The following is a 72,089-nucleotide window of genomic DNA, read 5'->3' on the forward strand; positions in this document are numbered from 1 at the left end:
AAAAAATCTTTCATTCGCTCTAAAATTGTCCACCCGTCACGCTTTGAGGCTCAATAGAAAATAGAATGGACTAGAAACTATCACTATTATAGATAGACTTGTAGACTTGCCATTTCTTAGAATATAAGGGAGGGTCGGTCGCCCATTTTGGTCTATTGAAAGCGTAGACTTGCCATTTCTGTCTGTCCTTGTGCCCTTTGGTTCTATTCTATTGGTTTCCTGTTACGGGTGACTCGCTGTTGCGGGAAAGGCAGTTACACCGCTCGAATATCAAGTGCTTTTTGGTACATACCTACTGCATACGCTGGATCCCTCCGAGGGGGAAAAGCGTAGCGAAGGGGGGTAACGATCCTTCTTCTTACTTTGAGTTTTGTAATTTCTTATTCTTTTTTAGAATATCATTCCTTGATTTAGCTCATATCACTGAAAGATGTTTGAGCGGAGTTTATTCTCTTTTTGATAACAAGCAAATATTATACATGGAATCACAATTTATTATCAATATCTTAAAATTTGCAAAAAGTTTAAATCATTACCTTTGAGCTTTTAAATCTAAGATTTTGGTGCCTTATTCAATTTTTCCCAAGGTCCTACAGTTCATCTTTAAGATAACAAATTAAGGGAGTTTGATGGAAATCTTATCGGTCAAATGAGTATTTAAATTGGTAAGCTTGTTATGCAACTTATACTGTTTTCTTTTTTCAAGTTCATTTATGTATATGGATATATAATTCTTTACACTTTTCTTGGTATATATTTTTTAATTTTACAGGGAATTGAAGATTATAGTACATTTGTCAATAGATACGACATGATCAACTCTTTCGATTACTTATTTGATAAGTCTTTTTTTTTTCTTTCTAAAAAAATAATTAGAATCACAAAAACCGGCCCAAAAATCCACATATAAATAGCGGTTATCAACCACCGATTATAGGTTTTAATAATCGCTAACCGCCGTTTATAAAATAATCGTTAATCGCCTAGGTAGAGCGGTTGCTAAAATTCAATAATCGCCTTGGGCAGTTATGCTATAACCGCTAATCGCAACCGCTTGTACAACCCTAAATTATAGGGTGACATTGGAAACTCCATGTCGGGTAGTTGGTGCAATCCATACTGGTACCAATGGTGGATTGAAGACAATGATTTTGGAGTTAGAGGATGAAGCCATGAGGAAAAAAAAAAAAAAAAAAATTGAAGCAGAAGAAGGATCTCATGCGTAAGCTAAGAGCTTTGATACTATGAAAGAATATAAGACAAGGATGATACACTGTCAAGTACACTGCTATATATACAAAGAATAGAGTAACGCATGTATTTTACAATCAAAAGCTGGATTGTAGTAACATCTGAAATGCAGCGTTTTCTGTAGTAACGTTTCCTTGTATGTTTTTATTGGTCTAAAACATATGGGCCGGTCTTATCAATTATGATCTTATCTTCATGATGCAGCATCGTGTCTTTATGAGAGGCAGAAGATATGTCATTAGATGGTTGGTTAAGAGTAACATGAGAAAATACAATCCAACTTGAAGAATTTGCTTTCATATTTGAATTATATTCTTTTTTTTTTCTTTTTTTCTTTTTTATGAGAGACATTTGAATTATTCAATTATTCAATGCTAAATGTTTTCGTCTATTTGGAAATTAACTCTAAATATCCTTGTCAATGTTGTCATGTAATTCTTCTAAGTGTCAAGTAACACTTTTTTTTTTTGACATGTCCACATAAGAGGAAGAAGGGGAGATTCGAACTAGTGGCACCCGCTTTATGAGGCGTGGTCTCCATCTAATTAAGCTACTTCTTAGGAATAATTTCAAGTTATACTTGAGCAAAGGAAAAATAAAAATTAATCGGTTTTAATTGTTATTCTTTTATAAAATTACTTCGAATAACAAGTGGATACGTGGCTTTTATTATTATTATTATTATTATTATTAGTCGAGTTATAATTTATCCATATCTTATTAGTAATTGAATAATGAAAAAAGTGGGAAATACCACTAACAGTCCACGTGGTGGAATTTGTTTGGTCATTGGACAAGGCAGCACAAAAGGTCACTGGAGAGAGACATCGCAGCCTCCTGCGCAGTCATCACCATCAGCGTCAGAGAAAAAGAGAGGAATCCAGAGATAGAGAAAGAGCAAAATTAGGAGCAGTGGGATTGAAGGAAAATGGGGGAATCGTCAGAAGCGTCGCAGCAATCGTTCCTGAGGAGGCACTGGGAGGGCTACAAGGAGTTCTGGGCCGAGAGGTTTTCGTTCTTGGACAACTATTCCAGGTTCATCGATAAGCCCCTCCCCTCATGGTCCGCTTCCGATGTCGACGAGTTCATTGCTTCGGACCCTGTTCACGGCCCCACTGTAACTCTCTCTCTCTCTCTCTCTCTATTACTCTCTTTTTATTTTGGGATTTTACATTTCGGCTTGTCTTTGATTTGGTGTTTTGTTTCACTTTGTGGATCCGTTTTGTTTTGTTTCTTGCGCTATTAATCTTTTTTTTTTTTTTTTTTGGTTTTTCTAAATTGTTTTTGCCTTTTGTTTAGGGTCTTCATCTGGATATTGCTTATTTGATTCTGGGTTTGATTTATTTTTCACATTCTTAATCCGTTTTCTATTCTGTTCTTTTCTAATTATCTCTGATTGATTTTGGCTCTGAGTAGAGAATATTCTTGTGGGTCGGTCTTATTTTTGGTTTTTTCCTCTTCATTTTATGCTTTACATTTTTTTTTTTTTCATGTTATTCGTCCTTTTCCATATCTGATGGTGATGGATAGATTTTTGTATATTTAGTGATCTTTGTTGGGTATTTTGTGGGAGATGTTTATTTTGGTATTTTCTATTCTTTCTCATTATAGTGGGTTTTGGTTACTTGGTTGATCACAGAATAAGAAGAGTTAGTATGTTTCTGGATTTTGTTTCATTTTACCTTTACTTTGATGTAATTTTGGTTTATAATGAGTGGTAAATCTGGTTCTGATGTTGCTCCTGGTACCTAAATGGCTTTTGACTCATGTCATCTTGAAGTGTTTGTAATTAGTGCCCAGTCAGGTTTTAGTATTAATACTTGGTAGATCCGTGGATATGTGGATGGCTTAGGGAAGATGAATGACTCCATTGAGTCTTTAGATTGGACCTGAAATGAGTCTATTTTGTTTCCAACAGCAAAGGGGTTTAATAGATATAAGGGCATCTAAGTTGATAAAAAAAGGCAAGATATTTGTTTTGTGTTATATCTACGAGCTCGGGTCTCGTAGACTTTGATTACGAGTATTATGTGAGGTCAGAGATCAGAAGATGAGTGAAAGAGTGAAATAAGAATAGTGGGAGATAGATTTGTCTGATCCTGGTGCCTGTGAGCCACTATAGATATGTTAATTACTCTTGCTTATGCTAGTGTGATTTTCTTCGTATCTGCAAAAGATGTGATCCATTACTTTAACCATGCACCTCATTCCATTACTTTAGAGCACCTTGCGACTTGACCCATCTCTTCTCCCCTTCTCTCCATCTTGTCTTCAGTTATTTAAGTTAATTCTCAAAAGCAGCGGCAATGACCATGTGCCAGAGGACTGAGGATATCATCTGTTTTTAATTTTTTAACTATAACCCGGTAAAATTATGAATTCCACCTGGGAGGGATGACATGTAGGGCTTAGAATTAGAAATAAAAGCTGGAATGGTAATTGTTCTTTTCCCATAGGGTCAGTGTGGTGCAACATCTGAAATGCTAACAATATTGACTGGGTTTTTGGTTGAAATAGGTTTGCTTGCCCCCGTAGAACTGAAAAGGGCAATAATATTTTAAGTTATCATGCTGTCGCTCATGTATGAAGCTCGAACTGTTAACACTTTAAATTGTATCAAAGTGGAGACTAGTGAACTTATTTGCCTCTGTGACACCACTGGACTTTACTGTTTGTCTTCATTCTGCTCTGGTTGTAGGAGAATAAGGAAAGGACTGTTGTGTCTGGATGCCTGCTCCTTTCTGTTCTTGTCAATACATTTGGATTGCCTGCTTTCCCTGATTGGTTCTTTCGTGGAATTCTCTGACACTGTTCAGGGAACTTTGGGAATTCTTGTATTGGCTGACATGTAGGACTTTGCCTCACCTCTCAACACTAATATGTTTATGGTATTGATCTCTACTGGCAGTTTTTGTATACCCATGATATTCAAATAACAAAGCAATCTTAGAATTCTTAACTAGGGAGGATTAAAGGTGTGTACTATGTGGGAGAAATATTCTATCAGTTATATGGGCATCCTCTGCTGATCAATGACGTCGACAATAAAAAATATATTTGATTTTCTATATTTGGTTCTTTGGCAACCAACCATAAATCAAGTGCGTAGCAGATGGAAACAAAGTGACAACATAGCATATAATGGGCCCTTTTTCCTTTTTTTCTCCTTCCGTGATATGGTAATATTTTTTGGTCTGGTCTTTGTTAATGTTCACTTAGCTAGTGACATTTTCCCCCTGAACGTTAGTAGTGACTTATGAATTTGGTTGAGTCTATTATATTTTCTTTGAGTGATTGGTTGTTAGGCATTGAATCTCCAGAAGGCCGGAATGTGCTAATATGATATTTGTTCTGTTATGATTGTTCCATGGTGTTTGTACTGCAAACTAGTTTGCTGTGAAATGTTTGATTTACTTCTTTCCTTCAGCTGAAAACTGCTAGGGAAGCAGTGAACTTTGGTCTCACAGGAAGTGTTATTGGAGCAGTGTCTACTGCAGGTGTTGCCTGGAAATATTCAAGGAGCGTACATGGTACCTCTTCTGACTCTTCTTTCTAATAGCTGTTGTACCTTATTACCCCCAAAGTACTGCTTAGTGCTGAGTGTTTTTTTTTATTTTTTGAGTGTGTGAGATCTAATTACTGTAATAATTCAGGGATTTTAGTGGCTTAAAGCGTCTGAGGCTCTGAAAAAGAATAATTTGCTTGTCTCTTCAATTTTCTCTTATTTTTTGTTTTGAAGTTCAGCCATGTAAGCTATTGCTTTTGCCTTTATCCACCAGCATCTACTTCACTGCTTTTTCATTGTCATGTTTCACTAAATCCTACTTTAGGAATCATAAGATTACACAAAAGGTTCTTGATAGAAGAATATGGAAAGAATGAATAAACTGTTTATTTAAAAGCTCTGTTTTGGGTTAGACATAAGGGGATTTGTGTTGTTATCTGTGGAGGTTTTAAGGTTCTTATCCATCTTATATTTGACAGGTGCTGGGCTGTCCTTTCTAGCGGGAGGTGTGTTTGGTTGGACATTTGGACAGGAAGCTGCAAACCACTGGTTGCAACTTTACAGGCTGGACACCTTGGCTGCGCAGGCTAAGTTTATGGAGTGGTGGCAAAACAAGAGTGTGGGACGGTCTTAACTGAACATGCCATGGAGGGTGCACTTCCAACTTTGTTTCCATTTCTACAATAAGAATCCAAGTTCACCCAGTCTTACAAATGTAATGGTTGAATCCAAGTACCTTTGCTTTTCAAGTGAGGCATTTCATCTTTTCTCTTTCGAAATACAGTTAATTGCATCTTTTTTTCTATTACATAATCAGTCCTCTGCCATTGCAATATTTTTTTATCACTCCCTCGGGCCAATTATGGCATGGGGTGGTTCGATCACCCCAAGTGATCGGTTTGGGGGTGTTTGAACCACTTCCATTGTAGTGCCCCACTTGATAAATGCAATATTTTGCCATATCTATTATTTTCCTGATAAACAAAGCAGCAAAAATGCCAGAGCACTAAACTAAACTCTTGTATTACACTAATATTGATACATCAGTTTCATTCTCAAGCGGCCATGCCAATCATGCATTCTAAGCATTTTTCATTTCTGATTGCTATAGAACTCTGCACTGTGGTCATCGTTTCAATTGTGTTTCTTGTCTGATATTATGAAGTTGCTGATACATCATCCTTGCATAATTGTGGGAAAAGAACGCCGCTCTCATGTGCTTCAACAATTTCTCGCAATTGTTGATCTTCGACTTGCCTTGGTGGACTATACTTCAAGTGATGCCACCACGCAACGACTCGTCTCTCTAAACTTGGTAGCCACCAGGGTAACTCTCCTATTGTTAGGGATCTCATTGAAATCTAATATCTCATCCACAGCGGCATCTGATATTATGAAGTTGCTGATACATCATCCTTGCATAATTGTGGGAAAAGAACGCCGCTCTCATGTGCTTCAACAATTTCTCGCAATTGTTGATCTTCGACTTGCCTTGGTGGACTATACTTCAAGTGATGCCACCACGCAACGACTCGTCTCTCTAAACTTGGTAGCCACCAGGGTAACTCTCCTATTGTTAGGGATCTCATTGAAATCTAATATCTCATCCACAGCGGCAACCCAATCCAGGAATTCTCCAGGCTGCAAACAACCCTGAAACTTCAGTATGTCGAGCTCGAAACTCGCCATCCATCTCCTAGCGTTGTTTGGCACCAAGGCACGTTCACTTCTTTCCAAGGTCCACAAAAGGGTTGACGGGTTCTTTACCAACACTATCCTCATCATCATCCTCTGCAGAACGCGAATTTTGATGTCGGCGACACTCGTTGGCAACAACTAAGGTGGCGAGTTGATTAGCCAGTGCATCAAATCAATAACTAAACTGCTCAAATCGATCATCCATTCACTGCAAACGCCAAACATGCCTCTAGTTTCTCATCACATGTTGCCTCATCGTCACTAATTCCATGTCTTCCTCCACATGCTCCTCTCCACGCCATGGTAGCAAAGTAGTTGTGCTCTGTTGATAGAGTAGCGTGTGGGAAGAAGAATCTATAGAACTCTATGAAGTGTTCTTTTTGAGAAAACTGATAACAATGAACAACTAGACGGCCAAGCCGACCTTGTTGTGCCTAAATTATACATTGTTGGATGGACAGTGACATTACAAAGAGGACAGCCTTGTTGGTAAATCCATAACAGTCCAATTGCGGGATGTTCGGGAGTACCAATAACGATGAAACAAGTGGGACTTTTTTTTTCTTTTTTTTTTCTTTTTTTTTTTTTTTCTTTTATAGGCAGGAGCGGACTTGCAGCTAACCCAAAAAAAAAGGCTCCATTCTCTCTCCTCTATCACATTCCCTGATATTTTTACTGTGCAAACCGCCATGGGTGCTTCCCTCCCCACCACCCAACTCCGTTTTCATACCTACTCGTTCAACCCCCACACACAACCACCTTCTCACTTTCCATCATCTATCTCTTCACCCATCTAGCAACTTTACAGTTTTTCAGGCCTTTGGAGATAAGGCATAAGCTCCATCTACCCACCTATCTTGTTTTTTCGTGTCTCGAGTCTATACACCAGCTATTCATGATTCTTTCCTCTACCTTCTACCGAGTTTTTTTGTAATTTTTGGCAAGGGGTTTCGTTTAAATTTTTCGGATCTAGATCTACTCTCCTCCAACAACAATTACAAGACACGCACCTTACCAACGGGTTCACCGCATCTCCGGATTCCACCGACTGTCGCCGTTCACTCCGCTAGCACTTGCTTCCTCACGCGTGGCACACGCTCCTGAGAGCTCTCTGCTCTCTTCAGCGCGTGGATATCATGTTTGCTCTCCCCGCTTTCCACCTCGACCGCCTTCGGTGTTTCTGCGCTTTGCCGGCGAATCTGGCTGCTGAGAGGCCTCCCCTTGGTGGCGCGTGTGCCCCACGCTTAGTCGTGGAAGGCTCCCACCCTTCCTTCCTCTGGACCTCAGCTGTTTATTTTATTGTTTTTTTGAGCTTATTTGTTGTTTCTCTCTCCCCATGTTCACCCATATTTTGGTGATTGAGTCATTCTGACTCAATACACTTGTGATATCACCTTCATTGGTGACCCCGATTTTGTGACATCCGTGCCTCGAGTCAAAGGGCTCGCATCTTCGGAAGCATTGCTCCCGCGTACTTACGTTTATAGTTTAAATTTTAAGTTGCTCAGGCCCTGTTGTGTTTGTGCTTTTTTATTTTTTGTTGTGATCGGTTACTGTTGTATTAAAAAAAAAAAAAGAAGAAAAAAAGAAAAAAAGGTGGGATTTCTTTTTGTTGGTGAGGTAGGAAGGTGACATATGCAAATACATAGAGTTGCATGTGATATTTGCCCAAAAACAAAACAAAAAACAAAAAAAACAAACTGTTGCTCCACATGGCCTCTTACAAACTGTTGCATGTGATTTACTTTTTATTATTATTATTGTTATTTTCTTATAAAAATACTTTCTTTCTTTTTATCCGATGCAAATACGTTCTACAATAATTTTTTTTTTATATCATTAAATAAATTTCTACCTACCTCATTTTTTTTTTTAACAAAATCTAAGCAGTCTTCAAAGAAAGGCAAAAAGACAAGAGAAATATTTTATATTAAAATAATAGATACGAAGTACTACCCATTTGGTAGCACCGAAGTTTTTTTTGTGATTTGTATTTTTTAATTTTTTTTTATTTATATATTTAAAGAAGGTAACGAGCTTTAAAAAAAGCTGCCAAGAGTGATCTTCCAAACAACAGACCTCATTAGCCCTTGGCAAAAATCTCAAACTGGCATCTAAATTCTTTAGACCATTTCAAGTACTTGAACAAATTGACTTCATTGCCACTTTGTAAATTATTTGAGAACTTTATTATAATAATTTTCTAAACTTTGAAGGACCAAACTTAAATTTTATATATTAAAGACAAATAAATATTCACCCCTAAAAATTTAATCAGGTTAACTGAACAGGAAGCATCTCAAGCATACAAAAATATAAAGAAATTAGGCCGGCCCACAAATCACAATGCCAGTTTTTGCCACCTCACCTACTTTACCACCAGGTCTGCCTGAAGTGTAAGGCATGTGCAAGAAAGCAACTTTAATGGGGAAAAAGTATTTAATAATAATAATAATAATAATAATAATAATTAAAAACAAAAAAAAAATAAAGGAAAAAGGAAAGCAATGAGTTTCTTCCATTCCATGGATGGACATATTATTACAGAAAAGAATCATTTTTATTGTATTTCACATTTTCTCTGTTTAAATGTTTATTCAACACACAGCATAAACCCCAACCTCCTAACAATTTTATGAATAAAAATAAGATACATTATGTACTATATATAGTATATATAATACTAGATTAACTCTTTTTATCCCTTGAGAGACCAAAACAAAACCCACATTAAAATAAACCCCCACAAAAAAAAAAAAAAAAAAAAAAAAAAGGGAAGAAGAAAAAACATCTTCATGAGGTTCCTTCACATTCCTCCATGACTTTCACACCCTTTGCATTTCTATGAACCTTGTTGCATCTGCATCAATAAAATGCAATTTCTGTTTAATGCACATATTAATTCAAGTTCTGAATAATAATATAATGGATTTAACAAAATTTGGGAAGTTTCCGGGATTGACGGTTTATTAAACGGGTTAATTCAGCTCAACCCAAATTAACCCGAACCCAATTATACAAAACTCATTAATTTCGTATTGAGTTCGTAGGTCATCTCACAAATATTAAAAAAGAAAGAAAAAAAGAAAGAGAGAAGTTAGAACCTTTATCTCTTCTTTTGTTCCTGTTAGCCAAAGTAGTGGAGGGCATATTTTATTGGCAAGTAGTAAATCGAGAATCCTGTCCAAAGGTTCCAAGCATTCGGCATGCTACCTCCATCAATTTCCCTGCCATATATATTCACCAATCATGAGATTTATGCACAACTTAAAGGAAAAAGATGTTGATGTGTACCCAACTACTCCTAATTTCCTATACTAACAATAAAAATAAAATTAACAAAACAACCAAATATAAATGATTAACTTCACCGAGATACAATTAATTAAACGACACTCATTTCACATCGATTGACATGGCATGTTTTAAATAAAGTTGCACAACTTCTTTTAGCTAGACATAATGCTTTTAGGTATAACGAGGTTGCCCACGCCAACCGGGCAGCATCATCGATCATGCACGGTCGTGTTGGAAAGCTCTTTGCTTTAGGGGGTTGTCTTTCATATTTGAATATATCTAACTCCCCAACTTTGATCAAATTTGCCTTAGGGTTTAAGTCTTTGGATGCATCTCCAAACCTATGCCTAACTTTTGTTCTCTATCTGTCTCAATAGTATTTATTATGTGACAACCACCACACACAACACAAACAAAGTGCATGGAAATGAAAGCAAAAAGATAAAAGCAGGACTATTAGATTAGAATAAAGTAGAAGCTAGAAAAGGCTTAGATGTTAAGTAAAAGAGAGGGTGTAAATATTATTACTCTTTTGGATCAATCCACAAGCACACATGGTCATGTCGTACAAAAGTTGTTGGCTGATAAAAATAAGGAACAACGAAAGATACCAAAAGGACAAAATGCCATTATGATCACCACCAACTGTATGTTCTGATGTTTTCTTGATTAAATGCCATGTCCTATAGACAGAAATTTCCTATTTTGTATGAAATTTCTGTCTCCTGTCCTATTATAAAACTTATAGAGTTATAATAACAGCACCCAATTATTCGGTCCCCTTTCCTCGCTCATCCCTTAGCCCACTGTAAAAGCCAATTTTTTTTTTTTACTTACTTTTTTTTTTCTTCTTGTTTTGGGCTTTTTGACAAAGTCAAAATCTCTACTTGGTTGTAGTTCCATTTGTTAAAGGGTTCGTTTGGGTATGCGATTTTTTTGAAAAATTGCGAATACTAAGAGAATTTTTTTAAAAAAAAAAAGTATGTTTGGATGATTTAAAAAACCTGAAACAAAATTAGAAAAAGTTGAATAAAATCTTAGTATAATTTGATATTTGAAAAACAGTATTTAAAAAAAAAATTCTCACCCAAATATGCCCTTAAAATTCTTGCTTTCTATCTTTCGTTTTCTCTTTTCAAAACAAAAACATTATTAAACAATCCAAAAACAATAACAATTTTTACCTTTATATCACGTCAAAACACTTTTTCAAATGAAAACATTACAAACAAAACCTAATAGTATTTCACCCAAAAGGGGTAGCCAATAATAATAGTAATTATATTTCATTAAGGGCATAAAGTCACACCACAAATTTGAGAAATTATTTTTACTGCAAACAGGAGAGTGACTGTGAATTTTCAATACCTTTCAAAGAGACTGAAGAGTTTTACATTAGAATTGATGATGATGCTAATTGCCAAACAACACTCAAGGAGCATGAGAAGCACATAATAATGTATTTGATTATCAGATTTGACATTAATTAGGCTTCTTTAATATCCAAGTTGGTTAGCAAAATTTTTTTATTTATTTTTTATTTTTGCAAAAATATCAATCTAATAATAATGTATAAGAAAACATTAAGTTTTATACTCCACAAAAATTCCACACTCTGATTCCAAACTCCCAGTCGAAGACACCTAGGGCTCCACACACTTCCCCTTCTTCAAAAGCAAAGATCACGTTTAACACCCTCATTGTCATTTTCACCCTTTGCTTTCCCTTTTTTAGTTTTTACACAATAGCAACGAGTAAATTTTACTTCAGCACTACGCGTAGACCACAATTTTTCACCTCACCCGCCAATCCGACACGAAATTAGTAAATTGAGGTTGATAAATCTGACATGTTTAATTAAATAAATCGGCTTAAAGTTATAACCTATATAAAGTCTTAGACTTATGCTTCATACCCAAACCCGACACACTACATAAAGGTTGGCTATTTTTTACGCGAGTCACTAACCCGCAAACTCGATACAAATTCAACACAAAATTAGCGAGTTAAAATTAAAGAGTCTTAACATGTTTAATTAAATGGATCGGATTAAAATTTACTTATATAGTCTTACGCCTTTATCCTCATACTTTAAAACGACCCGATCACGACTCACGTTGACATATTGCCACGCCTAACTACACCTAGGCTTTTAAAAAAACAAAAAACCCTCTCATCACAGACTCATGAAAACCTCCAATCCACAGCCGAGTACCAGAAACTCCCCGAAATCCCACCGTCACAGATAAATATTAGCGAAATTATAAGCAAAATAATAATAATAATAATAATAATCAAATAAAAATAAAGCATACGCACTAAATATAACAAAAATCAATTTAAAAAACAAAAAGAATTAAAAAGCAGAGTCATTACCAATTTGTAACCAAAAAAAATTAAAAAATTAAAAAAATTAAAACAAAAAGTAGCATGAATAAATAAATAAAAATGTAAAATAATTTACATACCTCTCCTGGGTTTGGCCACAGCCTTGGTGGGCTGACTCGTCTTCACCTCCGTCTTGAGCTCCACCTCCTCCGGCGGGAACAAAACCCCATCGATCCCCTGCACCGAGATCCGACCGTCCGTGTAGATATCCGGGTCGAACAAGTACGCCGACCCGTCACCCTGCCCGAACTTGACCGACCCGTCTGCCTCCTGGGCCACCACCTTATTCGGCAAACGCAGCGTATCGTACTTCACCTTCCCGAACCTCCTCACTGCATTGTACATGCTCTCCTCCGTTTGGTACTCCGGTATCAGGTGGTAGTACATTATCTGCTCCGGTGCGCCCGGTTCGCTCAGCTGGTCCGTCGTCAGCTTAGCCATGGCCTCGTCGTTTGGCGCCAGAACAGTCAGCACGTACCCCTCCGAGACCAACCGGCCCATCTCGGTGGCCAAGGAGGTCAGGTTCACCAAAATATCGGCCATCTCGTTGTACCCACCGTAGTGTAGGAGGGTCTGGATGAAGTCCTTGACCTGGGCCTCTCCGTTGAAGTGGTGGTGAGGCCCGCCGGGTCCCGGTGCCGGTGCCGGAGCCAGCGAAGGTCCGGGCGCCAAAGCGTCGTAGATCGGAAGAACCGGCGGAGAACCGGGTTTGGCCGGCGGTGCCGGTTTTTTCAGGCGATGCGTCCTGGGGTCGACTTCGGGGGCTCCCTCGGGTTTGATGGCGGAGATGGAACGGAGGCTCCGGCGGTTGTTGAAGTCGTCCTGGACGGACTGGGGAATCAGGAGCCGTTCGATTCCGTGGATCACGCCGTCGGGTCGGGTCACCGAATCCGGGTGGATCACCTTGGCGCGATCCACAGTTCTCTCCCCGCCTGGACGCGCCAGGTGGAGATGCTCGTTGGAGAGAGTTCGGTGCTTCCGGGTCTCTGACTCGCTCGGCCAATGGTCGGATCTGATCCGGGTGGGGATTATGTGGAACATCAAGAGCTTCTGGAGCGACTTGAGATTGCCGGGCTCCAGCAAGAACCGCTTGAACTCCGGGTCGAGATCGCGCTCTAGCGCATCGTTCCTGGGAGCGAAGATGGTGATGTTGTGCTTCCCGACAGTCTCTTCCAGCGTCTGCAAGAGCAAAGCCTTCTCCACCAGCTCGGCCACTTCCGTGTAATGCGAGTCCAGCAGAGCCACCAGGACCGAGTTGGAGCTTATCTGGCCGGTGCCCGACCCAGAGGACGACCTGTTGTTGGAAGATTCAGGCAATGCAAGGCATATTCCGGCGAAGAGACAAAGATAAGATATAGACACTAGCTTTGAGACACCACAGATGAGAAAATCCATGGCCACCGACAAATGCGGTGGATTCAGACACAGAGAAAGAGAGAGAGAGAGAGAGAGAGCGAATGAGAGTAGTGGGTCGTGTGTGATATAGTTTATGTGGTTGCGTTTTGGGTTTTGTGCTTGTTTATTTTTTGTTTATGTTTTTGTTTTTACTGTTTAAGTGTTAAGTGTATTGTTGTGTGTTAATGGTTTTGCTGGATTTGGTAAGAGTGAGGGGAGGGTGTCGGTTGAGTTAAATTGTACACGTGGGACTTAAGGGTGGGTTCGGACAGGCTGGAAGTAGGGTCCAGCAGCTGAGCTGAAGTGGAGGCTTATGAAAGTGGCTTGGAAGCCTTTATGCCTTTACCTTACCAAACACCTGCCTGCCTGGCTGCCCACTGCCCAGCATATAGTCTTTGACTCCCTTCCCGCTTTGACTGTCGTTTCCAAAAGCCGCTTGCCGCCAATACGTGGAAACGACACCACAGCCCACAGGACAGACGAATACGGTATTGCAATTTAACCCTTAATTTTTATTTTATTTGAATTTATTTCTTTTTGTTTTTAATTTCAAGAATATAATTCTTAGATTTAGTCCGAATTTTAAATAGGTTTATCTATTACCTTTTTGTCAAAATAAATAGTTTGTCATACATTACGTATATCTCAATTGACACGCTAACATTCATATTAATGCCATATCATTAAGCGTCAAATAATTCATAAAAAATAAAAAATAAAAATCCTAACTCTAAAAATAAAAATCATATTTTTTCACGTTGCTGAGATAGACTCTGACATATCAACTAAAACACACGTAACAAATAAAAAATTATTAACTTTAACGGTAAAATAATAAAGAAACTTCTTTTAGAGTTAGGTTAGTTTATTTTTTGAGTTAGGTTAGGTTATTGGATTTACGTTAAGGTGTAGGCATTAGGTTGAGAATGTTCCTCGTGTTGAATAAAATTTGGGTTTTGACTTCTTTTCTTTATACGTGTGTGTGTGTGTCGGTGATCTTAAAAGCTAAAGCTCAATAAATGATTTCAACACATGTAACAACTCTAAATAAAAACTAACATATAAGTGTTTGGAAAAGAATATTTCGGTTAGGGTTGAAATTTGGAGCAAAGCTAAGGAAAAAAAGTTGAGAGAATAAATTGGAGGATTCCTTTTTCCAACTCCCTATTATTATATAGACAATCAGGCAACTCTTCCCTCTTCATGAAGAGTTGGATCATTTCTCTTGTAACCTCTATGGAGAAGATTAAGGGTCGGGATGACCACACTTATTATGGTGTGATCACATTATAACTTTAGGTGATAAATTTAGTTGAGAATGATTACTTAGTAATAATAAATCTTTCATGTTAACTCTCATTTATGAACCACCACAAATTAGCGTCAAATCGTGATTAGCTTATGTGTGTACACACTTTATCACTATCTTATTTGACCGCACCCTTTATTATATGCTCTCACACTAATAGCGTACTAGACATGACTTTGTTTAGATGTGTTCCAAGTGAATGGAATCAATTCTCTGTGGTTAGGAATATAGTCCACCACAATTGACAACTTCAGCTATACACAAGTTCATGTGTTGATCTGCATCAAATATTTGATTAATTACTTCCTCTAAAGCCATTATTCTTGAGATTTTTCTTGGTAAACCTTATCCGTGTCTTTTACACTCTAGCAACATAAATAGCACTTAGTCTCGACATCATGTCTCTTACTAGACTCCACATTTATGTGAGTTTTAATATGCGTACCTCATGAGTGCATGTCATCTGCCTTTAACCGACCAATTATGTCATCATTAGGAGAAAGTGCATAGTCGTATCGTTCATCTAAGTGTCTCCAAATCCTTTAGACTATTTGCTAACCCATTTAGTTGTCACCTAGGCGTTTCTTAATCTCATTACCGCTACACACTCTCTGAATTTATCCAAAGACATTCCCTTGGTCATAGGATTGACCACCATCTCAATAAGGGAATAAATTCAACTTTAATTTCACCTCTCTCCACTATATCTTGAATATGATGATAATTCAAATCAATGTGTTTTCCCTTCTAGTTATGTGCTTCACTTTTTATTAACGATATAACATACTTATTATCACAAAACACATTGATTGGCCTGCTAGGTACACTTAAATTTATACATATGACAAAATGTTTAATCCAGTCCACATTACTTATCGTTGTGTTGCATGATACATATTCAGCTTCTATTGTGGATATAGCAACATAATTTTGTTTCTTGCTTAACCAAGAAGCAACCATTCCACCAAGCAGGAACACATAATTGCTAGTCGACCTTTTGTCATATGTATCTCTTGTAATTTCTAAATCTCTCAATCCAACATATAAACTCATATTTTTGGTGACTTGCAAATATATAAATATTCGCTTATCACTTGTCGATGTATCCTCCTTAAATTGGACTGATATCTGCCCACCAATCCTACTTCATGACAAATATTAGACATAGTACTTCTAATGTTATACATGAGATTACTTACAACCTAAACATAGGGGATTGATTTCATTTCTTTAATTTATGTCTCATTCTATAGACACATTTTCTTACCTAAATCTAGACCTTTATAAACAAGTGTATTTAAATGTTTACATTTATCCATGTCAAACCTCTTTAGCACCTTTTCTATCTGGCATAAGAGTGGCCTTCGAGCCACCTAAGAAGAAGCAAGGGGTGGCGCGCCACTGCCCCCATGGCCATGAGCCAACAATGGCTCTAGGGTGGCGCTTGCCACCCCAGGGGTGGGCGGGGGTGGTGCGCCACCACCCCTATGGCCCAACCATCTATTGGGGTGGTTGGCAGGGCACCCCAGCCAATGGGTGACTGACGAGCCACCCCCTTTATTTTTTTTTCACCTTTTTTCTATTTTTAAAATAATAATAATTCATTAAGTTTTTAATTTCTTTATTTATTTATTTTTTTTTTTTTTACTTTTATACATTTTATATTTGTATTTATATTTATTTTCATAATGATATGTGTCATCATTTTATTGGTGCTGACATGGCACATAACAGAATTCGTTAACTATTTGATGGAATTTGACTGTAGGGAGTGATTTGTTTTTTTGGCATATCCCAATGACCTCTGAGTTCATTTTGATGCTAGAGGGAGTTAATTGTAAATCAGGTAATCCACATAGACTATTTTGCATTTTTCCCTAATTAAAGTAATCAGCTTGGAGTGTTATTAGTGGTGCCTCCACACTAATTAACTTGTAATTAGCTGGATTCACTACACCAACACTAACAATCAGAGTAAACTATAGTAGAAAATAATGATATGAGACAAACTAAAAATATCACCAATGTCATTAATTATCTCATCAGTACAAACTCAAAGCTTCCAAAGAGAATTACTACAAAGTTAACAACTTTTATCTAACTACACAAACCTGACAATACGAGCCATTTGCTTGGCATCTTCCTCTTCATCCCAGCCAAATGTTCAACTTTACAGTCTGGCAAACCTGCTAATATGCAAAATACCAATGTGATTCATAGATAGAAAAAGTAATTTCGTAAGTCCCTGACTTAGTAAGTACATTATCACAGAACTTGTCGTGCGATGAGCCTTGAGTAGCAAAACGTATTCTATGAGAAAGTCATAGATTTTACGAAATTGATAAGTGTCACCTCTGTTATTATGTCAATAAACAAAATTTATTTATTTATTTTGAGATAAGGCAAGCATAATTCCAATGACAATTCATAATATGATTTAATGCAGAAATCATGCAAGTAGGAATTTATACGTAAATATACCTAGTTATAACTTTTATCCATATGCTCCATTTGAGCCTTTAACCTCTTCTCGATAGGGTTGTCGTTGTCCTGAGGGATCTATAGTACAACACCAATGCCCTGGATGTTGACATGTATTGTCCATTACTAGTTGCCCGACCGAGTCTGACCCTGAGTGACTCTCACTACTAATGATATTGGTCCTTAGCGACCACCAATCAAATATGTCTGCGCCAATCACAGTAAAAGCCATGGGATCCAATGCCAAACACAAACATAAATCTCTTGACCAATAAGCCCTTATACATGTGTTTGTCATCCGTATATGACAATTCCCACTTATACGATTATTTATCATATATCATTATAAGCAAATATTTGTTTCGATGAAACATTAGGCTCATGACATAATCTCTTAATAAAAGTACAAACTTTAGGAGAGAATGAGGTTGTGATTTTAGGAGGAAGGGAATAATCTCTTTAGATAGATTGCCAAAAGGCGATAGATAGAGCCTTGTAAGAGGGGACAAATTCTAGAGAAAACTCTAGAAGAAAATAAGAGTTTCTATCTTTTAGAAGAGAGAAACCTGCTGGTGTAGGCTTTATGTGGAAGGGAGGAGGAGGAGGGAAAAATCATAGGGTTGTCCCTCCTCCAGTCCTCCTCAAGCACGGCCAGCTAGGGTTGGCAATTTTTGACACGACCCACGAACCCGACACGAACACGACACGAGAAAATAGGGTTAGGGTTTACTGTAATCGGGTTCGGGTCATAATCGGGTCAACCCGATTATGACCCGATTACATTCGTGTCTGGCGGGTCAACCCGCGGGTTGACCCGCCAGACACGATTATGACCCGATTGTTTTTTTTTTTTTTTTTTTTTTCTTTCTTTCAAATGTCACTTTTGGTCCAACTGTCCAAGGCAAAACGCCAAAAGCCCTACCCGAATCACTTTACGGTATACCCGCATCACTTTACTTTTTCACTTCACCTGTTCACCATCTTCACGCCTCACGCGGTCACGGCTCCCCTCCCTGGCTCCTTTCAAGTTTCACCCTTTCAGTCTTCCACCATCACTTTTCTTTTCACTTCACTGTCTTGACTCTTCACAGGCACAGCCGTATAGCCGCATAGCTTCACCTTCGGATCGGACGTACTCACGGGTTCACACTCACAGCTTCACGCGGCCTTCACTTCTGGGTTCACTGCTCACACTCACGGCTTCAAGCTATCTGACTCGGTCTGATGTTCAACGAATCAGCGGCTCAAACGCTCAGTGCTGTGAACACGGTTGGTCGTGCGATTTGGGTTTGAAAAACTTGGGATCCCTAGATTTGGCGCTTGTTGGCTGTGAACACGGTTTCTCGTGCGATCTGGGCTTGGAAACCATGGCCGGATTGTGTTGTTTGGTAACTTTGGTTATTTTCTCCTGTGATTGCAGTGCGGATTGGGATTTGGGGACTGGGGTTGTGCCGTTGTGGGGTGGGCACGGGTTCACGGGTTCGTGTCGTGTAACCCGGCTCACAATTGGGTCGTGTCCGGGTTACAAGTTTTGACCCGATTAATAATCGGGTCGGGTTCGTGTTGAACCCGAATATGCAATCGGGTCAGTCGGGTCGACATGAACCCGACCCGCAAACCCGAATTGCCAACTCTACGGCCAGCTGGCTTGGAAAGCAAGATGAGAGAAAAAAATAATTTCTAAGAGACCAAGTCAACTTTCTCCTTTTTATTTTATTTTTTCTATTAAAAAAAGGACAGATGAAAGAGACCAACTATAATTATTTTAGCTGAACGTAACCATAGTATCACTTATTCGCTTGGAGTTGTACAGGAAAAGCTTAGTCGATGAAAATAGCAACCGCTCATTCAAGTCTAACCGAGCTATATATATAACCCGACCCAATTTCATTATCGGTAAAACTCACTATAACTAATATTAATAAAATTAAAAATTCTCATTTCTATTGTCAAAAACAAACAGCATAATACATGTCGAATCACTTAAAAATCACTAAACCACCGCATTGATTTATGTAATCATCATTTAAGAATTAAAATGGTGTGATGGTCCCTTAAGCCCCGTCCTACGTGAAACCTAACGTACATTTTTGATTTTGTAGCTACATGAATTATAACCTTATGCCGACAGTGCTTGCAAATACTAAAAATGCAACATTTTCTTCATATATATATAACGACACAATTAATGAAGCTGACGTCACACATGACTGCCACGGTGTAGGCCCTCCACATTTACTCCCTGTATATGGCTCGGCTCAAAAGCTCCCCCAAAACAGAGCTTAGTGGCCTAGTGGGGGGACCATTCTGACTCCCTGTTGCCTCAGATATCTATTTGTAATCAGAAGCTGAGCTGTCGCCGTCTGAATTTGCATCAGCCTGGCCTATACTCTACAAGGCTGACGGAAGGAATATCATTGATTTTCTTTTAAATATTAACAGCCTTTTCTACACTAATAAACATAAATAAATAAATAAAAATCAATTCCATTTGGCTTCTACGTGAAATTGAAGTTAATTAATAATTATAAATAAGCAGAAAAAAAATTGAGAGAAAAAGATCTTGCACCCAATATAAATAATTAAATATGGCACGTACTTTGTTTTGCTTTGAAGGCCCAAAGAAATATGGCGAACGGCGATGCTGACGGCGACGTGTCTCCAGCCGGAGGGCTGTTTGTCTCCGTCATGCATATCCGTTTTTTAACAATAGTTGAATCCACTGTTCAATGAGTTAGGTATTCTATGAACCCCGCTTGTTTTTAGGCAGAAGGCATCCGGATTCCCCAGTCGGTTATATTTAGGGGGTAAAATTGTTTATAAAGGTATAAAAAAATAATTTTAATCTTAAAATAAGACTAAGATCTGTTTGAATTTGCGATTTCAAAAAGTGCGATTTAAAAATAACAATTTTAAAATGTGCGATTTAAAAAAGTGATTTTTAAAAATGCAATTAAGTGTTAGACAAAATCGCAGTTTGGCATTTAAAATCGCAAGTTAACCTTTTAAAATACTACGTTTTCAAAAAAAATACCCCATTGCCTACGATTTGAATAAGCACTTTTCTGCGTTTTTAAATCACAATTTTTTTAAAAAGAAGTTTTCAAACGGTTTATTTTCTGTAATTTGATTTAAAATCGCACTTTTTTTCTATGAAATCGCAATCCCAAACGCACCTTAATTAAATACCCTTCGATTCAATTGAACTAGAGAGAATCCTTAACCGCTTGTTAGATATTGCTGTAATAATAACTGACAAAGATATCAGTCATTTCAAGTGCAGTGAACAGTTAAAAAAACTACAACACATATTTGTTATATGGTCATAATGTATAATATTATGTTATTTAATTTTTTTAAATAAAGTGACAAATGAAAAATGCTACATTCATTTTCAAGTACTATTTTTTAAGTGCGTTCTTTTTTATATGACAGTAAAAATTACTATTAAAAATTATATTCAATTTTTTTTAATTTCACTATTTCATTAGAACTTTCTGTTAAATTCCGTCGAAATTTCCAAAACAATCCTATTTTAATTTTTTTTAAAAAATAATATTAAAAAAAAAATCAAAGATTCAGGCGTATTGTTGTGAATTCTGTTAAATTCTTACCAATGCCTAAATCCTTGTAATTTTTTTCCTAAAAAACTGATATTTTGAAAATTTTGACGCCACTCTCTTAAGATTTTCTGTTCAATTCTAACAGATGAGTAAAATTAAAAAATTAAAAAAAAAATTGATACACTAAATTGAGGGCGATCACAGTTAATTTTTGAATCCAATAGTAATTTTTACTCATATTTTAGAACACACGTTACTTCTAATATAATAGTGCAGAGAAATGCTATAGTGAAAATTATTGTTGTGAAATAAATATCTATTAAAGAAAATGCTCTAAATCTCTTTCTTTTTTTTTTTTTTTCAAACGAGGTGTCACCATCCTATGAGATAGTGATACATTTTTCAAAATAGTAGATTTTATCCATGATTTACACATTATTTGAAAATAAACTTTTGAAAAAAAAAATAGTGTTGGTACAATTTCTAGTATCTCTAAGAGAAAAGTATGCTCAATGCATAAAATAATCAGTCTGTCATTTATACCTTAGTATGAGTCTATTTATAGACAAAATGGTATAATTAAATTTGAATTAGGTTTATTATTTCTACTTAAACTAGAAGTGCCTAAAGTTTGATTTGTTCTGAGAGTCTTATTTTTATTCAACTGAGAGTTGAATGGTTGACCAAATTCTTCAACGAGACGTTATTAGACCCGGAATGCTACTATTCTCATTTGACTTGGAATAAGATTATTCCTAAAAATTAATAAATATAACTATTCTCATATATTAATCCGTTTAAAATTTAACACTAATTTTCACTGTGCCATAACCCTTAGCAATTGGAATGGTGAATGTTTCTGTGAACCCGTGAGTTTGGTTCTGACATGTGTCAAACTTTCGTTACTCCAAAAACGAAGTTGTCCGTGACATGCCTGTCAGTGTCAGGTTAGTCCAACCTTTCCTTTTCTAATATCCATTTAGAGGTTTATGAAAAGACTAAAACAGCCTATAGTTGTTAAATTATGTGTTCTTAAAGGATGGGTATGTTTGACTTTCGCATTTTAATTAAACCGAGAATGGGCCCCAGTGACGTTTGCTTTGGTTTTGCTTTTATATTCATGAGTGGTGGATGCTTTGCGTGTATTTTGTTTTGTATGATACTTTGCAGAACACAAATTACAATTAGTAATTATTATTAATTAGTAAATAAAATTATTCTAGAAAAGCTATTTTAAGAGAATGAAAATAGAAAAATAAAATAAAATTGCTTAGTGAAAAAGTTTTTAAGAGAATGAAAATAGAAAATATAATTTGCCGGATGGGAATCTCAATTGATAAGATCTTAATTTCTCAAATACATAGAGAGATAGAGGAAAAACATTAATTAATAAGTTGATTCTTACAAACAAAGTTAGTTAATTTCTCAAATGATTCTTTAAAAAAAAAAAAAAAATTACATTTTCACGTGAAAAATAGAAATGCCGAATCGATGATAAGCTTTTTGTGTTAATTTTTTTTGTGGGATTTTTTAAATTTTGATTTGAAAAGGCGTTTAGATATTAGATAAATAAGAAAATTATTTTTATCTTTTTAAGTGTTAAAATTTGGGTAGAAATCTAGAATACGAGAATAAAAACGGAAGCAAAAGAGATAAAAGAACAAATGAATTATGAGTGGTTCGATATTAGATAAATACGTCCACCATTCTGAATGGTTCTTACGAGTGGCTGACTAAAATTGAATGACAAAGTTGGTCGTGGCTGGAATAACATAATATTTATTGTATGTAGAGTATAAAGCAAACCTTTATTTATTTAAGTGTAGCTAAACGACATATAACATGAAAAGATGTAACAAGAGTAGTCCAATGATTTACCAATATAATTTATATATATATATGAAAAAAGAAAAAAGAGAGAGAGAGAGAGAGAGTGATCCAATGATTTGATGTTTCAGTAAATTAGTGGACTGGGTGAGTGGATGGGAGGCAAAAATTGTTTTCACTTTGTTTGAGAATGAAAGATTTTGATCAACAAATCCCTATCCAATTTAGTATATTATCATATGGTTATTATATAATTTAATTATAAATAATATAATTTAGCAGATTATTATACAATTTAATTATAAGGAAGTAAAAATCAGTATTTAAATCATCACATGTTAAAATTAAAAAAAACTAACAACTGAATTTTACTGTTATATTTTTATAATTATATAATGGTTTACTAAATAATAGTCTTTGTGTAAAGGATATTTTTTTTTTTTAGTACAAACTCAAACAAATTATTTATTATACTCTCTACTTTTATTAAATATTATTTTTCAAGTAATTTTTTATTATTTTTAGCCCTCCAATTTCTTCCCTCGTCTATCGTCTCCAACCCACCAATCCTAGCCCTCCAGCAGATCACTACCCCTAGAATGAGTCTTTAAAAAAAATAAAAAAAATAAACCTTTTTTTTTTTTTCTTTTTTCTTTTTTCTTTTTGTCACAAATCTATAATAATAAAATATGATTCAGATGTTGATTCATTTCCTTGTCTCATTTTTTTATTTTTTTATTTATTTTTTTCATCGTTCTCTGGTTTTGTACTATGTTGTCTAGCTCAATTCCTTCAGCTTCATTGTTTGAACGATCCGAGTTTGGAATGAGTTAGAGTGTGAGTGCTGAAGTAAAACGAGTTTATATGTTTGGTGTTTTCAATTTTTGTTTGGATGCCGAGAAAACATAGGAAAATGGAATGGGATCATGTTATATTTTATTTTATTTTTTATGTATATATATCTTGGATTTAGTAATTTTGGTATAATTTAAATGCGAGCAGATGTGTTTTCACCAAACTAAATAATATGAATATCTATTCAGTTTCACCTCCTCTTATTCCCAGTATTAGCTATTCATTTTCTTAATGAAATAATCATTCCGCCTACCAAACAAGCCCATATGATGAGGGTATCAACACACTAAGCGCACTACTTCCCTGTTACCTCATTTTTCCTATCTTAACATGGAAGTAGGACTGTATTAGAGTCGAGTATTGAATGTTTAAGGTTGGCTCATTTAATTTTATTTCGAACACGAGTTAAGGTTGAACTTATCATCGAGCTAGATGTTCTGTTCAAGCTTGACTCATTTAATTTTATTCCGAACATGAATCAAGTTCGAGCTTATCACGAGCTTCTTAATTAACTTATTCATTTCTTATATAAATTAAATATCATGATTTTTTATCTTTTCGTAAATCCATACTAATAATTAGTTAATTAATTATTGTTAAAATTTTATCCTTTGAGTTAATCAAATAAATTAACTTGAAACTTAAATAATTTAGTCTCGAGTTTATATGTATGTATATAAATTTATTATGCACATATACAAACATGCACACACACACACACACACACACACACACACACACATTCATACATACTCACAAACACACTCATGTACACACAAATCTCTAAAACTAAACCCACAACAACAATAATTTAAGTTATATCTATTATATTATGAAGAAAATTCCATTTTACTTAAGATGTTCTTATTAAAAAATTAAAACAATACTAAAAAAAATCATAGAAATGAAGTTATATAAGTTTATATATATGCTTATTTGAGCCGAATTGAGTTTATTCAAGTATGTCTCGTTTAATATTTGAACATATTATTATATTCATGAACGACTCATTTATTATTCGAACCGAGATCGAATCAAATTTAACCGAGTTGAGTTGAACCGAATTGAATTCACGAGCAGCTAAGTTTATCTTACATCCATACATGGGAGTGTAGCCGGAGCACAACTCTCGAGGGTGGCCAATCATCTCTTGAAGGCTTCTAAGTTCACAAAATACTCCCTTAAGATTGAGGGTTGGTTTGTTGCCTCCTGATTTAAGAGTGCTCAGATCATTCACTCAGTATAGGATCAACATATTGGCAGCCTTTGATCCTCTATCTGAGGCTAAACACAAAAAAAAATTTATTGAAGTGAAAAGTGAGCAATGACAACATTGCAAGAACCTCAATAACAAAGATTTTCGGCGGCGTGTATCGAGTCAAAATGTCTTTCTCCTTTTAAAATGGTGTGTAACAATCTACCTCCACTAACATAATATTTTTCGCTTGTAACTCTTTTGAACTAGATTTTTTAAGAGGTCACTCATCTTATAACTGTGACATCCTACATCGATTAGGTATAGGAATGAGGATGTGCTTATATCTATATTCGTACCATTCTTGAAACAACGTGTTTTAAAGTCGTGATGGCCACGAACTTATCAAAACTCTGAAGTTAAGCACGTTTCTGCGAGAATAATACCACGATAGGTGACTTCTTCAGAAATTTGATTTCGAGAAGGCAATAGCAGATGAAATTGTGTCGGTGGAGATTGGTCATTACATGGTGTATATTAGGAGTCACAGAACCTATAGGTATTGTTTTTGTGTCAAGACAATATATAAAGGCACCTGATTTTGATTAAAAATAAAAAGGTGTGGTGGTAGTTTCCAAAACACCATACTATAGGGTATTAAAAATTGACTCTATTACTATGTTGAAATAACTCAAAAAGAGTTATAGAAAAGTGAATTGTATATTTTTATAATGAATAAACTATACACAAACCAGACCTATATATAGTAGAATGAGGCCGGTTAAAATATGAAATACAATAAGAATGAAATCAAAAAATTAATATTAAATATTATAAAATAATATCAAACTATACAAAAAATAAATTAGCATATAAAAATACAAATTACTCTTTGGAGTCAAATTCCGTCAAAAACTTGACGGATTTCGTTCGTGTGCCCGTCAGTGTAGGCTTGGCAATTCAGGTTCACGGGTCAGGCTTGTGACCCGATTACCTAAATGGGTCTGACACGAACCCGACCCGATTATTAATTGGGTTATGACACGTGACCCGAGCATGACCTGACTAATAATCGGGTAACCTGAACACGACCCGATAAACACGATTAATAATCGTGCAACCCGTTAACCCAACACGACCCGACACCAATTTCATAATTATTTATCCAAGAAAAATAAAATCGGTATTTTTATTTATTTTTCTAATTTTTACCATAAAAATTCTACAAAGACAAAAAAAAAAAAATAAAATGAGTTAGGTACAATATTTGTGCTTCACCCACTATATAGTCAAAGATGAATAAAATTATACATAAATAAATTGTAAAGAGTTATAAATGATTCAACATTTCAACCCACTAAATGACATAAAAGTATAAAACCAATAAGGACTCATCACTGATGCAATAATCTTAGCTCTAAAACTTAGACAATCAAGGTAGGATTGTTAGAGATCTTCCAAGTTCCAATATGCAACCATCAACAGATCAGCTCAACATCACTTTACAGACAATATTTAACTATCAATATTGTGTTAAAATTTGAGAGGAATACAAAAAGAAAAATGCTAAGCTATTCCTCTCAAATTAAACTTAAGTTAACTAAACATAACTAAAAATTTTACAACTAGTAAGGGCAAAACAGACTTCAGTTTCAGTCAATTAGTAAGGGCAAAACAAACCCCATAAAAAGAACTCATCCACATATAAGCCAATGTCAAGGAATATTAATAGAATTTGCTCCTAATGAACTTGGAATATCATTGGAATTGAAACTCAAAGTCAAAATATCTTTTTCAGGCTCATCAAACTTCATTTGTGTCAATTCTACATTAAAAGATAAGAGGAATTAGTGTAATAAAAAAATAATAATATAAGTTAATGAAAAAAATAAATATACAAATAACAAATATTACATTTCTCTTCATATAATCAATCCCGAGTGCATACTAATGCCTCAACAATATCAGGTTTGAGCAAACTCCTATATTGATCAATCACACGTCCACCAACACTAAAAGAGGATTCTGAAGCAACAATAGAAATAGGAATGTTCAAAATATCACGGGCCATAGCAGCTACTATAGGATAACGAAATTCATTGACTTTCTAGTATGAAAGACTGTCAAAATTTCCCTCCGCATCATTTATCATCCTGGGTTCATCCAAATAAAGTTCTAATTGATTTTTATTTACTTAAACATCATCCCCACCAGAACTAAGAAATGCCTACAATTAAAAAAAGATAATGTGAACATAATTTATTAAGTAGTTAGAAGTATATATATTATATACTAAGTTACTAATAATAATACATAAATCACAAAATAAACATATAATTTTACATTCATCGTTGTGGAAGTCCACTAGACAGCCTTAACATGTGGTTAGGGTACTTGGGAATCAACATGTCTTGTATCAAGAGACGTGGTGCTTAAAAATGTAGATGAGGAACCACCATACTCCGTAAAAAGATAGACCAATTTATCATGAACATGACAATACTCTCTAGAATTATTAACACCATAAAACCTTGAATAACAACAATTTATAAGTTGCAACTTGTAACGAGGATCCAACATAGTTGCAAGAGCCAACACTACACTAAATTCTGACCAATATTTCTCAAATTTAGAGAGCATTTGTGTTGCTATTAATCTCTTATATTCATCTTCGCTCTCAACTTCTTCCTTCAATGTTACATAAATGTCAAAAATCACAAGAAAGTAGAGGTTGGCTATGGGATACTTAGTACCAAAAAACTTACATGTAGCATGTTTAAAGGAAGCAAAAAAAACAACATATATGAGTCGCTTTTTCCCACTCAGGTGCAGTAGGGCAATGCTTATAGTTTGAATCAATCATCTCTAAATAACTAAAAGCACTCCGATAATGAATAGTAGTCTCAAGCATAAGATATGTAGAATTCCATCTGGTTGGCACATCTTGTTTTAGCCCCTTTCTACTATCCAATGACATTTTATTCACAGCCTGAAGGAAATTTTGTTTTCTCATTTGTGATCCTCTAATATACTTCACACTGTCACGAATCTTTTGGAGAGCACTATCAATTTCTTTCAAACCATCTTGAACTATCAAACTAAGAATGTATGCATAACAACGAATGTGAAAGAACTCGCCTTCACAAAGAAGGGTTTTTTTTATGTTCAATTGATTTCTTAATAAACCAACACAAACATCATTGGAAGAAGCATTATCAAATGTTATACTGAAAACCTTGGTCTCAATCCCCCACTCTTCTAGCATATTATATGTCTTTTCACACAAAGATATACCATTATGTGGTGGGGGCATGAATGAAAAGTTTAACACCCTTTTAGTTAAGACTCAATTCTTGTCAATAGAATGTATTGTGAGACACATATATCTATCAGTAGTCAAAGAAGTTCACAAATCAGATGTTAAACAAATCCTACTAGGACAACCATTCAACATAAATTTAACCTTTTGTTTCTCCCTCATATGCAAATTTTTCAAATCAGCCTTAAAGGTATTCCTAGAGATAAGTGGTGTGGTAGTCAACTCGACTACGTGGATTTTAAATTTATATGTTTTACCACTCGCAATAATACGAATCAATTGTACTATAGTAAGGGTTATGGAACCACAGAGATTGGGGGGTTGTTTTGCATAACGGGATATTTAAAGAACGTATTTAACTTAACTTAAAAACAAAAACAAAATAAAGGTTGTAGAATTGAAACTACAACAAGTAAGGTAATAAAGACGGAAAATGAAATAAACTTAAAAGAAACTTAGGGTATTGATCTCATCTAATCCTCAACCAATGACATGTTTAAAGTCTATATGGATCTTCCTAACATGCATGATATGAGCGCGTAATGGGCGTCAACCATTACGACGACCTCGACATGAAAATACTTTCGTTAGGACGTAGTTATAAAGCACCTAGTTTCATATCAAACACTTACCACGTAAAGATTAATCTATAATTGAAAAACGCTTATACTACCAAAGGTGTGGGGGATTGATGCTCCCTAACTTACTACTTTATAAAACATCCTAATAAGCATACACAATACATGAAAACCTTAATTAGGCCACAATGATAAAGTATCTAGTTTCACACCGACCTATTCCATATAAAGATTAAACTACAATAGAAAGACGTTTTACACTACTAAAGGTATGAAATGACTGGTGTTCCCTAGCATACCCTATAAGGTGACTGTAATAGGTAAACACACATTATGTCAAATAAAACCATTGCAAAAGACATCGTTCTCTTTCAAGAATGTTGATTTTACTCATGAATCCAAGAAAACTCATAGATAAGCAAATCCATTTTTCATGAATAAATGGATTGGAATTTTGAAGACAAAACCTTTTAGCATGAGTTTTGCAATCCTCTAACCCTTCACAATCATTAAATAGCTCAAGAAAAACTCAAAAATATCAAGAATAGTTCATGGTTTTTGGAAAGGATTTTGATCAAACCCTAAGGAAAGATTTAGCTAGACATAAAATAAACTAAATTAAACATGAAATAAAAGGAAAGCAGTAAAGAAAACAAGATTAAAATGAACTAAAAACAACTATATTAAAATCATAAAATTCGGATGACAAAAAGAAAATAAAATCTAAGCTAGAACATGAAGAACAAAGAAGAAAAAGAAGAAGAAATTGCTCTTTGGATTTTGGTCCAGAAAACGTGCATCAAAGGAATTACAAAACACTAACAATTGAGTGATACACCTGAGAAAATCCGAAACCCCCAAAAGATGCATGTTTTAAACCTAAATCCTAATCCTCATATTTATAAAGAATTGGATTTATAAAAGGACTACAAGAGTTAATTCTAGCCAAGTATTCAGAGTTGGTTGGCGTCCATTTCTGTCCACAAAATCCAACTTTTGATTTGAATTACATAAAGAATTCAAAAGATCTGGAAATATCTGATCTTCTGGAAGACGGAGAATTCGATCGATCGATTATAAAGTCGATCGATCGTATTTTGCTCGATCGCAGTTGGGCTTGTCCTGGTTCGATCGATCGCATATCGCACGATCGATTTTTCTTCGATTGATGAACTTCAATCGATCGATTATAAAGTCGATTGATTGAATTGCCTTAGCCAAGTCGATTGATCGAATTGCCTTAGCCAATTCCTCAACTCGCAGGAACAATCTTGAACTCTGGAAATGACTAAAATACCCTTGATGTATTTCCAGGTCTAATTTAAGTGTTTTGAATTAGATTTTAACTAAGACCTAAAAATAAGACATAAGACAAAATTACAACAAAATGTTATATACAAAACACAAACTAGGCTTAGCAAATGTAAATTAAGGGGTCTTGAATAGAATAATTTAAGACTTATCACGGTGCATCAGGATGCAAGTATTTTATCATCTCTCTTATGCCCTCATACTCAACATATCGAAAAGGCAAATCATGCTTAATGACCGAAGCTTATGGTTTTGTCATGAGCTTGTACTATATATAGTACAAGCTTATGACAAAATCATATCATAGTACAATTCCACAGGGTCTATTTAGGATATTATCCCCTTCCCAACAAGGTTGTCGTTGTTCCGAGAGACTTGTAATACAACATCAATGCCCTGAATATGTATGCATATCGTCATATACTAGCAGCCCGACTGGGTCCGACATCGAGTGGCCCGCGCTACTAGCAAACCCGCAACCATGACCCCCTGAGCATGCTCTGGGGTGACTTCAGATGTAATACCCTAATCTTATATTGGGAAGATAAGTAGCCCACATAGAGTGAGTGGTTTATAAGATAGTTATGAGCGTTAAGTCCCACATTGCCTAGTTATTAGGTGAAATTGAGCTTCATAAAGAATTATAGGGAAACTCCAAATTGACTAGTCCTTTTGGGATGATAGAGCAGATGTGGTTAGTGCTTTTCCTTGAGCCGTTACAAATGGTATCAGAGCCATTACTCAGCCTAAGATGGGGGGAGCATGCACAAGCCCGTGAGGGTCGCCAACAAACACTTATTGGGACTCTAAGAATGAGGGGATCCCATAAAGGTCCCCAGCAGGGACATTGGGTCTCAAGAGGGAGTGATTGTGACGTCTTACATCGCTTGGGAATGAGAATGTGCTTATATGAATAAATGCACCCTTCTTGACACAACACATTTTAAAGCCATGATTGCCATGAACCTATCAGAACTTCACAGTTAAGTGTGCTTCTGCGAGAGTAGTACTACGATGGGTGGCCTCTTGGGAAGTTTGGTTCAGGGGAGCCAAAAGCGGACAATATTGTGTCGTGCGCTAGCCATATCTGCGCTATCACCCTACAAGGACTAGTCAATTTGGAGTTTTCCTAAATTTCCTTATAAAGCTCAGTTTTACCTAATAACTAAGTAATGTGAGACTTAGTGCTCATGACTATCTTATAAACCACTCACTCTATGTGAGCTACTTATCTTCCCAATATGGGACCAGGGTGTTACAAACTCCCACTCTTAAACTTCTAACGTCCTCGTTAGGGTCACATCATGTAGTGCTCCAGTACCACATGGCCTGGCGTTACTAGGTGGCTCCGATATCATTTGTAACGACTCATGGAAAAAGCGCTAGTCACATCTGCGCTATCACTCCAAAAAGACTAGTCAATTTGAAGCTTTTCCTAAAATTATTTATAAAGCTCAGTTTCACCTAGTAACGGGACTTAGCACTCATCTATCTCTTATAAATCACTCATTCTATGTGAATTATTTATCTCTTCCCAATATGAGACCGGGGTGTTACACCAGATGCAAGCCAGAGGTGGTGCGCGGCCACCCTCAGGTTCAAGAGCCCTAGAGGTAGCCGGAGCCACCTCTTTGGGGTGGCTCGAAGGCCACCTCTAGCCTATGGGGTGGCTGCGCGACAACCCTAAGCTTGCTCTGGTGTGGCCTGTAAGCCACTCGAGATGCAAGCCAAGGATGGTGCGCGGCCACCCCTAGCTTCGAAAGTGGTGACAAGCCACCTTAGAGGTGTCCGATGCCAATGACAGCCACCCCATTTCTTTTTGTTTTTTATTTGTTTATTTATTTATTTTTTAATTTTGAGGGTATAATATGTAATTCTAATTATAAAGTTAGGATATTTTAGTCATTTCAAGTTTTTTAACGAGATTGACTAACGGAATAGAGGTTTTGATAAGTAAATGGTAGTTCGATGCGGTCAGGTGGTGAAAATGTCAATTCGTGGGGGCATATTGACGAAGGTTGGTAGTTCATGGAAAAAATAGTAATTACCCTAAATATAAATATATATAAAAATTAACAACTTAACAAATTAATTTTTAAGATAAATGCAGAATCAATATTTGTGATTGGCCTAAATTACAAATAACTTTGTGGTATAAAAAATAATTCTAATGTTCGCGGGGTATACCAAAATAGAAATTTAATCCCTGTAGTAAAATTCCATCAAAACACTTGACGGATTCCGTTAGTGTGCCACGTCATCACCAATAGAATGATGATATGTGTCAAAATAAATATATTAACATATTAAAAATATAATATATAAAATCTAAAAATCAAAAATTAAAAAGCTAAAAAAATTAATATTTTCTTTTTTTAGAAAAAAAAAACAAAAAAATTTGAAAAAACAAGCGAGCCACCCCATAGGTGGCTCACTGCCACCCCAGGTGCATGGGGGTGGCCGCGAGCCACCCCTAGCCCCATTTGGGATGGTTCACGGGCCAACCTAGAGGTGGGGTTGTCGCGCGACCCACCCCCAAGGTGGGGCCGGCCACCTCTAGCATTTCTTTTTAATTTTTTTTTAAAATAATAATAATTATCCCCACGAAGGTAAAATGGGTCAAGTTTGGTCAAATTGGTCATGTGCCATGCAAGTGGCCAGTCTTTCGTCCAAGAAGGCGGAATCTCCTATCGGAGTGTCTAATTGGTAGTTTAGAGTACCATATTATGTGAGTTGTCAGTTTATGGTACTACATCACTAACGGCTGTTAGTTCAGGGAGTTAAATAATATTTAACATTTTTTTCTTGATTTTTAAATTTAAGTTTTTTAAATTTTTTTTAATAAGGTATATGACACTTGTCAAGTTTTGATTGGTTTGAAGTGGAATTCCGTTAATTTTCTTGACGGAAGATGAATTGAGGTACTATTTGAATATATGTTTATAAGTGAGGTACCACCTGTGATCGAAAGTGAAACTAAGGAGAAAAAAAAATAAAGTTGTTAAAACTCAAGGGAAAAAAATGTATTTAACCCTAAAATGAAACTATTACATTGACTAAGCCGGGAGTTTTACATTGACGGAGAAGGCGAGGATGGGAGGGAGAGGGAGAAAGAGAGAATGGAGATAAAAATTAAAAATTAAAAATGATCTAGTGTGCTATAGTGAATAACAATTTCTTGCTACTCACTGCAGCACCAAATGCATTTTACCTAGTCTCGATCTAGCTAGCTAATCTTCTGGAGGTTGAAAAGAGGCAATTTTAGCTAGATTTAACTAATATGAGACTTTTAGCTAATATGTTGGAGAAGCTTTAAGCAAAATAGAAAACTCAGAACGAACCAAATACACGAGTTCACGTATTTAAAGAACAGCAAGGGGAGGAAACATGTAAAAAAAAAAAATACTGAAGTTACTTTGCCAAAATGCTAGCCGTTCTTTAAACCACGAAGTGGTTTGTTTGATTTTATCTTAATAACTCTAGCAGCAATGTCCAGTCTTTCCTCTAGTTTTGCACAGAACTTAACTCTCGAAAAGCGCAAATCTTTTGCCACTTTGGGTTGCATGTGAAACTTGAGAACTGGTCCAAGCATCCAGCTAGCACCCTGCCATATCGCTGTAGCGTCTTGGTAATTTTGAACCATGTATCTTGCAGTACCAGTAAAATATGATGGTAGAATTGTTCATTTGTCAATAGATACTGGCACGATATCTCCTTTATAATAAAGCCGATGCACACTCATTTCTCAAAAGCAGCTGATTTCTTTCTTTCCATCTCAAACAGGCCGCCTCAGCACAACAATATGCATCTACAACAAACTGTCGTAAAAGCCTGATTTCTCTTATAATCCATGACCCCGAGCCCCCTGTGCAAACTTAGGGGTGGGAGCTAGAATCTGCAGTTTGTCGTTGAGGATTGAGAAGCGAGCAACATTGTGCCCCTTGGTAAAGATGTCAGCAACCTCATCGAGAGTGGATATATATTTGACTTTAATATCCATGTTGGTGACCTTCTCCTAGATGAAATGGAAATCTACTTCTATGTGCTTGGTTTAAGTATGAAAAATCAATTTCGAAGCTAAAGCAATAACACCCACATTATCACAGCAAAGTGTAGGGGGAATAGACATTGGTATGTGCAACTCAGCCTTAGTGCTGGAACCGATACACCACATGTTTATTGATAGACTAAGAAATAAGACATTGGCTGAGGAAAATACCGAAACCACTGGTTGATCTCCCATAGTTGAGGTTGATATCTCAATCAGAGTGAAAGTTGGCATGAAGATGAACATCAGACTTGCTGTAAAATAACTCAAAATCAATGGAATTAACCCTTCAAATAGCGAAGCACCCGTTTGGTGGCTGTCCAATGAAAATTAGTTGGAGACTGCATGTGTTGACACAACTAATTCACGGAGTAGGCAATGTCAGGGCAGGTCAAGGTAACATATTGCAGGGTGCCCGTGACATGGTGATCGATACTCAAACCACCATGGGCCGGGGCCAGGGGTGTCGGCGAGCCACCCCAGCCTCCTCTAGGGGATTGTACTTGATGTAAATTTTAATTGTACTCGCAAGTGCACGAATCGTTTACAATAAAAGAGTTTTGCAAGTGCGAGGTCGATCTCACAGGGAATTGTGTTCTTAAAAATAAATTTATGACTAAATTAATTAAATCTTAACCTAGTTCCAAAAAAACGTTTGATTTTTTATAAAAAGAAAAACAACATAAAGTAAATAAAGTAAAATAAAACAAAAGAAAATGTACTAAGGTTTTGGAATCCACACCCACCAAATCATAGCAACATATTCTCATGTTCATCAATACACATCCGAAGTTCTCACCATACAAATCTTATGTATGTTCTACTATGCTTCAAAAAATCATTAAATCATTCAATGAATCTGTTATTTGCACAAATCACAAAAGATATCCGGTTTTAACAAAATCATCAAATGTATCCGTAGAACGAAACACAATGAATATCCAACGTTTTGATAAATAAAAACCCAAGCAATCAATTATGTGAAATTATCTCAAATCATCAAATGTATTCTTGAATCACAAAAGATATCCAAGAATCATTTCACAAATTGAAAAGAAGTAAAACATAGGAAAAATTAAACCAAATAAAATTGGATAGTATAAACTTACATGAAAATACTGTTGCTCTTCAATGGTGAGGCTTCATCCTCAACCTTAGTTGAAAAATTAGCTACACATGGCTATGAAAAATAAATCCTAAACTAAAGAAAAAACTAAACTAAAAAGAAAAGAATGTATTTGGTCTCTAGCTTCTTCCCCTTTTTTCTTGAGCCTTAGAGGTCTATTTATAGGGAGAAAACAAATCCTAGAAGCCCTAGAATTCCTAGAAAAATTGGAGGTTAGTCTCCTAGTTTGAGTAGGAGACTCAAAACTTAATCTAAGAAGGAAAATGACTCCAAATCTGTCAAGATTTGCGGTCTTTTATTGCGGGGCACTTTTGGCATAGCAGACATCCGAATTAGGAAAATCATATTTCACAATGATTTGTAGAAAATTGAATTAGCTTTCCAACGCTTGATTAACCTTAATCGGATATTTGAGCTGAAAGTTATGGTCAAAATACTATGACATGTGCAGAATCTGAATTCTAATCCGATTTTGACTCCAATTAGAGAAATTCCGATTTAGTCCTCTCCTTGATGTGGTTGAACATACTACATTATCTAGGTCTTCTCAAAGTGTGCTTTCTTTCACCATAAAGCTATTGTTTTATTTCAATGACCTACAAAATACTAAAATAGCAAAACTAACCAAAAACATTAGAAAATAACAAAACTAAAGGTTTAGTAAATGCAAATTAAGGGGTCTACATGTGCAATATTTGGCATTCATCAGTACTGTTAAGAGAAAAGAAAAATTATTCCATTTCGAGATTTCTAATATATGTAATAATGTCACGTGGAAGGTATAAAATTTCCACTTACGACTTATTTTAAAAGTCGGGATGTTATGACCCTTGATGTTGATCTATGTAAATTTTTCATCTAGAAAACCATGTATAAACGCATTTAAAACATCCATTTGACGAATACCCCAATTAAATTACTTTGCAAGAGGTAAAACTATGTTTATGGTGGCCGGCTTGATAAATGGACTGAATGTTTCGCGATAGTTGATGCCATTCATTTGATTGAAACCTTTAGCAACCAACTATGCCTTATGTGGATCACTTTAATGTTCAAGTAAGTTGGATTTTAAGAAAAATTAAGGAACATTTAATGCATTATTGATCACTTTAATGTTCGACTCCTCTACTGGCATATTAAACATTAAATTTTTTGGACAGAAATTTTTTACAAATCCTACAACCCACATGCAAAAAAGGACATGTGTCCTTTAAACATGTGAGAATCACATGTTTTTTTATTAATGCTATTAAAAAAAATATATAAGAAGCATCTTATATGTAGGTTGTAGAAAATTTCCTACAAACCGGTTTGTAAGAAATTTTTGTTCCATTTTTTCTAAGAACAATTAAGGAACATTATTGATCACTATTCTCATATATTTATTATTCGATGAAAAAAAATGTTTAAAGATGCAACAGAAATAAGATTAGAAGAAAAATCAAAATTCATTACAAAATTAACCAACTAATAGTACGTTTCAAATATGGTAAAGACCATATCTCTCTTTTCCCACAAAACCTATAATTAGTTGATCGAAGTCAATCAAATAACAAACCTTAAACAAATTCAGCAAACACAATGATAAAAGATCACCGAGCAAAACTATACACCCAGCTTCGCATGACACACTTTCTAGCATTTAGGGACGGAGTGAGACATTTGGCCAGGAGAGAGCCAAACGAAAAGTAAATTAAAATATGTGGTCAAAGTATAAATATAAAATATATTGAGTGGATTTGATATCTCTTTATCTTTAAGTTTTGAACACCTTCTTGAGTCTTTTTTGTGCTTAGAAAAAAAAAAGAAGAAGAACCCATCTTTTCTACAATACATTTTTCATATCTTTTTCTTTATTCTCAATTTTACACTACATCATCTACAACACAAACAAATATTTCATTCCATTCAATAGATAATATCAGTCACAATATCAGGGACGGAGCCAGAAGTTCTTATGGGCAGGGGCTAGTGACAAAAAAGAAAAATTATTGGTAGGAGCCAATAGACTTTTTAACTTTTTTGTTTTTGAGATTTTTTTTTTAACCTTAGAATTTTTTTTTTTAAGGAAATTTTTTTTGGGGGGGGGGGGAGGGCATGGCCCCTGCCAGCCCCCCCTCCCTCCGTCCTTGCACAATATGGTGGAGTAGTGCTTTTCACGGCATGGCTGAATCGCCTATTAATACAAAATTTCTTCATTAAGATTCCAACTCCTGCAAAGATCAATATTTTCAAGATTTTTTTTTTTAAATCTTCATCTTCCCAAGAACGAACCTTCAAAAAAATATGTTGAGAAATTTGCTCTTTTGTTTTCAGCCTGCACCTACACTTTAATTCATTTCTATTTCTTCACAAATTATAAACTGTTTCACAGAGAACCAAATGACACAGATAAGTTCTAAAATGTTTATTCCTCCTTAACGGCAAAAATGGGCTAAAATTTTTAACAAGTAGGAAAAAAATTTAATAGATAAGGGCCAAATAGACTGAAAATCAAACTATACTTGTTAGTTTATTTTTTCAAATGATCTGGGGCCATGCCCTGCAGGCCAGCCCAGCTTCGTCCTTGCTAGCTAGCAAACGAAATAGAACACACTGAAAAGCCTTTAATGGTGGGAATAATTGTAAAGGATGAGAAGACAACAAGAGTTAAAAAAAAAAAAAAATGGAGAAGCAAAGCTTACTGGAGAGCTTTTGTTCCCACTCCTTATTGAAATAATTATTACCCGTCGATCAGCAAGAACCCACTTAATTTTACTATATATATATATATATTTTTTTTTTCTTTTTCTTTTTCTTTTTCTTTTAAAAAAAAAAAAGATTTGGAAATTGAGAATGTTAGAACATATAAATATATTATGTCCAACTAACATGTGCTGCGGAAAATAAAAGATGGATCTAGGCTTACTTCTAGTTATTTTTGCTCAAGAGTTTCTACGAAGATATGAAGAACAAAAATATATTATATTTATTTGAGAGATCTTCTAAGTTATGCCTTACTGTATTGCCGTACTGATGGTGTATACATGCTGTATATTTATAAGCTAAGTCAGGGACCCTCAAATATGGTAAACACCGTATTGTTCCTCCCATCAAGGAAATAATATTATTAATTGATTTTAAAATCAAATAAACGATTCTATTACGGTAATTTAAAGTAATAAAAAAATACCATAACCATAATACTGTATATTATATTTATTAATTAAAATATAATAAATATAACAAATATTATATATGTAATATATAGGTCATATATAGAGATAATACCTTACGGAGAAAGCCTGGGGAGTGCTGGAATGTTTAGTGCAGTTACTTGAAAAAAAAAAAAAGTACAAGCATTTTTGTTTTTGAAAGATGTATTTTCCTATGTATTTTCCTATATATTTTTATGTATTTGTTCGGTTTGGAACATATTTCAGTGACAATGCAAAGAGATAACCACTAACAGGTAGGTCATTCTGAATATAAATAGATGAACATATACTCATCGAAAACAAACCAGACAAAAAAACAAAGAAAAGAAAATGGAAAGAAAGCTTTGATGTTCAAGTATTGTCTCAGGTTTGAAATAAAATCGATTTTTAAAAAAATTCGTACTCGATTCGGATAACCGAATACCAACAGGTAATCGCCGGTTAACCAGCTACCCTGGTTATGATTACCGGTTTTAGCCAATAACTGATAACCATAACCAAGTTTTTACCTTTAGTAGCACTGTAGCGTTCTGAATGTTTAAGGGAGCAATATGGAAAAGTTGTTGCAGGTGACTTTTTTTTATTTTTTGAGATTTTTCTTATATTTAAGGAACGAAATAGATTGTAGAGAAGTTGTTGGTAGTTCTCTCATAAGAGAATTTACGTTCCTAGTAAAAGGAGGTTGAAGGGAATCTAGATACATGTAATCTTAAATACAACCAAATAAAATAATTTTCAAAACTTTCAAAAATTTTAATGGGATAACTTCACATAAGAGTACAGAAGTATCAACTATTTAGATTTAGGAGTATTGAACTTCCAAACGTCTCAAACTAGGGTATTCAAGTTTTCAAACGTCTCCATAAAGGGTAATCCGTTAGGATTTCCTGATAAATTCTGTCAAAATTTTTAAAATACCCATCTTGTTTTTTAGGAAAAAAAAAAAAAAATTGTTAGGATTTAGGTGTTGGTCAGAATTAAACGGAATTTACAATAATACCCATACCTAAATCTATGAAATATTTTATAATTGTTTTTATAAAAATAAACGCAAGGACATTTTAAAAATTTTAGCAAGATTTAACAACAAATCCTAACAGATTACTCTTTATTGAGATGTTTAGAAACTTAAATACTTTAATTTGAGACGTTTAAAAGTTCAATATCCTTATATCAAAACGGTCGATACTTCGATATCCTTACGTGAAATCCTTCCGCTTTTAATACATTATCCCAACCAGACGCGACAAAAAGGTAACCAAAAGTCAAGACTATTATTGCACAATTTGCACTTTACATGTCACGTACGCATTTCTAATCGACCAAAATAAAACAAAAGCTTATACTTTTCAACTTATTATATTGGAACGCTATGATTGAGACCGAGACCTATTTGAATAAACAAATATCCCCCCCCCCCCCCCCCCCCCCTCTTATTATTTTATTTTATTTATTTTTATTTTTTAACATAAATTCCATCTTCATTCAAAACAAAAGCCTTACGGTAAACAGAAATAAAGAAATATATAGTTTTTTTTTATATACAAATTATAGTAGAGGGCACCTCATCGTAGTTTGCTAGGCTATAACAAATATATATATATAAAGATTACCCTCATGTGAGGAGTTGTTGTACAGTTGTTGTATTGGTGTTATAAATCTAACATTTTTCATTATAAAAATCGTTGAAAACGACTCTCGTGTGTTTCTCAATAAATTAATTTGGTGCATGTATAAGTAAAATCCATAAAACATTCAAGAAGCTCAAACCATGACTTTTTATCAATCATCTCTCTTTTAAAAGCTTTGCCTTCAATTATATTTACAATTTCAATTATGCATGTTGCCAATCTACTCTTTCGGAATTTTCGTCACATTTATTTAGATGAAATAAAAGAACACTTGATGTTGTATAATTTTATATATGCATTACGTGCAAAAGGTCACTTGTGAAAATTGGCATCTTTTTATTTTTTTTATTTTTCTTTTTATTTTTTATTTTTATTTTTATTTTTAAATTTCTACTCCCTATTTTCTTTTTAAATATATTTATTTGTTGAGTAATGCTATTTAATTAGTAGGTGCTATACAACTGTCAAATAATTGGGATGATGTGACAGTAAAAATCATTCTTTGTATCAGGAAAAATGTTACGAATTCAATTGGTATCTCATGAGTGTACAACTATGGTGACGTGGCACTAGAGTTGGCAATTATTGACACGACCCGCGAATCCAACACGAAGTATAAGGTTTGAGTTTAGGCTAAACGGGTTCAAGTTATAAACGGGTCAACCGTTTATGACACATCAACCTATCTATGACCCGTTTATGACATGTATATACGTGTTGTGTTCGGGTTTTGCGTCTCAACCCGTTGAGCTAATCGTGTCGGATTTAGTTTTACCTAAATAGGTTGTCGGGTCAACCTAAACCCAACACAGTAACCCATTTGCCAACCCTACCTGGCACCCCATTGTGATTTCCTTTTTTTTATGGGGTGCCACGTCACCTAATTGTACATCGGTGAGATACCAGTTAAAAATAAAAAATAAAAAATAAAAAAAGTTAACTCTATTAAAAATAAAAATAAAAATCAAACCCATAAAGGAAAGACAAAAGGCAATAGTATAGAATAATTGGGCGGGGAAACTGACAGAGTGACAGGGTCGTTAAAGGTGAAAGATATTCCTTAGGAGAGCCACGTGGAGGAACTGTATTGAGTGGAAGACCGAGCTAAGGTTCCCTTCCCTCGCTTCCCTTCCCTCTACATAGTCTGAGTCTCCCAGGTCTTTGCTCTGTGCATGTAATCTAGGGTTTCTTCAAATTCCTGCTCGATCCCGTCTCTCTCTGCACGAAGATCCCGTCAATCACGATTTTTATGGAGGCAATTTCGGTGCGTTTTGATGTTTGTGTTTTATTTTCTCTAATTGTACTGTTTAGTCGCTGAGAGATTTTGAGAAGGAAGTTTTGGGAGTTACTTGAATTGTACTGTTGAGGTTCCGAATTCTCATTTTATTTCGGCCTGTTTTTTCTCAGGAACAGTAGAAGGTCGAAACCTTAAGTTCTCAGTGGGTTTCTAATTTTCTGGTTGTTGGTTATTTTTGGAATGTTTGGATGTTTTGAATTTCTTATTGTTATTTTAGGAGCTGAATTTTAATTTGATTTTTTTTTTTTGTGAATTCGATCGGATTTAGTGGATGGGTTTTATTATAGCTTTGAGCCTTCAGTCGAATTGTATTAATCGTCCGCACCGTCACGTCTTTGCTTCCGTTTATGTTATTTGAAAAGATAAACAACGAAATTATCGAATACTAATATTGGGGATGGAATCTTTTAGGCTCAGGGGATGGAGGAGGCCAAGAAGTCGGAGTCCCATTTGACATCAGCCGCAGCTTTTGTGGAGGGTGGAATCCAGGAAGCCTGTGACGATGCTTGCAGCATTTGCCTTGAAGCCTTCTGTGATAGTGATCCTTCGACGGTACTGTATACATATTGCAAATTCTGTATCTTTCTTTTCCTGAGTTGATAATTGATGTATCGTTTTAACTATACTATGTCTATCTTTTGCGCAGGTGACCAGTTGCAAGCACGAGTTTCATCTGCAATGTATTCTTGAATGGTAGTGCATATGAATTTGATTTCAAGAGCATCGGTTTTTTGTTTTCTCCTCTCTTATGATCATTTGTAATAATCAAGGGTTGGATGGTCTTGGGCTGAGATGGGAGTGTCAAATTTATTACTAGCAGTAATAATTAAGCTTTGGTACTGCATATGTGAGTCAAGTGATGGGAAGCAGATTGATTTGGGGGCCATGCTATGCATTTGTAAGGTGTTAGGTGCTGGCTTTGCCTATGGTTCCTTAGTTATTAGCTATAATTTTTTTTTTGAAGAATTATAGTGCATATGAGTTCAATTTTAAGAGCAACGACTTATTTGCTTTATACTATTGTGAGATTCTTAGTAATAATCAAGCCTTGGATGGGCTTGGGCTGTGATGGGGGTGTCGACTCATAACTCTACAATGATAGTTGGACTCTGCCACATCAAATGTTAATCAAATCATGAGAATAAGATTAGATCTGTGCATTTGTAAGGTTCTAGGTGCCGTAACAGAATATGATACAGTAGATGACATGCACAGGACATGCATAAAAGTTAATTTATAATGGTTAAATTGTTATACTGGTCAAGGATTAGTTTAAGTTGGAACATGATATGGCTAGAGTTTCGAAGGGCATAAGTTGGGATTTTAATGTATTGGTCCCCAAGTGATGTGATTCATAGTGGGCTTGGAGCATTTGGGTGGGAAAGTGGATAAGCTGAATTTGCTTAGTATTGACCTCCAAACTTTTTCTCATATGGAAATTCAGAGTGGCCATTGAAAGAGGCTACTGTATTTGAAAGTATATGGAGAATGTTAGATGGTGTTTTCAGTTGCATATAAGGTGTGGGCTTTTTACGATGGGTTCTTACTATAGTTGTCATGTTGATAGCTGGGACTTTTTTGGAGGAGTGGCTTTTGTCAAACAGGGATTTAAGGGAAACCAACGAGCATGATGTGGTGTTTGATACTTTGACATGGACAAGCAATTGGGTCAAACAATATGAATATTAGGAAGAGAAAAATTAAAGTTGGCAGAATTGCTCCAAGCAAGGGCACTGCATGTTTGAACCAATTTATCAGTTGGCTGCTTACTTCCTTTGTTGGTCATATGTGGTAATGATTAAGTGGTTAACGTCAGTTTTATTTTTTGAGTTTACTTCATCTTAACTCTCTTTTACACCTGTTTTGGTGAGATGGTTTGTGGGATGCTTTTGAAGAGTATGGGTGTATTGTAGAGAATAGTTTATCTTGAAAAAAACTAAATAAATATATTTTTATTATATATACATAGTTTATATATTGCCAATTTTTGTTGAAAATAATGTTAAATGTTGAAACACGTCCATCATGGAATGATATGGGCGAGAACAGCTTGCTAAATCTTGGGCTTCCCCTCTTAAATTGTAACTTTTTCATCTTGGAACCTACAAGTGGGATATCATTTTGTGGGAGTATAACAGGGTGATGATAGTTTCTGACTTATCATTGTAATCATAAACATGAGTTTTTGTTTCACTAATGGCTAATACTACCGGTGGGCGATCTGGTATTTACATGCTTTTCTCTCTTTCTCTCTGTATTATCCTTAGGTTCTACTTATCCAAAAAAAAAATAGAATCCTCAAGTTCTTTCCCTTGTACTATATATGCGTACCTACATATGCATGTATATATAAATGTTTGTATAATGTTTTACCCTATTTTGTTTTTACTTCTCTCCATGCCTTGTGTGTTTGTGTGTGTGTGTGTGCTGTTCTATTTACTTGAATCTTTTATATCATGTGCCATGGTGTGATTTTTGGGCAGTCTTTGGAGATTTGGTGAATAAATAATTGTCTTGAACACCTTATGGTGATTAATTGTTAGTAATTTGCCTCCAAAAAAGTTTGGGTTTCTTCTACAGTATCAACTATTATGTTTTATATTGGGTAATTCAACAGATAGTCCAAACAGTGTGACCTAACTGATGCTGCCATATGTGTGGTTGTCTATTTAACAGATGTTGCTGTCTTTAATCACTTTATGCTTGAGACTTGTATGCATATTTGAAATCTTGTTTCCGTTATTTGCTTTTTCTTGCATTGACAAGAAAATTTCATATGAAGCATGATTGTGGTATGCTATGATAGGGATATGCAAGTACAGTGAAGCAATGAAAACTAGGATACAGCAACACGAGGACAGGCTATTATGAGGAAGGGTGTAAGGGTTTGATTGGGTCTTCTTTTAAGTTCCACATTTCAAAAGTTCAAAGTGGCCGATGATTCATTTTTTGGTGTAAAGAGAGGCCGTTTGAGTATGTCTATCCTGCATTTATGACATATCTGATGATAAAGATGTGTTAGTAGCTGCTTATTTGGAAGGATGTGGGAAAAAAATCAATTGGACTTCCCTTTTTCCAAGGGCATTAAATGACTGGGAGTTAAATTCCATTGTGAATGTTTTGAGTTTCTTTGGGGCTAGTACCAGAAAAGAGGGGAGAGGATGTGCCTATTTAGAGTTTGCAAATGCTTTAGGTATTTGAGGTCAAAGTCTTCTTTTTTAGCTTTGATAAGCCATAGTAATGCTTTTCATCTGAAGCAGATTTGGCATGTCTGTCCCTAAAGTCAAATTTTTTGTTTGGATTGCCGCCTTAACATATGTCAATAAGGAAGTTCTTCCAAGTAAATTGGTGTGTCATGTGTAGGAGGGAAGACAAAGCAGTGATCCATCTAGTTTTGCAATATAAACATCCATGGAGACCTCAAGCTGAAGAACTTACATTGTTTTATGGGGTGCCAAAAGCCCAAAGAAGACTCCTCTTCTATTTGCTATCTCCTGTACTCAGGATCCTATTTATCACCAGCTCCCGAGTGGAAGAGGCTCTTAATGAGAGACTGGATTAAGTAAGCGGTCGACTGGTCGTGCCTCATCAGTCGACCCCACATTGACTGGGCCTTAGACCGAACCATTATGTGCTTTGTTTTTCGTCCCTATCGGTTGACATATCTTCGACATGCTCTGTCTTAAATCAATTGTGTTGCAATATTTGCAATATTTTCCACCATACTTGAGATTTCTACCATTTCTTGAAGTTTCTTTACAAAATGATTTGACTCTAGACATTCTAGGAACATCTAAGGTCTCTTTCAGTCATGTTGATTAGTGACAGAATATGATGAACTTCCCATTGCAGACCTAATTGTTTTTGTGAAGCATATTTGGTTCTTGGACAATCTGTGCTAATGTTTTTGAGTACTTGCTTGATATCTGGTTCCATTTTTCTTTGTTGTCATGGTCAAGATTCTTACATGTCTACATATGTTTTTGTTTTTATAAAAGCTCATTTAGTTTCAGTGTCAATGGAACCCTAACTTCCCTTTAGAACATCTTGGCTGTTGGTGGAGTCTGAATAAATTTCCATGTTAAGGTTCAGATGTTATATTGAAGCATAGTATAAATATTTAGTGAAACGACTTGATTTTCAAATTTTTCTTTAATCTTGCAGGTGCCAGAGAAGCTCTCAGTGCCCCATGTGTTGGCAATCCATCAGCCTGAAGGATCCAACCAGGTTTTTCCCTGCTCTATGAATTTCTTTTGATTTTTCTTTCCTCTTGTCATATGGAAGGTATTTATTTGATTCTTTGTTTACTCTTCTTTCAGTCAGGAATTGCTTGAGGCAGTAGAACGAGAGAGGAGTTTTAGGTTCAATCCATCTAGAAATGCCACTATATTTCATCATCCGACTTTGGGGGATTTTGAGTTACATAATGTTTGTACTCTGCCTATGCTATTTTGCTGCTGCTTTTCTCTTTTCAATATGTCACATATAAGCTAAAGTTTCCGGGACAGAGTCATATGTAAAACATTGCCTTTTGTGTTCTAAAGCAGTTACCAGTAGGTGCAAATGATGCTGAACTCGAGGAGCGCATAATCCAGCACTTAGCTGCTGCTGCTGCAATGGGACGAGCACGCCATATTGCAAGAAGGGAAGGCCACAGGAATAGGTCATCAGCACAAGGTCGTCCACAGTTCTTGGTATTCTCAGCTCATCCTAATTCACCCCCTGCTGCTTCTGCTCCAGTTCAGAGGGGGGAAGGTGAAAATGCTCATGCAATCGCTGTAGCTGCTATATCTTCCCCTCATACGACTGTTGGAGAAGAACCTTCGCAACTCTCTTCTTCGGTACCGCGTCCCCAAACTGACCAGATTTCTGCCTCAGCATCAGGTTCAAGTGTTCTTGCTGCCAATCAACGTGGATCAGATAGGTACTCTTTTGGCGCTACATCATTGTCAAATTACTTTTGTTCGATAATATTTCATAAATGCATATTTTTGTCTTTCATTCTTTTGTTCTTTGTATTATATTTACATCATTTCCCCTTCAGTAGGTCTTCTAGTCAACCATTATCAAGTAGTCAAGATAGGGCAGGACCTTCAGATTTCCAATCTTTTTCAGACTCGATAAAGTCTCGATTAAATGCAGTGTCAACAAGGTATTAATTTTATCGACCATTCCATGTGGAATGAACTTGCTGAGTTTGTTTTGTAAGACTTGGTTTATTTCTGTGTTTCTTTCTTTTCCAGATACAAAGAATCCATTTCAAAAGGCACGAAAGGGTGGAGGGAGAGATTATTTTCTCGTAACACTTCTATGGCAGATCTTGGTTCTGAAGTTAAAAGAGAGGTAAATGTGGGGATCGCAACTGTATCACGCATGATGGAGCGTCTGGAAACCAGAGACAATAGTAGAACAGGTGCTGCTTCTGTATCAAATTGTTTAGAGAATACTTCTGTTGCAGAGTTAGAGAACCAGCATACACCCGAGACTAGTGGTGACAATTGTTTGAGAGACGCAAATAAGCAAGCTTCATGTGCTGCGGGTTCCAGTTCAACATAAGCATTATTGCTCCTGCTTAAAGCATTTCCTTATATAAAGGTTAGTTGGTATATTGAACTTTTCTGCACTGAAGAATGGCAAAATTTTCAAAACACTTTTAAGTTTTCAAACACCAAAATTTTCAGACAATAGTTATCCAAACAAGTTTTCAAATATATCCCCACATAAATAAATAAAATTAGTTTTTATTTCGAAAACACTTTTCAAAACTCTACACTTTTCACACATTTGGTAACTGGTCTGAAAAATAATTTTTAAAAATAAAAAATAGGAACCAATATAAGATATGTGCGGTTTTTAAAAAAAGGAACTAGTGTTAGATGTGTCGAACCTGCTAGTTTTTGCATGACGACCCCGCGTGGCGACACTCGTGGTGGCTGCCAGATCTGCCTGGCAGCCTCCACCCCTCACATACGAGGGGGTGGCCATCACCCATGGAGGCCAGCCCTCTAATAAGCCCATATTTTTTTTTGTTTAATTTTTTTAAAACACTTTTCAGTTTGCTAATGAATTTTCTTTTGTGGACTCACTGACAATACTTTTTTAAATGTGATCCCCATTGAAAACACCTTTTCAAAACCCAAAACCTAAAACACTTTTCAAAAAGTTTACCAAACAAGCTTTAAGATGTTTCCCATTCTATCTCGTACTTGATATTTGATTATTTTGTACCGGCTTTCCATGCCTATTATATATCTGTTTATCTTTCTATCATTTTCATTTTAATGGGATATTGCGATAATATTTAGTGTATGAATAGTTTGTAGTATTATTTTTATGCTATATCTTTCTATTATTCTCTATCAATATGTGGGCGATTGTTCTAGAATTTGGTTGAGAAAAATATACTAAACATAGATTTTTTGGGAGCTTCGAGTATTGTGCTTGGTGCCAACTATTTCTTGATTCTTTAGATGCCTATTGGTCAATGTAGTCAAAGGTGAAAGCTCCTAGAGGCGTTAGTACTCTAGACTGCGTGAGAGACTGCCAAAAGGATACTTGAACCAAGTGAAGCAAGGAACCAATATCAAAAGTAGTGATAAATATATAGGAAATCACTACTATTTTATTATCCAATGAACTTTAAAACTATAAGCATCATCATCACCACTACCACCACCATAAGCTTTATTTTGCATTAAAGACTCCACTTTGTAAGTTTATCACAATAAAAAATAAAATAAAAATGCTATGTACACAATAAGAATTAGTTCAAATTTAGAGCAAATCCTACAATTTGCAACGTGGCCTTGTCATTTGCATCTACATGGGAAATTTAGTTTGAGAAATACATCAATATCTAACTGAAAACTTATGTTCTGATTAAGGGTTATGAGACCTAGGATCCTAAGTCTTGAAAGTATATGGGTGTTATTTGTTTTTCCTTTATTAAGGATGGTAGATTATCCTTTGAAAAAGAATGGTCTGTATTAATGAGTATGGGATTACGGGATTACAAGAATTGATTTTTTTTTTATTTTTTTTAAATTTTTTTTAAATTTTTATAAGTAATAACAGTCTTATGAAAAGCGTAATGTGCCTCTAAGTACACCGGCAATATATAAAAGGAAACACCTAACTAGAAAGAAAATCGGCAAAACTAAGCGACAGTGAGGACACAAAAATCACTGTCCAAAAATACAAAGTATGAAAAAACGAATCTTAAATATCTTCCAAAGACCTCTCCATATCCTCGAAACACCTATTATTTATTTCATTCCATAAACACCTACAAGAATTGATGTTGTTAAGAACATTTAATAATTGAGTCATTAGTTTAATGAGGTGCTCGCTTCTAGCGCTTATTGCCTCTGAGGCACTTAATGATGCACAAAGGGAGCATCTCATTGAAGTCCTGTTGCCTCGGGGGTCTTAAAACCTCAATTGTCCAAAATTTTTATCTATTGCCTCACCGGTATTGCCTGAGCGCCTATCGGAGCTCCTAGCTTTCCTTGGACTACAATGCTACACATAAGGAGATGATGTCTGAGATAGAAATTTTGATTATACTTATGGAGAACTTCAAAGGAAGACATTGGCAGCCAAGCCAAGATGTGCAGGCTTGTTCAAATGCGTGCTCTTCTGCTTATCCTCCTAAGATGTTTTCTACACCAGAAGTTGTGTCTGAGTTGAATGGAGAAATCTCAGTGTGTGCTTGTGGACCTAGAGAACTGTGGCACAAAGTGTAGAGCTTCTCCAAGATCTTAAGTACCAAATAAGTGCCGCAGTAGGTTAGAGAAGAAGCAAGAGAGGAAGTAAGTGGGACCTGACATAAAATGAGTTGGGGCGTATAAAATGTGTTAAAATATCATATTTGGCCCAGAGAAAATAATCTCCCTGAGCTATAGTTCCTTGAGCATTTGGCTTTAGATATAATATGGTTGTAAATAAGAACATCATAATCATTAAAAATCTAATATAGATAAGTTTTTTCAGGTCACCCCTATCTGGGATTAGGTTTAGGTTATGAAGTAGCCTGCTCTTCCAGCTCCTACTAAGACAGAAATGAGAGGTATATTTTTAGGTTTAGGGCAAAGTTTAGTCAGGTTCAAATTGTGGTTGGCTTGATATAACTTGTCCTTAAGCTGCCCTAGTGTGTTCTTTTTGATCGATTCCTGGATCTCTTATGCTAAATTTCATGGCAATACTCCTGGATCCTTGTCAATAGCAGCATATATTCTTTGCTGTATTTATAAGAATGGCTAAATTTAATCAATCTAATAATACTGGGAGCAACATGCCCAACTTGGAAAATGGATAATGTCAAAACAAATAGGTGGCCTGCTTTATTGTGAAATTTGTAGAGATTTTCCTACATAATTGTTGAATATGAGGTGTGATGTTATAGCTTTATTGTCATCAAAATTTGTTTACTTTTGTAATGGATATGTGCATCTTTCTCCCTTTTTTTTTCCTCAGTTTTTCTTGGTTGTAAGTTACAAAAGCATCCAATAGATCTTAAATGATTTTTCAAGCATTATTTGTGAAAAATGTGGATGTATATTGACTGAGCATGGATATCATCTTATAGGTCTATTCATTCTTAGAATCCTTGTTTTCACTGCTTATTCTATTGTTACTGTTTATGTAGAATTCATATTTCCATTTTCCGGGGAGAATTGTAACTCTCATGAAAGATGCTTCTTTGATATCAGGTAGAACTGGCCTTTTCCAGATATGAAAAGCAGTGGATATGATGCTTTTCCATCCTCTCAAGGCCATTTTGATTGTCTCGTTACATGTGAAAAAAAAGGGCGTAGGCAACTGATATCTAATTTGGAATAAAGAAACTAGAGGGACATAGCTCCTGCAGTAGAAATCAGTATGTGTTTTGTAAATTGATTTATATGAAAGACCTTTGTGAATTATATACTATACAGAGTTGCACTGCTTTTAAGGATGTTATCAATGATCGCTTGGAACATGAGTATTTGATATGGTATAATCTTCCTCTTATACATGAGTATTCAGAATAAGTCTTCAATGATTTGGTATTTGATATTGACAAATACTATTTACTACACCATTATACGACTGCCATATTGGGATGACGTGATAGTGAAAATCAGTCTTTAATTTTTCTTTTTTATAAGTCTTTGATCTAAAGGCTAATTTTTGCTGTTACGCCATCCCAATTTTTATAGTAGTTGTAACATTACTCATTTGATATTTGATTCTATTGTCTCATTCTAGGGTTTATTCACTTGACCTTTTGGTTATATGGAGTTGCTTTAAACACTGAAATCTGAAAACTACCCTGGTGGCAGTTCTTTGAATGGGGATGGAGAAATGGTGGTTACTTTCTGACACAAGCGATCTTATGACACACTTCTTCCACCAATTGTCATACAAGATATGATTGATTTTTTCCACAAGTTTAAACTTAGAAACAAAGCACTCCAATCCATTTGAAAGCTTGCAAAGATAACTAGAGGATGCCATTGCTTGAATTAGAGCAGATATATACTCTTGAACTCTTTAATGTAGTTGAAATGTTGTTATAAATGTTGGTAATAGAAGAGTTGAGAACCATTTATGAGGCGGGATGAGCCACGGTGAAAACAACATAGTGAAAAGAAAGAGTGAAATGAGATCAGCGATACGACTTAGTAAGTCAATCATCATGAACTTGGCTCATGTTGTGAGCCTGGTTCAGTTAAAAGAAATGGACAGAAAGGGGCATTTATATAAAATTATCATTATTATTATTATTATTATTATTATTATTATTTTATCTCTACAATCAAGCCAACAAGAAAAATGGTAGGTTTATAAAATCATTAATCGCAATTATAGAGACAACATTTTTAAGTTTAAAGTAGAAAACATGCCGAATTATAATATTCATAATATTAACATTCCTAATCATCCTCCGTATGATTTATATGTACTTTTAACCATCTTACGGTGAGGTTGGCATGTTTTGTAGGACCTTTGGTACAATACCAGTGCCTTGGTGAGGAACATAGCAAGCCACCTCTAGTGGCCCGACTGAGTCCGACCCTAGGTGGCTCACACCACTAGCTATGTTGTGCATCGTGACCGCCATCTGTACATGGCCGTGTTGGTCACTTACCCCAAAAATAAATACATATATAACTATGTTTATTTTAAATGGTAATGGTAATTTACAAAATGAAACCCTTAGTTTTATTCACGTAGAAAAGACTTTCAATAAAGTGTTTATAATCCTCTAACCAAATCATCCAAAAAGTATTTTAAATATACATTTTGAAATAAAAATGTATTTTTTTTTTTAACGTTCGATCTTTCCTCATGAACGATCAGAGCTTCCTCCTAAACGTTCAACATTTCCTCTCGAACGAATGAAGTTTCCTCCCAAAAGTTCAACCTTTCCTATTGAACGATTGATAAGAGTCTGCATAGAAAATTTTAAAAGACTTTTAACTTCTTATGCGTTCATAAGTCCTATTTAAGGACCTAGGATGAAACCCTAGGTCCCATTTCACCCCATTTTTCTTAGAACTAACCCTAGAGAGAGAGAGAGAGAGAGAATCCTACAGAGCATGTGACTCTTGAGGACTTCATTTCCAAGAAAGGTAACCCCTAATCTTGATCTCGTTCTTGTAATGATATTGGCCATTTATTTTATCAATAAGCTACTCTTTTCATGATTTAACATCCATCTTGTGCATTATGGTTGGAGGTGTATTTAACCTGTTATTATTGTTTGTTAGGTCTTTTAGGATCATTAGGAGTTGTGGTGAGCTGGGTGGTATTTTAGTTTTAGAGATTTAAGTTGTTCATGCATTCTGGCAGTCACTAAACGTTCCATCATCAAGATGGAACGATTGATCCCTGTTGGTCGAACGATGACCTTTAATGCCGAACGTTCGATGAACGCCGTAACTATTGTTTAGGGTTGTTTAATGCATTATTAGGGTTTCCGTTCGTAAATTAGAGCTTTAGTGTGCCGTATGTCTAATACTAGAGCATGATTGCAGTGACATGAAGGTTAAGATGTCCAAGAGTGAGGAGAATCGCCCGAGGTAAGTAAATACTTACAGAACTGTTCTTTTTCATTATGCAATATGTTTATGAACCGAGCATACTACTATTTCCTGCGTCAATAAGAAAATTTTCTTGAGCTTTTTAATTTATCAAATGTTTATAAATGCTTTAAATGGATATTTGCTTATTATACAATTTATAATAATTGAACATATAGTGTGGATTGTCATGGACGGATGGTAGACACATGGTTGTATATGGGTTTGACCTTATGGTCAAAGAGATTTACTTTTATGTTTGGCATTGAATTCAATGGTTTTATAGGTAACCGGCGTACCATGTACGAATGGGGTCATAACTACGACATTGTTAATTGTGTGGATCACCTGGGGTCGGACTTGGTGGGGCCACTAATAATGACAGTACACAGTAATATCCTGGGCATCAGTATTATACTACAGGTCTCTTGAGACAGCGTCAACGCTACCAAAAAGAGGTTAAGGGCTTGGATTGACCATATGAAAAATAGTTATGACGGTTAAATAATCTACTTATTATACATTTTCCCTGCATAAAATACAAGCGACTTGTTATTAGAATTATGCTCACCTTGCTTTAAAACCAAACCAGTTTTCATATTGGCATAATGATGGTGGCAACACTGATTTATTTTGTAAAATCCATAACATTGTTGATTACTTAAGTTTGAGAAATGTGATTTGTTACCAAAGGCTCATTACATAACAAGTTTCATAACAATTTACTTACTAAGTTATGGACTTACTAAGTTACTTTTTCACATGTGAAACACTCTTGTAGATTAGTAGGTTGTCAAGTTGTAGAGTGAGCATTTTGTTGAGATGAAGATGTCAAGCAAATGACTCATATTGTCAGGTTTGCATAGATAGATAGCAGTTGTTTTGTTGTAGTAATATTTATTTGGAAACTCTAAGTCTATGTTGATGATAAATGATGATGTTTAAAGTTATTTTAGTTTGTCTCATATCAATTTTTTCCACTTTCCGCTATAGCATACTCTGATAGATTGGTGTTGTGTAGTGATTCCAGCTAAATTACCAGTTAATTAGTATGGAGGGACTAAGAGTAATACTCAAAGTTAAGTACTTTTAATTATTTAATTTTGGGGGCATTACACTTGTCTGGCCAATGGATCCAAGTGGCAATAACATAAACATAAACTCTAGGCCATAGGATTAAGTTCATATACATGGGAATCCACCATTCGTACAATGTTATCTGCACAATATATTTTGAATTGAGAACATAATTTATTTTATAAATAAACAATAAATATCAATTATAAAATATCAAGATCACAACATAATTTTGAAAAAGCGTGTGAATAGAAAAATGCACAATTTATAGCAAAATAGTCATGTTTAATGATAAAGCATTTCACATTTTCCATGAGTGATTGCTTACCTCAAACGCTCCGAATCAACCTCAAACATACCAGGAGGTCTAACTTCCCATTTTGCAAATACAAATATTAGCCAACCAACTAAGCACAAACCCTAATATACACTTGGAAACCTTAAGTGCACTTAAGAAACCCTAATTTTGGCATCATGGACAACAATGATTGATCATGGCCCATTCTAGCACCCATTTTAGGTCTTCCTAAATCCCTAGCACTCAACCTAATTGAAACCAATTGTACTAGAGAGTTCTAAAACCCCCAAAAACATGCAAGAACGCCTTTAGGTAACAAAAGTTTCACCTTTAATACAAAAACATTAAAGCTGCATGTTACTTTGATCACCAATGAAGACTCAGACAATATAGATCATACAAAGAGACTATGTGTGGGTGTATAAAACATTTATTGAAACTCATGCTTGCAAAATCAGTCCACAAAAAATAATTACTTATAAAATCACATGGAAATCATAAAACCTTTTATTTTGAAAACAACCCAACCCAGTCTAAAACCATACTTTAAACAATCCAACAATGTAAGCAAGCAAATGATAATGAAATAATGGTTTAACAAAAGAATACGGTTTTGGGTTAGGGAAGTGGTTCTTGCACAACCAATGCATATTGCACAACTATCCCTAGATATCTGAACCATTAATGGAATATGTGATGGTGAGAGAGACCTTCCAACCCTATTAAAGAGCATAGAAAGATGGCTTTGGTACCATGTTAAGAGAAAGAAAAAAAGAAGAGAATATATAAAGTCTTTTGTATTTATAAATGAATAAAAGTGTCAAACCCATTTATAGTTGAATGAGGTCAATGAAAAATAAAAATATAATAAGTATAAAATTAAAAAATAAATATAAATTGATATGAAAAGAGTAAGGATTACAATAATATTCTAACATTAATAAGGTTGGTTCTTTTGTTTAAGGGGTGGGGGTGGTTATGATCCTAAGTTGAGAGCTTGGGTAAGAGATATGAAGATATTAAGTTGTTTAGTGTCCTCCCCTTGTAGGTTATATGTTACGGAAATAATTCTTAAGGGGATAAAATGGGTAAATTCGTAAAGGGAACTTAAACTTCCTTCAAATTCACGTTTGGAAATAAACTTTTTTTTTATTATTTTTAGGGTTAAATATTTTTTTGCCCATTGTGATTTAACAACTTTATTTTGTATCAAAGATGTTACCTTGTTTATGGCTAAAAATAGAGATGGTATCTCTGTCCAACTTCCGTCTAAAAATTGATCGAATTTCACGTTAGCACCATTAAGAAATTGACATGTGTCCTATGCCTACTCAAAAATAAAATTTAAAAACAAAAAATATTAAAAAAAAAAATAGAGGGGTGGTTCGAGCCACCCTCATGGCCGGTTTGGGGGTGGCCGAACCACCCCCAATGCTTGAGCCACCCTCAGAGGTGACTGGGGATGGCACGCGGCCACCCTTCCATTTTTTGGTTTTTTTTTTTTTTTTTTTTTAAAAAATAAGTTTATTTATTTATTTTTTAATAAATTTATATTTTTTTTATTCAGATGGACATGTGTCGCCATCTTATTGGTTTGACGTAGCACTTAACAGAATCTATCAAATTTTTTAACAGAATTTGACTTCAAATATCGATTTGTAATTATTATTTACCACGAGGACCTCCTATGAACTTTTTAAACTATAGGAAGTGAAAAATAATTATGGCATACCACAGACACCAACGGTGCATTTATCCCTTTATTTTATAAGTGTTGATCTAAATGTTAATTTTTATTGTCATTAATTTGTATAATAATTTATTAAATATCATTACTTTAATAAATCACAACTTTTCACTTAAAACAAAAAAGTAAAAAATAAAGAAAGAAGAAGAAAGAAAATGAATTGCAACTTTGAAACATGCAACAAGAACTGTTAGGCTTCGGGATAAGTCTTTGGAATGATTCCATTGGAATAATTATTTTCTTTATTTGGGAGTGACCTATTCTTAAGAAAAATTTGATGCACAACCTGATGTGCAAGGATCAGCCCTTATACCTAATTTATGAGAATAACTATTCATTTACTAAGAGGAATAGCTATTCTTCTAAAAAAAATGAGAGGAATAGCTATTCTTGAGGGAATAAACAACATTTTTTTTGAAAAAATATCATATATTTCTTTAATTTTTTCAAACTAAACTTACAATAAAAAAAAAAAAATTAAAGAATAAATAAAGAATTACACCAGATTTGTGGGGCCACCCACAGATCTAAGGTCAAAATCTTTTTTTTTAAAAAAAAAAAAAATTACAAGATTTGAGTTTTTTAGAAGAAGAAATAATGGGGGATTTTTTTAATAATTTTGGTTCAATTCTAATTGTAGTATATGTATTATCACCAAATTAAAGAATTAAAATAATTATTTTATTTCACACTTCCTCATTTTTGATAATAATTATTTATTATTTTAATAGAATACTCATTTCGCGTACAAAAGACCGAAGTTTAAAAGTCAGCAAAACACAAATTTAAAATAAACACCCAACTAAAGTGCACGCAACACGCGTTTTGGACTCAGGACCCTAAACCTCAAAATGTCCGAAGCTTGAAGATCTAAAACGGTAAAAGCATGAAAGACTGAACTCTGGTTCTCTTCGTCTTGGAAAAGCTTTTCGGAAGAGGGAGATAGGGAGAGGGGCAGCAATCACTGAGGAGGATTAAGGAGAAACAGAGTAATTGTGATTAGAGAATTTACATAACTGGATTTTCCATTCAATCAGATTCTTTTACGACTATTAAATCAAATCCTATTCAAACGAGACACAGAGATTGTTGTATCTCTTCTTCTTCATTCACACAAAAAGTTTCTCGCTCTCTTTCATGAACAAAAAAAAAAGTCGTACCGTCATGACGTCTCTCTCTGAGAGGGACTCCTCCAGAACCCACCCGCAAAAAACCGGTCCCACATTTCCTTCTCCAAATCGACGGCGTCTGTTCCCCCATCGCCCATGTCCTCATCCTCGTCTTCAACACCAATCGGCCTCTTCATCTCTGCCTCCAACTCCGCGCACGTGGGCCCAACAACGGCACTCCCGGGCCTGTGCGGCAACAGGCCCGTCGTCATGTGCTTCTGATTCTTCATCTTGATCAAACGATGACGTTTTCTCTGTTTCCAGGCCTTCCTGCACAGGCCCGCCGGGACCTTGTAGACGGCCAGGACGAGGAGGTTCATGACGCTGCACGGACAGCAGCAGCATACCGCAGCGCACTCCGCCGCCGTCCCTCCGGCCATCTCCCCCAGCCGCCTCCTGTCATTCGCCTTCTCCGCCGGCGCTGGCTGCCGCCTATTCGCCGGCGTAGATCGCAGCAGAACCTCCCGGCTCATTCCAATTTCCAACACACAAAAAATATTAGTCAACGAAAAGATTTTTGATAATTCGTCGAGCAATGATTGGACGGCCGACGAAACTAAAGGCAAAGAAGGATCGGATTATCTCCGGAGAAGCAAGACTGAGAAAACGATCGTGATCGTCGGCGACTCATTACTCTGAATTCTTCACGAATCAAAATTCGCGAATTCAGAGAAAAGAAATTTTGTTGATTTTCCGGGGAATAGAGAGGAAATTGGAAGAGAGGCGATTGGTCTTTAATGGGGAGATGATTAGATATGAATATATAAAATAAGAGGAGAGAGAGAGAGAGAGAGAGAGAGAGAGAGGAATAGAGGAGGGGCAAATGGGTAATATCGAGAATGCGCAACGAATTGGATGAAGCGAGTGAGAGGGAGGCGCGATGGGAAAGGCGGAGGACTAAGACAGATGGTTTGTGGTCCCACTGGACGCACAATTTGTAACAAACTGTAGGGTACACGTGGCATGATTCAATTTGTAACAAAATTATAACAAAAACTGAACAAACATAGTGAGGATAAAATATATATATATATATAAATAAACAAATGTAAAAAGTTGAGAGTGAAAAAAGAAGATGTTCCAATAAACCAATAACTATAAATAACGCTTTAGTTTTGCTTGTAACTAATTTATGGAGGGTTGTAAATTAATCGAGTTGTTTATCAATGAACAATTCGAATTCAACTTTTTATTAAAGGATTCGAACTTGAATAAAAATTCAAGCTCGTATATGAAACGAGTCAAGATTGTATAAATTCATATAACTTCATTTGTTTTTTTTTAGCATTGTTTGTAACTTTTTAATGAGAATATTTGAATATTCAAAAAAGATAAAGATAGTTATGTTCCTAATATGATAGATATAATTTAAATTCTTATAATTATGGGTCTTAATATAGAGATATTGATACGTTTACAACTTTTTTTCTTAAAATCAACTATTAGATATATATGACCCACATATAGAAAATAGATCCAATAGTATGTTTGAAAAAAAAAAAAGAAAAAGATATTATAATTGTACACGAGTTGTGCTGAAGTTGTAAACATATAATTTCTCCTTAATATATATACATGTGTAGGTTGTTTCATGATAAAAAATAAAAATAAAAAATTGTCATCAGATAGGATTTATTACGAATATAATGTTTGGTAATGTTTTTCACAAGTTTATAATAAAGAATTAATTTATTTTAATTAACTCAATTCATTAAAATCTTAACAATAATTAAATAGCTAATGATTAGTATGGAATTATGAAAAAACATAAATAATAATAATATTTACTTTATTTAAAGAATAAATAAGTTAAGCAAGCAGTTTGTGAATAAGTTTAAATTCGTTTGAATAATAAATCAATTAAGTTTGACTAGATTATCTAATTTGGTGATAAGCTTGAGTTTGGCACTTTGGCTTGCTTTTGAAACAACATAAATGAGGGTAGTGACGGAGTCAGAAATTTAATTTCAGGAGTGTAACTAAAATAATAAAAATGTAACGATAAGATAATTTTTTTTATTTTAATTTTTGGTTATCTTCATATACTTTGTTACTATTATATATAAATATATGTTAAACACAATTCAAATTAGAAATGAAATATTTTAGAACACAATATGTGTATGACAAAAAGTATATCTATCAAACTTTATAAATACGTGCCAATATTAATATATTAGTAAGGTAACAAGTAGTCACAAATTCAATAGATCACTATTGAATTATAATCCAATGATAATTTTAAAAGCCAAATCAATTTAAAAATACTCAAAGAGGACATGAATTATCCTTTATAGTATTACTCAACTAGAAATTGAAGTAGATAGAAATTCCTCCAATATTGTTCTTAGGGAACGTGTTTGTCCGTAGATTTCTGTGTACGGAATCACGTGTTTTCGGGTTTTGATCATTCAATAATAAATAGATAAGTGAAGGGTGTTATTGGTGTGAGAATCCTCCGCATGCTTCCAAAGTGTTTTGTGGAATAATGTGTTTGGCAACCAATTTTCTCTCAATTCTCCTTATTTTACTTCAAAACATTATCATTTTTTTTTTCACTTTTTATATAACATTAATAATTATTTATTACTATTTAAATAAAAAAATTTCTTTAAAACAAAATTTGTTTATTTTTTTATACAAATTCTTTTTATTTTATATCACATTAATAATTTTTTACTACTAATAATAATAAAAAATAAAAATTAATCCCTTCAATAATCTTTACCATCAAATCCAATGATCTCTCTTCTTCACAAGTCACACCGACGTTTGTGGAAGTTCCGCGCTCACATCATAACAGCCAAATCCGGCCGTACACGCACCCAGCTAGAGACAAGCAAACGTGTGGACTGCTAATGATCCGTGGTCCCCCACCACGAAGCCTGACGTGGCATTTTACACTAAGTTGTCCAATCTCACTAAAAACTCCCAAATTGCAATCAACGGTGGGCCCTGTTGGTAGACAAAGGATACTCTCCCGTGTTAAATGAGTTGGAGGGGATTCAATTATTGCATTTTTTAGAATAAATTTGTTAATTCATATTTTTATGGATAAACTTGCCCCCTTTAAAAAACATTAATTGGATACTCTTTAGTTCATTCCAAATTCCCGTTGGCAGGGGGCAATTAATTTGTGGCTTAAAATAGTTTTGGTCTATTTTACGTTTATTTGTTTATTACTCATTGTTTTTTTTTTTTTTTTTTTTATAAATTGAGAACATTATATTATGTTTATCTTCTTCCGTTCTTTTCTTTATCTTTTTTTATATTATTTTTATTTTATGTTTTATATATATTTCTACCCTCTCAACTCTTTCTTTCTAAGAAGCCAAACAAAACACACAAAAAAAAAAAAAAAAAAAAAACCCCTTTTGGGTTAGGTGTTGTAAAAATAAATTAGAGCATATATATATATATATATATATGTAAAAACAAATTTAGACAGATTAAAAAACCCACAAAAAATATATTGTAGTTTTTTTTTATTACTAAAAATGTTTTTGTAACATTTACCCCGAAGGCTAAGGAGAAAGAGAAGGGGTCTCATCTTATGGGATGGGAAAAATTGGGAAACGAATTCTCTCCGGTTCGATTAAACAAGATAGTCTTCGGCCTTTGAAAACATAAGAGTATAATCGTCCTTTTACATTTTATTGGACAATTGTGCCGGGATACTTTCAAGTTCAAAAGTTGAACTGAAGAAGATCTAAATACGAAAAATTAAGGGAAGCCGATGAAAGGAGGGCTGTAATGAAAAGAATAGGAATGTTAATTAACATTCTTCCAAACTTTCAGATATTTTATTAAATAGATTTTCTTCAATTTATTTCAAAATTAAATTAGTATGACTATTTCGTTTTAATAATTATCATTTTTAACCCACGTATATTCTTTAATATTATTTAATTATTATTTTTTTTAAAAAAAATTATCATTTAATATTTTCCCATGTAAATCGAAATCCCGCTACTTATTGCAATCATTTCTCTTCTTTTCTGCAGTGCCATATAAATATCTTATCATTTTGATAAAACAAAATATGACAAGTATTGAAATAAGAAATATTATAAATAATAAAGTGACGAGTACTTAATCATAAAGCAAAATAATCATCATATAATTTGAAAAAAATGGTTGAGATTCAAAAAAATCTACTCAGAAGAACATCCTAATTAAGAATTCTAACAAATCATAATCCCCATGTAAGTATCTTCGTTTTATATCTTTTACGTAATATATCGGATTATCAGTATATATTTTATAAATTTTTTACAATACTGATATGACAGTTTCAACCAACTTTTAGATTCATAATTATTTTTAAAAAAAAACTAATGATTTTTGAGATTGTCATATAAGCATGGTAATTATGGTAGCCACCATAAAGTTAAACTATAAACCCATAAATTTTTGTTTTGTTTTTGTAACAATTTTTTGAGAGGTTGGGGGTCCATGAACTCCTCTCGATGGCCCTTGCCCGTTGATCCGCAGTTGTTAAGGTATTACGGGCTTAATTTTTCAAGCAAGTAACAGATAGAATAAAGATAGTTTTAGAAACTCTAATACTTCTCAAATCAATTCAAAAGTTGGATAATATTAATTAGTCTTTGTTTAATTTTATTAATAAACTTATGGTATCTTTAAATAGACATTTACAATGCATAATAGAAATAAAACTATAAAAGGTTAACTAGAATAAACCATTTGTAATGTTATCAATAATGATAACATATTATCTCTAACATTTAAATCATAATCCTAATATTATCAATAAAGATAACTAATTATATTTAAAGTTATTCTAATCTTAAAGTCCTATTTAAATGCTATTGCAAGACTCATTCTATCATAGGATGGAGACCCGCATTGAGAAGTAGTAGAAGTTTATTTTCATATAGGAGTTATGAGTTATCTTCATATCTACATTATCGCTTTATAGAAGTTTATTGTCAATGGATGTTTATCTCCAATTAGTTGAGTAATGATAGGAGTTGTTTTCCGAGCTGTGAAACTTAACCTTACAGGTTATATTCCTCTGTTTAAAGAGATGAATTTATTAATAAAGGAATGCAAATTTAATCCTCAAATCTTGTGTTTGAAAATGATTTTAGGTTCTCTTAGAATTTAAGATTTAAGTTCCCCCAGAAGGCCTCTCAAAATTGATGTAATTTTTAAAATTACTATTAGATGTTTAATAGACGACTATTGAATTTTGATTTAATGGTAATTTTAAAAGGTGCATCAATTTTGAGAGGACTAAAAAATGACACGGATTCTCTTTATAGTATTTCTCGTCCGTATAACCCTAACTCTAAGAGACCAAGGAAGATGTTTGGCTTGAGGTGGGTAAGAAAGGGTAAGAAAGTCCTTTCACTCTATTACTTGTGCTTCTTGGCAATTCATTGATGAAATCATTGAGACCTCAAAGTCAAACTTTTCACAATGGAAATTAGTTTGTGAGTGGTTCTTTTGGGTGTGATTAACGCGCTAAGTATAATTGATTAGTGTGACATTTGATATTCAATTATTACGGTCTTATCCTTTAACGTGATTTTTTTTTTTTTTTTTTTTTTTTTTTTGGGTATAAAGTGATTACTATTTGGTAATATTTAGTATTTGTCTTGGTGGTACTTTTGGTAAATTTAGTCAAAAGTTTAATTGGAGGAGAATCATTATTAGCCTAATAGGGATAAGATTAGGTTGAGATAGGTTTAGTACTTGAGTTGGAATAAAATTTCAACTCATTAGGGTTAGGTTATTTAAAATTAAAATTAGGATTAATTAAGAGTTCTTATTAATTTAGGTGGCGTATTCTATTTAAATATAAGCTCCCGATTAATAAAATAATTAGATAAAGTATTTGGTAATTAGTGGTATTTTCTCATATTGAGTAGAATTTTGTAATCTTTTTTTACCCGAAAAGAGCGTTTGTGGTATTCTCCTGCACGGAATAGGAAATTCTTTCACCCAAACAACCCCCTTAAACCGAGTGGGTTTCCTTTGCATTGTCATTTTCATTGTTTCTTTATTACAAATATTTTGTAAGCTCTTGAAGAAACAACAAATTTTACACAACTCAAAACTTCTAAAGCAATAAGCAAAGGCTTCCACCTTATTAAAGACTTACACGTTATTTACAATGTCAAATAAATTAAAAGAAGGGAAAATTACAATTTAAACCCTTAAACAACTAGTCGTTTAGCAAGTAATTCTACGAACTATCAAAGCTTGGATTCTGAGCCTCCAAACTATCAAAACATCTCAAAAATGTCAATTTTGTCGAAATATGCCTATAATACTCCTGCCACGTGTCAATTTTCAATTAAAAAAAAATTAAAAAATTAAAAAATAAATAAAAAACAAAATTTTAGTTTTTCTTTTTAATTTTCTTTTAGTTTTTTAGTTTTATTTTATTTTTTATTTTTTAATTGAAAATGACATATGGCAAGGGTATTATAGGCATATTTTGACAAAATAGGCCCTTTTGAAACGTTTTGGTAGTTTGGAGGGCCAGAGTCTATTCTTTGACAGTTCGTGTGACTATTTGCAAAACGGCCGGCAATTTGAAAGGTTAAACTGTAATTTTTTCTTAAAAAAAAAAATATAGGAGAAAAAAAAAATACAAGTAATTAATGTTGTGATTTGTCGGTGGAGAAATCAAGTCAAGAAAAATTGGACAAAAAACGTGAAAGGAATTTTGGATATTTCTCGTTCCCTTAATACAATTATAGCTTATTCCAACAAGCTCTCCAAGCTTTAACCAAATTTTAATTAAAAAAATTTATTTTGTTATTTTAACTACTATTTTTAACAAACTTCCTACACCAAACTTTTCAAATATTTTTCTATTTTAACTAAATATTAATTTTTTTATTGGTTTTAAGCAACCACTCCTAACAAATGAGCGAGTAAAAGTGAAAAGTAAAATGAAATGAGAGAGGAATTCAAAAAATGATAAAAATAAAATAAAAAAATTGAATAGCTCATGGAATTTGCGAGCTAAATTTGAAGTGAAATTCTAACAAGAGACAAAATAGAGAAATTATAAAGAGTTTATTGAAACAATTTTTTTTTTTTTTTTGAGTTTTCACTAAAATTTAGTGAAAACTTTGAAATTGAGAGCTTGTTAGGGATGCTCTTACAATGTAGTAACCCCAAGGGTTTGGCTTAAGTAGTAAGGGCATTAGTCTTTGTGGTATTCCCGTGAAGTCTAAGGTTCAAATCTCTTTGGGTGCAAACAATTTATTGGGTCAGCCCGCTGGCGAAGCTGAAGTATTACTCGATCCGTGTGGAGTGGACACTTTATACGGATCCGAGGTTTACCTGACAAGAGGTTGGTACACGAAGTGGCTATACCTTGGAGGATTCCTCACAATAAAAAAATAAAATAAAAATACAATTACAATGTAGTCATTTAAAGGTTTATATAGGAAATAGGGGAAACATTAACGAGTAATGTTAGAGATTATTTTTTTAAACTCTTAAAGTTGACGTGGTTTTAAAAATTACCATTTGATCAAAATTTAATATTGATAAATTCAAATTTAATAGTGATTTTAAAAGTCACATCGACTTAAAAAAATAAGAAAAACTATTATGAAAATTATTTGAATAAGGAAACAAACAGTAGTATGGTTTTTTAAATTTAAGAACTTATGGAGATGCTCTTTAAATTAAAATTACAACTCATAAAAATTTGGATTGCATTAAGATGTCAGAATATTACAATTAAAATCTGAAACAAACAAATATTAAGTTAAAATAGGCATTTTCCATTATATATATATATATATATTATTTGAGAACATTATCGTTCACCAAAAAATATTGTTCACATATTCCTAAGGACAGCGTACGAGCAGTCAAAGGGGATTTTAATTTAGAATTATATCCGCCTCAGATAGAGATCCTGGTTCGTCCCTTAGTTCATGTGTACAAATCAATACAATTTAATTCTTTGAGATTTAGGCTTTGTTTTGCAGTAAAATGTTAAATACACAACCCCCTTACCTCTTTTCTTGATTCCAAATAAACATGGCCTTGCTTTTCCCTTCACTCGATGCAATTACACTGAAGGGAATCCTCCTGAGGTTGAACTTCTACAGGATCTTCAGGATCTTATAAAACTAACAAATATGAGCCCGTTCGGCCATTCTAGCCGCCGATGTATCCCAGCCGATGAAGGATGATTGCTATAACGAGCATGCATACAGCCAGAATCATACCAGGTCTTCCCAGCAGCCAGTTTTTTGTCTTCTTCACACCTTCCACTCCTCTTTGAACCCTATCTGCCCAACGCATCTGCATCAACAATTCAGAGGAAACCAAAAATTTCATATTACCAATCAATTATAGTAACCTGTGCACATTTTAGATCAGCTGACCTAGGTGAATTTTCTCAAGAACACACTTTTGCAGCCTGTAATTGCAAGGGACCTCATGTCAAATGGTTGGTTTTTGAGTCGAACCATTTGAACCTCTCAAGACATCATATTTGCAAGCTTAAATTTTCATTAGAGGATTCGGTGAAACAACATAATTTCACTCAATTGAGGTTTGAATTATACAATTTTTTTTTTTTTTTTTTTTTTTTTTTTTTCTCTTTTTCCGTTTTTGGGGGTCGGGGTGGGTAACATGGGAAAATTGGGTTTTTTTGTCTTTTCTTTTGATTTTTCTATTTAAGACAATCTGTACAAAACAAGTCTCTTAATTTGGTTCTCCTACGTTATATTCATCCATTTCCAAAGGTCAAGAGCATCCAAATCATATCTACAAATTTGCTCAATGCAACAGCAGTGACATTTCATGGATAATACTGATGAATGGCCTTCTTAACTCTTAACTAGAAATTCCATCTTATAATTGAAGAATGCAAAGATTTAGACAAAACTGGTCAGGATGGAATAAAAATTAGAAGAATGTACTGGACAAAAATTCTAGCCAAATTCCATCAGAAAGAATGAGACAAATGCATTAAATCACAAAGTTTAAACTTGATGAAAGAAGGTACCATTCTATCCAAGTCCTCTGGTGATAATGATGACATGGCTGCTTGAGCTTTTGCTGCATCTTCTCGAGAGAGCTTCAAACCAAATTGTTCACTCATGTTTGTCATCATGTCTGGGCTCATATTCTTAAACATTGACGTGAACATCTGTGCTCAGAGGAAAAAAAAAGAAAGGAAAAAGATGTGAGCATCTGCTAAAGTAAATGCAACAAAATCTTGTATACACACACACACACACATGAGATCATGCAAATCTTTTTAGCCACAAGAAGAAAATAATGCCATTCAGTTTTGCATTCTAAACAAGACAAGACAAATTCATCCCTTTGAATGGAAACTTCTTCAGCAACAAGTATTAGCCAGTATAACAAAGCGAAATTGGTAACACAAATACATATACAATGTCATTTATTGAAATCCTACAATGTCAGAACATTAGTAGAACTGATTGCATAAGTGCAAAAAGAGTTTATAATTTCTAAATAAAATCGAAAAATAATTAAAAAAATTCCATCTACATTAAGCATCGAAAAATCTCATCTATTATTTTATAAAATGAACAAACCTGACGCATTTCTGGATCTTTCATTTGGTTTCTCATCTGTTCTTGCAAATCAGCAGTTGAGGTTGGGAAGCTTGGCTGAGTATTTCTTGAATTTGAAAAAATACCACGAGATGAACTAGATTCACCCACAGCACTAGTTCTATTAACTACAGGATTTTCCTGGCCTGCTGAGGATATTGGGCCAGTATTAGAACCATTTACAGCTCCTGCCATTGGAATCGAGTCTTTCCCTCTAAAAGAGGATGCCATTTCAAACATCTTCTGAAGGTCCTCTGGTGACATTTTACTCATCATATCACTTGCTGTTTTAAGCATGTCAGGTGTCACATTTGGAGGAATTGATCCAGGTTTAAAGCTGTTAAAATCATTATCTGATGAACCTCCTCCAAAATATGGGGTATCTTCCTGAAATGATGAAGCCAAATCAAGCATCCTTTGAAGTTCTTCAGGTGACATTTTGCTAATAACATTTGAGGCAGTCTCAACCATTTTGGGTGGTAACTCTCCAGATTTTCCAGAACTCAAAGCAGACAGCGTTTCAGGATCAGCATTATGAATGAAATTCTGGAATGATCTATAAAATATAGACAAGCAAACAAACAGAGGTTTTACTATTTTATGGATTTATAACTCAATGATTGTACAGAACACAAAAACAGATAAATCAAAAGAGAGAATAGAATTCCATCGAGAAACAAAAAGAGAACTATTCCAACACTGCTTCATCTTATTTCAAAATTGGACTAAGTTCTGAGATGAGTATAATAATTTATCGTACATGCACATCTCACATTCTTGAATATTGAGGCATAATATAGTGGGTTTAAGCATTCTACTATAAACTGAAAATCAGATTTTCCTCTGTAGTACATAAAGTAAGTTATTCTTAGTAATCATTTTTAACTAGTAATTGTATACCACTTATTTTAAAAGATTTCATACAGTTTGAGAAAATTTCAAAATTTACGAATCCATGATAGCCGAAAACAAAAGCCAACACAAAAAACAATAAAAATAATAAATTACCCGAATGCTCCAAATTCCAAACTTGTGGAATGTTAAACTGTTATGATGACACACAGATAATACTTTAAAATAAAAACAAAAATAGACAAAGCAGTTAATAACTCTCTTATGGACACAAACAAACCTTATAGCTTCTGGGTCATTTTTCAAAGCCTGCATAGACTCCACATTCGTCGAGATACCACCATTGTTAACTGCAGTTTGGCTCTTCGAAGAGTTACCATTTTCCCGTGGTTGTACCCCTGAATATTCCATGTATGAGCTGTTATGATTTCCGGAACACACAGTCTCAACTTCTTCAGTTATTTCTTCGATTACTAATCCTATTAAACAACAAGCAAAGATCATTATTAAATCAAAAGATTGAAAATATGGGATATAAACGTTTTAAAGTCTTATTCATTTAAGAAGTTTGGTAAGAACCAAAACGAAAGGAAGGAGAAGCAAAAAACAAGAGCTATAAAAAGAGCATACCTCTTGGCGCATGCCCACCTTCTTCACGCAATCTTTCCTTAGCATCCCTGTCACAAAAATGTGATGCCATTTAACAAGTTAAACTTGAAAGCTCAGATTCATCATGTTATAATAGATATTTTCATTACTTTATAAAAGGGTTGATGATTTCTGAAATATAACTGCACTTATAAGATTGGTGACAGACTTAATAATATAGCCATAGGCTTAAAAAGGTAAAACTTGATATGTTCAGTAAACCGTAAACCTTTTGGATTAAGTTATCAAATGATTCTCAGGAGGGAAAAATAAATCATTTGTATTTTCAGAACTCAATGATTGCAACTTCTGGGCCAGGCTCACCACTCAAACCAGTCCCAAAGGACCCACATTGATGCATATGTCAGCTGTATGTGTGGCATGAGTGTGAATGCAGCTGCAATTTACTAAATTATCTCAAGATTCTTTTGTTTGGGGTAGAGAGATTGAGAGAGGCGCCACACCTTAAAATATCTGCAACAGTTTCATCATCAGGGGAAACTTCTTGTGCCTTGCTCAAATCAGAGACAGCATCCTAACATATTCCCATCAAATAATACAATCAGACAAGTGTACAATCGCATTAAGACAAACATCCTTCAGAAGACCAATAGGTAAACTGCCAACAATTTGTGTAAATGCATTAAACTCACTTCCAATTGACCAAGTTCTTTGTATGCTTGACCTCTTCGGTAAAGAGCTTTGACATTCTTTGTATCATATGCCAAAACCTGAAATAGTTAAAGCAATAAATAACTTAGATTAAAGAAGGAAAAGGCATTTACAGGCAAGCAAAGAAAAAAAAAATTAATGTCCACTTACATAGCAGCATAAAAGAATATGAGAGGAAGGTTTTTAGCTTATGTTTCCTTATTCTCTTCCTATTTATATTATCAAATGTCACAAGGTCTCCCTAATTAATTAGTTTCTGTAGCTGCATATTGTTTTCTAAATGAATGTTGTCACTCTTCAATGTTTGGTATCGGCATCATAAATTGACAACTAATATCATATTACATGATGACATCGGAAGAAATTTGGACTTCTTCATACCTCCGAGCCTTCTTTTATGCATTCATTATATTGCCCTGTTTTCAAGTAACATGACATCAAGTTGAGTGAGCATGCCAGCAACAGTGTTCTGCCTTTGGAGGATGGAATGCCTTGTAGATTTTTCTTTGCCTAAGATTTAGAAAGCGTGTGCAATATTATATCAGTCAATAAGGAAGTGTCTACACCCAGCAAGAGAACAGTCTCTTTTAACAATAACAAATAAATAAATAAAGAGGTTAATTCAATAGGACACAAAGGTGCACTTACAAGCAAATATTTCTGCAAGGCATCATTGAACCTTCCTTGGCTGTGAAGCTCATTACCCTACCAAATTGATAATAAATCCATAAATGCATGGCAGATAAATTCTTTCAGTCTTTATGTATTGATTGATGCACCCACTCTGCTCAGACCTATTCCACAACAGACTTATGGTCTGCAAATTATATAGGACCCCAAAAAGTAGTCTGGGTAATAGTAAAAGCTTGTTTCTTTTATTTTTCTAAATAAAATTATATAAACCTTTTTTTGTGGAAGCCTTATTTTAGGATAGTATTTTATTTGAACTTATTTCCTTATTTTGGATGTATTTTCTTTTTCCAACGATCAATAATATCATCAAAGACACCAAAAGGACGGCAGAACAAAAGTATAAAAGACAGTGCTTTTAGGGACTTATTAAGCCTACCTTATAGTGGTAAACAGGAATCAACTCCTCACATATACACATGCCTTATTGTGACAAAAAAGAGTAATCAAATAGCACATCTATTAAAGCCTTTTGATGGACGCAAAATCGATCTCTGGAGTAGATAAGAAATTTTTAAGGACGCATTTGGACACTCCAAGGGAATCTGATAACTCCATTTTCAGCAGCATTACGAATGTTAAAAGCCATCACTATAATAGACCCATCAAAAAAATCGAACAAAAATAATACAGGAACTTTAAATTAAAAACAGAGAACTACTGTTACTAAAATGGCGCATCATAGTCTATGGACATATAAACGACTCCAGAGTTTTTTCTTTGCCTTTTCAATTTTTAGATAGTTAGCTTCTAAGGGAAGAGCCCCTACAAGAACAAGTTAATCAAACAGGACTCCCCATATTGTTTAGACCGTATACACCATTATCATGTCTATCTATCACCTGGGTATACTATCCATCATCCTATGCGAGTCAGCTTCAACAATCGTTTCTTACTCATTGTAAACCTAAGTTCAATGTTCCATGTTTATGGTTAATACTTACCTTTTTCTTCAGCAGCTGAGCTGCACTCAATTCATAAGTGACTTGGGCATCGACACGAGCTTGCATAGCTGCTAACTCTTCAGGTTTCGCATTAGCCATCTTCTCACCAATCTCAGCCATCTCCTCTGGACGGGTATGCTTCAACTGTTCTGCGGCTATTTTTAAGTCTTCAGGCCTCAAGTTCTTCATACTTTCGGAAGCCATCCTCATCAAATCTGGATTAGAAATCATCTGCAATGCCAATGACACAAGATGGGCATAAAAGATTCCGAGACCGACCACTTAAACAACGATGCAGACAAATGAAACGATAAGTACATTTATCGAGTTCATTTGTACATTTATCGAGTTCATTTGTAACGATAAGTACAACGATGCAGACAAATGGAACAAAGGGCCGAATAAGTACAAATGAAAGTGTTATTTAGAGCCCTAATCAGCATTTTGAGTTATTTTGGAAACAAATAGTGCCCAATTTGCTCAGAATTCAAATATCTTAGTAACTAGAGCTTGAAAAAAGGCCAACATCAATAAATAGACCGAGTTGAGCCAAATGGAACTAACAAAGCAAAAGAACTACTGCTTTTCTGAGAAACCCAATTCCATCAAAGCAAATCGACTACTGTTTTCTGAAATACTAATTTCACTCATTTCAGAATTCTTTCTAGTTCAGAAATAGTAGGTAATCAATTTATGCAATTTAGGCCAAAACGTTCACAAATTCACAGAATGGATTCGAGAGAATAACAGACAGATAATGCAATGCCAGCTATACGATTCAAAATTAGAAGACGACCGACTAAAGCTGATGTAGCTAGCACGAACCAAGAATAAACCAAAACTCAAATTGGTTTCTGCCTTTAGTAGAAATTGAGATCAAATCCAACGTGAACATCAACAACTATAGAAGGAATTAAAAATATTAATTCTAAAAGAAGAAAATAATAATTACAAAAAAAAAAAAAAAAACACCAATTTCTAGTCCGGATATCAAAGAATAAAGCATCAAATTCTAAAGAGACACATAGATTCTCCTTAACCACAACGAATCGAATATATTATAATATTATACATCAAACAGAAATTCTAGCAAATCACAAAATTAAAAACTGAATCAAAAAAAGTCATCACAAAAAAAGAGAGAAAAGAAAAGAAAGCGAACCTGTTGTTGGATCCGAGCCAACTCGGTGGGTGACATCCGACTCATCTGCTCCTGAGCCAGCCTTAACATCTCCGGATCCATCATTCCATTAAACATTCTCTCGCAAATTTTTCAACAATTATCCAAAATCAATCCTTAAAAAATAAAAATAAAAACAGAAATTAGCTCGGGGCTAAGCCTGGAGGATCTGAGACTAATTTGGACTCGTAAAAAGAGAAGAAAACTTGGCAATTATTTGGGAACAGAGAGGAATATGAGAGAATGAAAGAGTACTGGAACGTATTTTGTATATTTATATATATAATATAAAAACAAAAGGCCTTTTTACCGTTTGTTTGGGTTGGGAGGTGTCGCCCACCAAACCTGAACGCTTGTTTGAATGAATAAAGGATGTCCAGCTGGAGACGGAGACCGCTCCAAGAATCGAATATGCGCGTAACAGGTAACACACTCTCCTCCTTTAAATTACTCTTTTGCCCAATTTTTTTTTTTAAATGAAAAATGATCGAGTTCCTTCGTTGTACTGGTGTCCTCCTGGATAACATTAATTTAATTTTTTTTTTTCTTAAAAATTACATTTCGTAAGTATTTTTTGAGATAAATATTTTTTTATTAAATCTATGTTCTTCATAAAGACACTAAAATAATGCTAGAAAGAGAGCTGTAGCAATTTTTTTTTTTTTTTTTTTTTAAACATATCGAACGCATTCACCTTTCACTACCGATCACGTGCTCTTTTTCTTTTTCTTTCTCTTTTTTCTTTTTACAAAAAATAAAAAAAAATAAAAAATAAAAAATAAAAAATTTGAAGGTGCGTCAGTCCTCTCACTGATTCCCCCGTCCTTTTTCCTTTTTCTTTTAAGAGGTTAGATTAGGTAATTGCAAGATGACAAATCACAC

The 72,089-nt window shown here is 34.6% G+C and overlaps 5 protein-coding genes across 13 annotated transcripts; 2 read left to right on the forward strand and 3 right to left on the reverse strand.

The window, feature by feature from the left end:
* The first annotated feature begins 2,081 nt into the window (after window positions 1-2,081).
* On the forward strand, window positions 2,082-5,569 carry LOC133878410 (succinate dehydrogenase subunit 6, mitochondrial). The gene is made up of 3 exons (XM_062316963.1): window positions 2,082-2,368; window positions 4,679-4,781; window positions 5,236-5,569. The coding sequence occupies exons 1-3, from the start codon at window positions 2,180-2,182 to the stop codon at window positions 5,388-5,390; spliced, it is 447 nt and encodes a 148-aa protein (XP_062172947.1). The 5' UTR covers window positions 2,082-2,179; the 3' UTR covers window positions 5,391-5,569.
* Window positions 5,570-9,064: 3,495 nt separating this feature from the next.
* Window positions 9,065-13,655, reverse strand: LOC133877834 (fasciclin-like arabinogalactan protein 16). The gene is made up of 3 exons (XM_062316260.1): window positions 12,220-13,655; window positions 9,559-9,681; window positions 9,065-9,314 (listed from the first exon to the last, which is right to left on the reverse strand). The coding sequence occupies exons 1-2, from the start codon at window positions 13,532-13,534 to the stop codon at window positions 9,608-9,610; spliced, it is 1,389 nt and encodes a 462-aa protein (XP_062172244.1). The 5' UTR covers window positions 13,535-13,655; the 3' UTR covers window positions 9,065-9,314; window positions 9,559-9,607.
* A 27,375-nt stretch (window positions 13,656-41,030) lies between these two features.
* On the forward strand, window positions 41,031-50,287 carry LOC133877291 (E3 ubiquitin-protein ligase RHF2A). Of its 8 annotated transcripts, none has more exons than XM_062315537.1 (9): window positions 41,033-41,238; window positions 41,382-41,413; window positions 41,683-41,823; window positions 41,918-41,964; window positions 45,436-45,498; window positions 45,591-45,699; window positions 45,819-46,423; window positions 46,515-46,866; window positions 49,983-50,287. In XM_062315537.1, exons 3-8 carry the CDS (start codon window positions 41,692-41,694, stop codon window positions 46,825-46,827), a joined length of 1,269 nt encoding a protein of 422 aa, XP_062171521.1. In that variant the 5' UTR covers window positions 41,033-41,238; window positions 41,382-41,413; window positions 41,683-41,691; the 3' UTR covers window positions 46,828-46,866; window positions 49,983-50,287. The 8 variants fall into 8 exon arrangements, with proteins under 8 accessions (XP_062171519.1, XP_062171521.1, XP_062171518.1 ...); XM_062315538.1 differs by lacking the exon at window positions 41,382-41,413 and having other exon boundaries at window positions 41,034-41,238; window positions 45,816-46,195; window positions 46,316-46,423; XM_062315540.1 differs by lacking the exon at window positions 41,382-41,413 and having other exon boundaries at window positions 41,034-41,238; window positions 45,816-46,195; window positions 46,319-46,423.
* A 3,253-nt stretch (window positions 50,288-53,540) lies between these two features.
* LOC133877750 (uncharacterized) lies at window positions 53,541-57,398 on the reverse strand. 2 transcript variants are annotated; one of them, XM_062316147.1, is made up of 2 exons: window positions 56,620-57,398; window positions 53,541-53,556 (listed from the first exon to the last, which is right to left on the reverse strand). In XM_062316147.1, exon 1 carries the CDS (start codon window positions 57,099-57,101, stop codon window positions 56,622-56,624), a length of 480 nt encoding a protein of 159 aa, XP_062172131.1. In that variant the 5' UTR covers window positions 57,102-57,398; the 3' UTR covers window positions 53,541-53,556; window positions 56,620-56,621. The 2 variants fall into 2 exon arrangements, with proteins under 2 accessions (XP_062172131.1, XP_062172130.1); XM_062316146.1 differs by lacking the exon at window positions 53,541-53,556 and adding an exon at window positions 56,119-56,423.
* A 6,984-nt stretch (window positions 57,399-64,382) lies between these two features.
* LOC133877692 (outer envelope protein 61) lies at window positions 64,383-71,610 on the reverse strand. The gene is made up of 12 exons (XM_062316074.1): window positions 71,518-71,610; window positions 71,190-71,323; window positions 70,028-70,258; window positions 69,042-69,098; window positions 68,775-68,903; window positions 68,375-68,452; window positions 68,186-68,256; window positions 67,704-67,750; window positions 67,354-67,552; window positions 66,204-66,777; window positions 65,642-65,785; window positions 64,383-64,932 (listed from the first exon to the last, which is right to left on the reverse strand). Exons 2-12 carry the CDS (start codon window positions 71,283-71,285, stop codon window positions 64,786-64,788), a joined length of 1,773 nt encoding a protein of 590 aa, XP_062172058.1. The 5' UTR covers window positions 71,286-71,323; window positions 71,518-71,610; the 3' UTR covers window positions 64,383-64,785.
* Window positions 71,611-72,089: the final 479 nt, after the last annotated feature.

The sequence above is a fragment of the Alnus glutinosa genome, chromosome 9, assembly GCF_958979055.1.
Source record: "Alnus glutinosa chromosome 9, dhAlnGlut1.1, whole genome shotgun sequence".
Lineage (NCBI taxonomy): Eukaryota > Viridiplantae > Streptophyta > Magnoliopsida > Fagales > Betulaceae > Alnus > Alnus glutinosa.

Excerpts from the sequence above, each read along its gene's own strand:
- LOC133878410 (XM_062316963.1), top strand. The coding sequence starts at position 2,180 with ATGGGGGAATCGTCAGAAGCGTCGCAGCAATCGTTCCTGAGGAGGCAC. Across the intron at positions 2,369-4,678 it reads ACCCTGTTCACGGCCCCACT|CTGAAAACTGCTAGGGAAGC; the intron begins GTAACTCTCTCT and ends TCTTTCCTTCAG. Across the intron at positions 4,782-5,235 it reads ATATTCAAGGAGCGTACATG|GTGCTGGGCTGTCCTTTCTA; the intron begins GTACCTCTTCTG and ends TATATTTGACAG.
- LOC133877834 (XM_062316260.1), bottom strand. The coding sequence starts at position 13,534 with ATGGATTTTCTCATCTGTGGTGTCTCAAAGCTAGTGTCTATATCTTAT. Across the intron at positions 9,682-12,219 it reads TGTGGCCAAACCCAGGAGAG|GGAAATTGATGGAGGTAGCA; the intron begins GTATGTAAATTA and ends TATATATGGCAG.
- LOC133877291 (XM_062315535.1), top strand. Across the intron at positions 41,965-45,435 it reads CTGCAATGTATTCTTGAATG|GTGCCAGAGAAGCTCTCAGT; the intron begins GTAGTGCATATG and ends TTAATCTTGCAG. Across the intron at positions 45,700-45,818 it reads GGGATTTTGAGTTACATAAT|TTACCAGTAGGTGCAAATGA; the intron begins GTTTGTACTCTG and ends GTTCTAAAGCAG.
- LOC133877750 (XM_062316147.1), bottom strand. The coding sequence starts at position 57,101 with ATGAGCCGGGAGGTTCTGCTGCGATCTACGCCGGCGAATAGGCGGCAG.
- LOC133877692 (XM_062316074.1), bottom strand. The coding sequence starts at position 71,285 with ATGTTTAATGGAATGATGGATCCGGAGATGTTAAGGCTGGCTCAGGAG. Across the intron at positions 68,257-68,374 it reads AAGAACTTGGTCAATTGGAA|GATGCTGTCTCTGATTTGAG; the intron begins GTGAGTTTAATG and ends GGAATATGTTAG. Across the intron at positions 64,933-65,641 it reads CAGAGGACTTGGATAGAATG|ATGCGTTGGGCAGATAGGGT; the intron begins GTACCTTCTTTC and ends TTGTTGATGCAG.